Source organism: Oryza brachyantha, chromosome 2 (genome assembly GCF_000231095.2).
Source record: "Oryza brachyantha chromosome 2, ObraRS2, whole genome shotgun sequence".
Lineage (NCBI taxonomy): Eukaryota > Viridiplantae > Streptophyta > Magnoliopsida > Poales > Poaceae > Oryza > Oryza brachyantha.
In genome coordinates, this window is record NC_023164.2 from 26,256,839 (window position 1) to 26,307,391 (window position 50,553).

The following is a 50,553-nucleotide window of genomic DNA, read 5'->3' on the forward strand; positions in this document are numbered from 1 at the left end:
TTACAAAATCACGGGTATTATATACCAAGTTTTATAAAATCACATTGTTTCTGTTATATGACACATAGCTGCATTGTATTATGCTATTATTAATTTCGTAAACCACATCGTAGATCTATTATTCTTTGATCCACCATAAGTTATAATTTATGAACTATAAAATTACATGGAAATTATATTGGATTTATGAGTTCTTTCATATATTATATACAAGTTATAGCCATTAAAAATAAATATTTTTATTTTACTATTATCATGTTAAAATAGGTTTATAGTGTTGTTTTGTGAAACTGTTTATCGGTAATAACTAGGTTTATTTGTAAAATATCGATTTTGGGTAACTTGGACTAATACATATTTGTGTGTATGGTATTATAAAATTTGTTATATAATAAACGACTAAATGACGTTGTCGATTTTAGGATGATATTAGGTATCAAAATATACTACAGATATAAAGAAAACATACAGGTCGTGCTTTAAGTTTATTTTATAATGAAATAAATCGTTAAATGGTATAGCAAAACGGATGTGCTCATTTACCTAGATGGCTAAACAATTCAATATATTTTTTTGGTTTTTATGCACACGTTTACTCAATAGCAAAAAATTATATATATACAAGTTTATTATCTTAACTTTTTAAAGTAAATATTTAGTTTGTAGTAGTTAATTTTATTATTTATATTTTTTATCTCTCGTCGTAAAAAATCACGGCCGTCGTAGGTTAAAAATGTTTAAAGTTTGGACCCAAACCAAAAAACGAGTAAGGACGGACCGACGGAGGGAGCGAGGGAGGAGCGCAGACGTGGAGTCACCTTCATGGGGGGAGAGGGGCAGCGCCACGCAAGCGGAGGTGGTGCCGGCGACGACGGGGGCGGTGAGCCGTGGGAGGAGGACGGCGACCCTGGGTCGAGTCGCCGATCGACGGGGATGACTATGTTGACCCCGTGCGAGCTGACAACTTCGTTAAAACAAAGCAGAGAAAAACAAAATCAAAAATAATGGAAAAAAAGGGTCTGCCAAGACTGACCGTGACCATGAGCGCCGCCGATGCGGATCTCGATCAACACGGCACGGGCAGGCAGGCAGCCGCCCACGGACGACCGCCCTCCACACGCGACGCGAGCCTCGTCCAGCCCGTCGCCGAGGACTCCCTTGTCCCTGGAGATCTCCACCGCGCCTGCCATGCCAGCGCCGGTATATAACGCCGCCCGCTCCCGCCGCTAATGGCGCCACCACACCAGACCACCAAAGGTCAAGTCTTGATTGCCACTGACTGACCTCGCCTGCTTCAGGTGCTTCGTGTAATTGATTTGGGCGGGGGACGACGCGAGGTGAGGAGCGTCATTTCTTGTTCTTCTTCATCTGCATTGCTGTTCTTGAGTAGTTGAGTTGATAGTATTTGTCAGGGCGGGATTAGGTAGATAGATGTAACATCTTTCGCCCGTGTCTTGGGTTAGATCCAAGTGTTTCTTCTGTGCTTGGAAAAATCGCAGGATTTTGGGGCTTTAGCATTTCGCTTCTTGCTTTTACAGATTTAGAACGGTGCTGCATTTGCAATCTTGGGACAAAGAGGAACCATCTCTCAAGCATGGAAATGGTATTGCCAGTCGCGAACGCGACTGCTGCAGCGCTTGCGCGGGTTTCTGCTGTGTTCAATGCCCCGCTTGCTCGTGCTGTCGTCTTTGGGGTTCATATTGATGGTAATGTTATTTCTCCAGCAGCTAAGAAATTGTCGAGCAGTGGGACAATTGTGTTCAATTTTACTTATGCGCGGATCATGTGAATTTCCAGGACACTTGGTTGTGGAAGGGCTTCTCATTGCCGCCATATTGTTTCAGCTCTCCAGGAAGAGCTACAAGCCTCCAAAGAAACCACTCACGGAAAGGGTGAGCTACAGTTGCTATTGCTTACTTTCTACTAGTTTTCCGTGTCATAATGCTTATCAAGTATTCAAGTTTGTTGATTAAATTGTTTTCTCTCTCAACAGGAGATTGATGAACTCTGTGATGAGTGGCAACCGGAGCCTCTCTGCCCACCTATCAAGGAGGGAGCACGGATTGAGGCACCTACATTAGAAAGGTTCGATTCAAGCCCTATGGCAGTATAGTTTTTTTTTTCTTTTAATGATTGCATGGGCTCAGTTTGCACCAATTTCATTTGGTGAGGGTTAGGGAAATTGGTATATAAACATTTGTTGTACATCAGTACATGACACTATGACCCAAGAGCATGGAATATGGGTGTTGATCTCCAGAGCTTGCTAGTTCTAGAATTAAATCAAATTATGATTTGGAAGGCACATAATTATAGCTGTGCACCCCACTATCTTTATTAAAAAAGACTCAGGATTAAACATTGATGTTCTGTTTTTGATCAGTGCTGCTGGACCACATACAACTGTTGATGGAAAAGAAGTTGTAAACTTTGCATCGGCAAACTACCTTGGTTTGATTGGCAATGAAAAGATAATTGTAAGAACCTCATGATTTTACTATTTTTCTTTCATTATTCTTTTAAAACATTTTAGTGATATAAGGAAACTACAGGATTCCTGTGTTGGCTCAGTTGAGAAATATGGCGTTGGATCATGCGGACCACGTGGATTTTATGGAACAATTGGTTCGTATTTGCTCTGGTTATCCTCAAATTTGTATCACATGGCCTGAGGAGAGGAACTTAGCCATTTTGTTTTTTTTGCAGATGTGCACCTTGACTGTGAGAGTAAAATAGCAAATTTCCTGGGAACTCAAGATTCAATCTTGTACTCGTATGGGATATCGACCATCTTCAGTGTAATTCCTGCCTTTTGCAAGAAAGGAGATATCATTGTCGCGTGAGTAAACAAATTTTCCATCTTTACACTATTTAGTAGTGAATTATCTAACATTTTCTAATGAATCAAGTTGTAAGTGTTATGTCCTTCTGATGTAAAGTGCACATAATATTTTGTTGTACCCCTGGAAATTTGTACATTTGGTATGGCACTCTTTTTTATAAAACAATTTGTATATTTGGTAATATGGCATGAACCTCACTTATGATTCTGCATTGTTGACAAACATACTTGGCCTTATAACAACAATGTGTTTCTGAAGTGCATAATATGAAAATGATATTTTTTTAATATTGCTTTCATCCTTATATCTCTTGGGTTCATATTTAAAATTATTAGGTAGTTATTTGCATCGAGTAACAATTTAATTCCTTACGGTAATTTCCTTCATCAAATTTAATCTTGATATTTACATGCACTGCAGTGACGAGGGTGTTCACTGGGCGGTGCAAAATGGTTTACAGCTTTCAAGAAGCACTGTAGTTTATTTCAAGCACAATGACATGGCTTCACTCGCAAGCATTTTGGAAAAACTAACTCATGGAAACAAACGTACAGAAAAGATTAGGCGCTATATTGTTGTGGAAGCTATTTACCAGGTTTGCAGCTTTCTCAGTTGTTATTTCTCCACAAATACATTGTTTAACTTTGATCTTGTTTTTCCTTTGAGAAATTTTCTCCATCCAAGAAAACATAAAGTCGATCTATTGCATCTAAAAAGTGAGAAAGTTAAGACCATAGCATAAAGGGGCTTTGTGGCCCTCTGCTGAAATGAACCAAACAAAAATTCGATAATAACAATTTAATTCACCTATTCAGTTGGTTGGATACCAAATTTCATTACCTGGAAAATTTGGTAGCACTCTATTTATCTGAATGCCAAAGCATTAGCAAGTCATAAAATATTAAAGTGCTCACCCTTTTTTTGGTTAAATACTACCATAGCCAAAGCCAAGTCCCATGCCCTGCTTATGTGGCAACAAGAGAGTTTGTGCATTTGACACTTAAATTTTATGCATGTTAAACATGCTTGTTTTTGATCATTTTTCGTCAGTCCTTAAATCTCATTTCCTGACTAGTTCATATTCTACATCCTGTCTGATAAAACCTGCTAAATAGTTCACTGCATGTCGTACACCGATTGAATTTATGTGTGAAGCCTCTCTTTCGATTGTTCTGGATACAGAATTCTGGCCAAGTCGCTCCCTTGGATGAGATAGTTCGTTTGAAGGAGAAATACCGGTTTCGTGTTATATTGGAGGAGAGCCATTCTTTTGGTGTTCTTGGCAAGTCTGGACGTGGCCTTGCTGAACATTATGGAGTTCCTGTGAGTCCTCCCTCTCTTCTTTTCATTTACTTTTACAATAATGAACATGAACAAATAAATGAGTGGACAGGTACTATCAATGGCTGGTGATCATTTGGCTTATTAAGGGAATAAGCCAAATGACATATTTGTAAATAAAAAATTATTTATGAATAAAACTTTTCTATATGTGTTCTTAGCGATTTAAAAGCCAAAGCTAAATAATAAACTACAATGGAAAAAAACCCCAGAATCTACTTCAAATTTAAGGTTGAAAATTTAAATTTTAGTTTATAAGCAAGAGCGAAAAGATCGGGCTGTTAGTGTAAAACTGTAATTTATATTAAGAAATTCTTTCTTATTGATTGGCATAATTTGTTGTACAATTGAATTCTACTGGTTCTTAAGTATTTTTGACCTGTGCAGATTGAAAAAATAGACATTATCACTGCTGGAATGGGCAATGCATTAGCTACCGATGGTGGGTTCTGTACAGGAAGTGTCAGAGTGGTTGATCATCAGGTTTGAGCCATATTAGCTGATTGCATATTGACGATAGTGTCCAAGTACCTACATCATCAGTAATTTTGACTGGCTGCTATTGTGATCTTGCAGCGGCTAAGCAGCTCCGGTTATGTTTTCTCTGCTTCGCTACCACCATATCTTGCTAGTGCAGCAATTTCTGCTGTAAATCACTTGGAGGAGAACCCAGCAGTACTTGCAAACCTAAGATCAAACATTGCTCTTCTGCATAAAGGTCAATAATCTCTTGGCACCTTTATTGGGTAGTATTTACTGTATTTCTTTCTTCCCTTAAACTACAAATCATTAATATATCGGTAATATATTACTAAACCTAGTTTAAAGTTGTAGTTTACTTACTATGGCCTATAGGAGAGTTACTCGAAATACTACCTGTGATATTAAAATTTTAGGGAATGTCTGGCATAATTCCCTGTCTATTTATCCCTCTACTTATCCTTTGGTTGACATTTGATGTGCAGAGTTGTCAGATGTACCAGGGCTCGAGATTGCTAGTAATATCTTGTCACCTATTGTCTTTCTCAAACTGAAGACACCCACCGGTTCTGCTGTTGCCGACCTGGAACTCCTTGAGGTTATTGCAGAGAAGGTATTTAGGACTGGATTCAATAAATTCCCTAAAAGCACTTGAGATTTTTTTTTTGAGTTATGTTAGTAATGTATTTTACATAATTGACATTTTGCAGGTTTTGAAGGAAGATTCAGTCTTCATTGCAGCGACGAAGCGATCCAGTTTGGACAAGTGTCGTCTCCCCGTTGGAATCCGCCTATTTGTGTCAGCTGGTCACACGGAATCTGACATCTCCAAAGTATCTGCATCCCTGAAGAGGGTTGCAGCATCACTGCTCCAGTGAGCTGCTGAGTGACTGACAACCTCGCATCTTGCATGATGTGTCCTACGTTTACGTACATAATTTGTATGTTCATCGATCTAGCGCAATTTGTCGTCGTATTTGCCAGAATTACAAATAAAATTTTGTGAAACAGTTTTAATTAAAGATCTGATAGTTCTGCTGTTCTGTTTACATTGGCTGATTTCTTCTGCAGCCTGTCATTGTTGGACTTCTTACAATGTGATGCAATTTTCACGAGTGATGCCTCCTGCTCTGTCATGCTACTAGATGTTGAATCAAATTTGAAAAAGTGAGATGGCGAGGCCCATATCGTGTTAAGCCCATTTTAAACATAGCCAGCCAGTTAGGCCTGTCGCACAAAATGTCAAGCCCAATATTACATTAAGGCCTTGTTTGGATGGGCCTGAATCCTGGCACATACACTGGACACACGTGGATGGACCGTAATTGAGGCCCATATAGAAATGTCCTAATAGGCCCAAGACCGGTACCATTATTCCCCTTTGCTGTGATTAGAAAAGACCGGTGTCATCTAGGGTGTGGTAATGAGCCTAACTTTTTTATTTATAGAATTTCAAAGTCCATACCCAACGTTTTTATCTATAAAATAAAATTTAAAAGTTAGGTTTAAAATATATTGGATCTAAAGGAAAGAAGGGCCACCTATTAGTCAATCGTTTGAAAAAACTAAATCCATCAATCGATTTTTGTGAGACGTTTGATTGAAATCGAACGGTAACAAAGGAAACCAAACAAATTAGCATATGTGCAACAAACCTAGACTCAATCAAATCTAATGGACAAAGAAAATCGATTAATAGATTAAAACTTCTTAAGCATTGACAAATAACAAACTGATGAAAGAAAAAGAAGACAAACCGGGATAAGGAGAAGTTAGAGCATCCCCAACAGCTCATTCATCCCATCCTCCATTCTATAAATAGAGGATGCAGAGTAAAAGTTGAGCTCCAACAGAACATCTATCTTATCATCTATTTTTGGATGCCATCTATACTATGAGAGAGAAACTCTATATTTAGATGTTCTCTCTCCAATCCTCTAAATAGATATAGAGGATGCCATAAATAGATGATCTGCTGAAGTACAAAAGGATATGAAGGATGAAAGTGTTTTAAATGATCATCCAAATAAAAATATAAATGACCAAATTTAGATGAGCTGTTGGGATACTCTTAGCCAACGAGGAGGGCAGGAGGATGCCACGGGGGACTGTACCTGGACGCCACGACGGTTGACAAGTGGGGCAGGTAGCCAAGCCAGGCTGTCCTGTCCGCCCGCCGGCACGTCGTGTGTGGTTAGCAGATGTTAAAGTTGACATTTCGACAATAATGTGTTGCACGAAACGACGAAAACGACGTCTGATGTACTACAAGCTTTCCAGAAGAAAAAGAAAGGTGGGCATGGGCATGTTTTAGCTGTTCAGACTTCAGAGTAAAAACGAAATAACATAGAAAATAATTTATAAATAAATTTTTTATATATGTTTTCTTAATAATCTAACAGCAAAGACAGAAAAATAATTATGATAAAAAAATCAAAATCAACTTAGAAAATAAAAAACGAGACTGAAAATATGTAACGGAGACCCGGTTTCCAGTCTTCTCCCTCACCTCACAATTTCACACAGTTCACATGACTCATAGTTACTAGTTACAGGATACTTGCAAGTAGTCGCAGCAGCATGAAACAAAGCAGTTTTTTTTTTCAATGGACGTTCGGTTATTAACGAGTATGCTCGCGGTCACGGGGGGGTGCAAATCTTTTGGTGCTTTGCTTTGCCTTGTGCAGCAGCAGACGGAGGAGAGTGCTTGCTTTGCGAGCAGGGTGCAGAACGTGACTCCAAGTATACTGGAACCGTTGGAGAGGCTGCGGTTGGGGTTTCTACAGGACGCCGGTGCTACTTGCGGGAGCGAGAGAGAGCAGATGGCCCAGAATCCTCACCCCGCGAGCAGTCACGGATCAGCCAGTCTCACCCAGCCTAGCTGCCGGTTCTGTTCTACCAGTATTAACGTTCAACGCCCAAGAATCCAAGATTGTGATAATCCTAGTATCTAAAGCTAACCGGTAGTGCTGTGTTTTTTTCATGGGTAAAAAGTTATCTTGTTTTAATGGAATTAAATACCAATGAGCTAGAGTTCTACTTATAAACTAAATACATACCAATATTTTTAAAATAGATATCATTCAGTTTGAAAAACATACGTCCAGAAACCAAGAAACAACATGCAGAGTAGCATGGCCAAACAAAAGCAGCCCTAGTGCCACTACCAACATACAACAGCCGCCTAAATTTTCCAAATCCACGAGCACTCATCGGTCACCACTGACCTGAATCAGCACGTCGCAGACATTTGATCATGGGAAACACAGAAAAACGAAAAGCGGTTCACTACAGACGAGGCGTAACTATAGAAGCAACGCAAAACAATAGCACGGGTGAACTGCAAATTCACAGAAATTTTTCTGGGGTTCAATTTTCATCTGAACAAGGATACTATTACACACAGTACACGCGAAATTTTTTTGGTTGTTCATCGATTTCATCGAAAAGAAGACTGTACAATCGAACAAACTCAGGTACAAGCTAGCTCCCAAATTCCAGCTTCACCAAAGCTCCTCTTCCTACGCCTACTCTACTACTGTACTGAATCCTCCTGGCACTACGTACTCTGTTCAGAACGAAGCCAAAATTCACAGCTAGCCAGCCAGCCAGCCAAGAACTCCTTCACCGAAGAAAGCTATGTACAGATGGATGGATGGACGAGCTAGCCCATCGCGACAGTTCCTCCACGGCTCACGATCCAAGGATGCCCTGCAACACGAACACAATCCGATCGAAACGTTAGCAGGCACCCCACATTTGTTGGAATCTCGTGAACTCGATCAATGTACCAGCGTAGCGTGTGGCGGCGGAAACTGGAGCGAAACGAGAAGAAGAGGATGGCTGCGTACTTAGGACTTGGTCAGCGGAGAACCTTCGGGAGACGTCCTTGCAGAGCATGCGGCGCATCAGGTCCTTGGCCTCCGGCGAGACGGACGCGAACGCGCGCGGCGGGAAGCGGAGGTTGCTGCGGAGCACGGACTCGAAGATCTCCGCGGCGGTGGCGCCGTAGAAAGGCACGGTCCCGGAGAGCATCATGTAGAGCACCACCCCGGCGCTCCACACGTCCACCTTCTCGTTGTACTCCCTCCCGGCCACCACCTCCGGCGCCACGTAGTAGGGCGTCCCCACCAGCCCCGTCATCGGCCGCCCGTCCCCGAACCACTCCGCCGACCCGAAGTCTCCCAGCTTCAGCACGCCGCTGCCGTCGAACAGGAGGTTGTCGGGCTTCACGTCGCGGTGCGCCACCCCGCGGCGGTGGCAGGACGCGAGCGCGGAGGCCAGCTGCGCCATGAGGTCTGCCGCCTCGGGCTCCGAGAGGCGGCCGCGGGCGGAGACGAGGGAGAAGAGGTCTCCCCCCTCGCAGAGGTCGACCACCAGGTGAACCGCGGAGTCGTCCTCGAAGGCGGCGCGGAGCGCGACGACGTGCGGGCTGGCGCCCGGCCCCGGCGCCGACGCGACGAGGTGCACCTTGGGCTCCTGCTCGGCGAGCGCGAGGTCGAGCGCGTCCCCCGCCTCCTCCCGCAGCGGCGCCTTGGGGGTGGACTTCACCGCGAGGGCCTCCCCCGTGTCGACGGCGTAGCAGCGGCGGACGGTGCCGAACCGGCCGCGCCCGATCTCCTCGCCGACCACGTACTCCTGCCTCAGCGCGAGCTCGCCGCCGCTGCTCATGCTATGCGCGATTCGTTTCGCCCGCCGCGCGCTTCCGCCTCTGCTGGTCTCCGACGCCGCGGCCGCCGCGCCTATAAATGGAGGCGAGGCGAGACGAAGGTCACGCAGCGGCCAAGGAAACGAAATGGAATATACTCCTCTCCCCTTTTGGCTGCTAGCGAACCTACCTGCTGATGCGTTCTTTCTCTCTCTCTCTCTCTCTCTCTCTCTCTCTCTCTCTCTTCCTCTTCTCCTTTTCCATTTTTTTATCAAGCCAAACATTCAATTACTCATTAGCATAGTAATTAGTGCTTCTGATAGAGTTTTGTTATTCACTAATTGATGATTTAGCTAGGAAATAAATAAATTTGAGATACGCATCTCCCCCGTATGGGTATTTATCTAAAAATATCTCCCCAGATGGACGAAGTGTATTATGTTGTCTTATACTCCTAATAATGTATTTCTTTTATTAAAGTCTACAAGATTTGTATTTAATTATTTGATGAGATTATAAAACAGGAGCAGTGGACGGGTTGGGTTTGGGAGGGACGATTCGAGAATAAACTAATACAGGAACTGATGATGTAAGCATGTCACAAGTGTCTGCATGGTGTGTGGGGCCAGAGGACAGTGAATTATTGTGGGGTCCTGAAACGTGGCCTTCCTGGAGTGTGATGACGAGGATACGGTGCAGTCACAGTGGCTGCATGTTGCACAGTTGCAGTGTGGGGGCACAGCTCTACTCGCATCTTCCATTTTGCCCCTGAATCAATCATTATCTTTTCTTTTCCCCAGGAAAGGTAATGAAGAGAGGAAATGGACTCCTGTCTCTTGTTTGTTTTAAGCTTAACCCTCTTCTTTTACCAACTGTGATCAGCAAGGTTATATATTTCTTATTTCAAAGAACTAATAATTAGAGAAACGGTGAACAAATGGTACAGTGCTGTGGTAAGCCCATGGATGGACTAAAAACCTCCCAGAACGAATACGTGAGTACGTGCATGCTTGCCTCGTTGGCTGGTTTTCAGATAACGTTTTTTTATTTTTAAAATATACTGAGGTAATAAATTTTAGTATAAACTTTGTATCTCAAATTACTAAACACTTACATAACTTAGATATTTTTTAAGGACGATAAAAATTACTTTTTCAGATAAGATCGTTTCTATCATTCGCATCGATATATCGAACAATGTCTTCGAGGAATATGGAGTGCCGTCATTTTGTTGTTTTGTGTGTGCGGTGTTGTCGTGATTACGATTAAACAGCTTCCTATCCGTTTGGTTTTTATGACGACCGTGGATATGCGACACCTCTGCCTGCGTAATGGAAACCTGCTTTGATTGGTACCCCTCGTTCTTATCATCAACTCCCTCTCTCTCTCCGACAAAAATATTACCTCCAGCCACAAATGCATGCCTCACTCTCAGTAGGATTTACGCATGCATGCAGACATGTTTCAAGATTTTTTTTTACTGAACATATTGTCTCCCCGACTATGGACCTGCATATGTATGTATCAAAAATACGTCACGAGAATAATACGAAATATTTGGTGAACTGTAATACGTACCATCCATGCATGACCATAGACTTTTTTTAAAAAAAAATTAATCATGCTGTGATTTTATAATTAATTTGCCATTCCGTAATAATTTGTTTAGCCTCTAGGTTGGACTAATGTCTATTATCCGAAAAAAAGTATGCATTTAGAGACTCGATCAAGAACTTGCATCGCTGCTTCGGATCGATCGCCTTCACACGTACTCTACGGTCAGTTTCAACTGCACATATATACGACGACAGTTTGTTGAGCTAGTTGACAAATGCAAACGTGAATGAAACCAACGACAAATAAGCGGATCGAACTCTAGCTGACAGCCTGACAGTGAAGATAGCCGCAGTCAAAAAATTACTACTACCACCGATCGTCTGCGTTTTCCGTTTGACCGCGCGCGCTAGCTGCGTGCGTGCGTGTTTGTGTGTGTCTATATATATATATATATGTAAAAGAAAAATAATTTATAAATAAAACTTTTATATACATATTCTTATGTTTTGAAATTAAAGAATAAAAAATAAATTTGATAGAAAACCTTAATATCAATTTTAAATTTAAAGTTAAAATTTAAATTTTGACTAATGTTCGTGAGCCAAAGGGAAAACGTGTCGGAAGAACAATCCACGCATGCATGCATGTTGCAGCCGCGCGCGCGGGGTTGATCGGCGGCCCGCCTATTTGGACGCACGGACCGCGCTGCGTGCGAATCCGGCGGCGGCGACGCCGCGCCGGCTTCAGCTAGCCACCAACCCAATGTATGTTCTGCTTCGATTCAGACGTCAACGGGAACACAGTTCCGGAGTCTCACCCCCCTCGATCGATCGGCTACACTTAACGAGTGCGACAGACAAAGCTACCGCCTCCCTATAATGTTTAACGCTATTAACTTTTTAACGTACGTTTTACCATTCACCTTATTTTAAAAATTTACATAATAACTAATTATTTTTATATCATTTTATTTATTGTTAAGTATACTTTTATACATATATATAACTTTATATTTTTTTAAAAAAAATAAATAAAACAAAAGATCAAACGTGTATAAAAAAGTTAATATCGTCAAACATTTAGGGACGAAAGGAAGGAAGTACTTAATACTAAGTACTATAACAAAAGCGGAAAGCATGTATATATATGTACATGATGAACCATGATCACCAACTTAATATATAACCAGTGATTATAATGTTAACAACGGAAAAGCAGGCAACGGAAATGGACTAACTTTTTCAGAGCTGTTGAGGCCAGGAAGAAAAGAAATGGAATATGGGTTGGACTCTGTTACATAGTACCTCCGTTCCGTAATAATTCATTTTTCGTTTTTCCATGTCCAATATTTAATCATTTGTCTTATTTAAAAAAATTGTACAAAAATTTAAAAAAATTAGTCATGGATAAAGTAATATTCATGTTCTATCATATAATAAAAATAAAAATATTAATCATAAAAATTTTTTAAATAAGACGAAGAGTCAAAACATTATATAAAAAACTGAAAAATGATCTTATTTTAGAAAATAAGTATGCTATATGCAGACCTGGCTGTGGGGGCTGACCAGGCTAGTGGTTTAATTGAAAATATTATTCCTGTTGTTGCATCTCCATCTCCACTCTCCTCCTCGCGATTATAAAAAAAAGCAAATTGCTTTTGGTTTGTTTGTTGGTCACCGCAGGTGCAGGTCCCTGGCTTAGCTCCGATCCATGACCAGAGTCTTAATTAGCTGGCTTAATATACCATTTATGCAGTTGTTTATCAGGGTGATAGAAACCTCGCACCTAACAGCAATTCATTATTTTTACACCACTAAAAGAGAGGTCATATGTCTCATCTCAACGTTTATTTTATACTAGCTTGGTTAGCACCGTATCTAATCTAAATTTGGTTTTTGTTTACATGAATGATTAATTCCGAGAAAACAAATGTTGGTGTTCAGTGTTGCGAATGACACAAGCTGACTCCAATGAAATGTTTGCTTCTGTGCATGTTGCCGAGGCAGACAGACTCCAATCAAATGTTTGTTTCTGCACAAGTTGCCAACTACCATACGCATTCTTCCTCTTTGTTAATTAATTACTTTGTGCGCATATATATATATATATATATATATATATATATATATATATATATATATATATATATATATATACAGTGCTCCATATATATGATAATTAAGGCATCACTGTCAACCTATTCTGACGAGGCAAGCGACATATTTTTGGAAGTCTAGAACCGACGCCGGCTGTGACACTACTGTGTATTATATTCTTGGAGCGTAATACGATACGTATACGTGTGGACGATAAAAAATGTCTACACGTAAATATCAACATCTCAATTAAGCAAGTTGTTATCCATTTCGTCGGGTCATGATCGATCTGTAGTAAAATTGGCAGCGCTCATCTGTTATTTTCCGTGTTGATTACATGTGGTTGACAAAGATTTTGTATATCCATTAACTCGACCATTTGCACAATGCATGCATGATATTGATATCGATCCGCAGTAAGTTCAGGAGCGTATGTTATTTCTTACCGTTCTACCTGTGGTTAATCATTTCCTTTTCTTAAATCATATGCCTAAGATCAAGTTCAATAAGTATAGTCAACGGTTGACTCTAAATGATCTATAGCCAACTTAATAGTCAATTAATATAATAGTTATATACTACACAATTAATATTCGATTCCACCTATCATACGCACATATGTTTTGAAGTCCGTGCTATACCTAACTACAAATCTGTAGCCCTCTGCTCTTTTCTCTCTAATCTTATCTATTTAAAATATATTTATAGCTGGCTTATAACCTGCTATTGTACCTGCTCTAATAGAAATGTTACTACGGTTTATATAAATACAAAGCATAAGGAGTTGCTATATATATAATTACCATTCATCAGTTCTTGCATGTCATGCTACTTATGGTTAATTAATGAGCTCTTTTTATTGAATCGAACCGTCTAATAATAAACAAGTTTTTTAAGGTATGCAGTACATCACATTTTTTGACAAAAAGTATGCCGTGCCCGTGCTACGTGCATTGCTACCAATCAGTTCTTGCCGTGCTACTCGTGGTTAATCATGTTTATTTTTTCTTGATCTTACCTCATCTAACAGTAATCCCACTATAATAAGGCTGTACGGAGTACATCATAATAGTAACCGCCTAACCGGTTATTACCAACCAGTTCTTGTCGTGCTACTCATGGCTAACCAGTCGTTACTTTTTTTCTTGAGTTGTACCAGGACTAATTAATATTATTTATTTATTTTTGTGACTTACTTTATTATTAAAATAACTTTATGCACAACTTATTATTTTTTATATTTGTACTAAATTTTTAAATAAGACAAATAATCAAACGTTATAACCAATGAATTCAAACACATCATTATGAAACGGAGGTATTACTCTTCTGTCTCATAGAATAGGACGCATGGGTTAAATCATATCATAGATACTAGTAGTTATTATCTTTGTTCTAAAAATAAACGTTGACGAAAAAGTATATTTTTGAACGGAGCAAGTAATTAATGACATCGATCTACCATGGTACGTAATACATCACAGTTAACATGTAATTACCAATCAAGTTTTACCAATGGAGGCTATAATTAATGATTGTTGAATTGAACAAGATCAAACAAACCTACCAGAGGGGGTGAATGGTAGGGAAAAACAAAATCCAAAAATTTTTCGAGAAATAAAAGATTACCTCTGTCGAAGAAATTAACGCAGGCTTGTTACCTTGATCGCGTCGCTCCTGTATCGCCGCTATCTTGATCGCGCCGCTCATGTGCCGCCGAGCAGATCATCGAATCGCGCCACTCCTATGACGTCGATCGGATCGTCGAAATCCAAAAAATCACCAGTAGATGAAAGCCGAAACCGTAGATTGAATGATCTTGACTTTGACTTTATTGCATCAACTGGTATTTACAAAGTGCACCAACAGCACTCCTATCAAAATCGTCGATCTAGAATCAACAACTAAGTCTCACAAAAACACACCGGGGGCATACCCCTCGGTCTCTATTTATATCGAAAAGTCTATCACCAAATAGGAGTAGGATTCCTTATACTAATATGACTCATCTCTTAGTTTTCCTAATCAAATCCAACATGCCAAAATCAGCCGTGCTACAGTAGTCCGACTGCTACAGCACCCGCCGCGCTACAGTAATCCGATCCGGTTGCTACAGTGCCGCGCGCTATAGTAATCCGGTTGCTACAGTATCGTGCGCTACAGTATCCGACGCTGCTACAGTGTTCGCACCTGTAGCAAATTCCTTTCCTTTTCTCATCCAGTTTTGATCCGATTTACTTCCCGATTTTTCCGGCGCTTACACACACAACATGTGAAGCCCGTTACGATTCCATCCCACACGGTGTTGCTCCACCATGTGCCAACTCGTATTCAATATCGTCACCTGGCATCCTCGATCGTCCGGACCTCAGCTTCTCCCTGAGCCTAGTCACGATCCCACCGCCATTGATCGATATTGACCTCAAGTCACCTGCACAACTAGAGACAAACCAACCGTTTCCGAGCACAGATATCGCAACCTGACTCACATTAGTTACACACACTCGCACCAACACCTTAATTGTTTTCAAACCAAATTCAATTTATAAACCAAATCACAAGCCAATTGTTCATCAGAAAATATTAATCATGCTTATGATCTTACAATCTCCCCCTTGATGGACACATTGGCAAACACTTCAAAATTTGTTTTGTTGTTTTTGTGAAGTAACTCCAAAAAGCATGCAATGCAAAAATCTCTCACTTTTGAAAAGAAAGAAAATCCTTTGAGTATGACAATTATGCACAAAATTTTTTTTTGTTACCTTGTTCTCCCCCTTTTGACAATGAATTCATCAATGAAGGTTTTTTTATTTTCATTTTTTCTCGGAGAGCTTTGCAATGTACCAATAGTAACTCAAGAACTTGTATTGCAATAACAAGGTAGAAAAAGTGACTAGCTAACTAACAAGCATGCACTAAAGTAAAACCATGAACTTGAGATATGGCAACTAAGATCAAGTCAACATTAAAAATTCATGATTTCAAAGAGTTATAATGCAACATCGGTACCAGCACATAGATTGAAAAATAAATACTGTACATGTATACCCATTGTATTTATCACTCTTTCTCAAATTAGCTCTAGCACAAAATTACCAAGAGAATTTTTAACCTTTTTACTTGAGCCTTTTTGCTCAATTTTTTTCTCTCAATTATTCCGGGTACGTCCTTGTCGTCAAGACTGTTTCCAAGGATTTGGCACCCATTATTTTTGTTCACATCGAATACGTCCTTGTCGTCAAGACTGTCCAAGGATTCGGTATTCATTTTTTTCTCTCATAGATATTTTTTATTCTCTTGAGCAATTTAAAAAGCCATTGAGGAATAACAAATCAATAAAGCATATATATAAGCATTTAAAAACAACCCATATGCTAGCATTAATATTGCATATTTACTTAATTCAAGTATAGAATTTAAGTGTCATGCATCATCTCCCTTAAAAGCAATATCAAAAGCTCATGTATAAACCAAAAATGCAGACAAGCTAGATTACTAATCATATTCTCTAACAAGTATTGCAAGCAAGTACTACAATATACTAAAGGCACGAAACAAAGGTCTTTTTTTTTTGATTTTTTTGGTTTTAAAACACACTATGCATTAATTAAAACATGTATGCAAAAACAAAATCAAAAGAGGAAAATGCAACATGGAGCCAAAAACTCCCCCTTAATTGATGCCAAAAGGATGAATAACTCCCAATTCTCCCCGAAGAAAAGCAAATCGAGAAGAATCCAAAGGTTCCGTGAAAATATCAGCCAATTGCAATGTAGTATCAACAAATTTTAATTCCACATCTCCCTTTTCAACATGATCCCTCAAAAAGTGAAAACGAATATCAATGTGCTTAGTGCGTGAGTGTTGAACATGATTCTTAGCAATATTAATAGCACTTGTATTATCACAAAAGAGAGGAACTTTCTCAAAAGTAAGACCATAATCTCTCAAGGTTGAGATAAGCCACAAAATTTGGGAGCAACAACTAGCAGCAGCAACATATTCAGAGTTGATTGAGCAACATTAGATTGTTTTCGTGAAGACCATGCAATCAATGAAGTACCAAGAAAATAGCATGTACCACTGGTACTCTTCCTATCAATTCTACAGCCTCCAAAATCCGCATCCGAATAACCACTCAAGCATATAGAAGATGAAGTAGAATACCAAATTCCAAATTCAAGAGTGTGTTGTAAGTACCTCATGATGCGTTTAACCGCTTGGTGATATGAAGCTCTCGGAGAAGCTTGAAATCGAGCGCACAAACACACAGCAAATTGTATATCCGGTCTTGAAGCAGTGAGATAAAGCAATGATCCTATCATACTTCTGTATTCCTTTTGATCAACCGCTTCACCATCTTCATCAGGATCCAACACAGTAGCAGATCCTATAGGTGTAGTCATCGGCTTGCAATTGTCTATCTTGAAACGTCGTAAAAGATCCTTGGTGTATTTTGTTTGATGCACAAACGTACCTTGAGGTGTTTGTTTAATTTACAATCCCAAAAAATAAGTCAACTCGCCCATCATACTCATTTCAAATTCCCTGTGCATCGTTTCAGCAAACTCCACAACCAAAGGGTGAGATGAACAACCAAAGATGATATCATCCACATAAATATGAACGAACAGTTGATCATCACCATGCTTAAGAACAAAGAGAGTTTTATCAATTTTTCCCATTATAAAACCTTTAGCAAGTAAAAAGTTTTTAAGCCTATCATACCATGCTCTAGGTGCTTGTTTCAAGCCATACAAGGCTTTAGACAAACGAAAAACATGGTTGGAAAAATCAGGATTTTCAAAACCAGGTGGTTGTTTCACATAAACTTTCTCCTGTATATAGCCATTTAGAAAAGCACTTTTAACATCCATTTGAAATAATTTAAAACCTTTTGAAGCAGCAAAAGCCAACAAAAGTCTAATTGCTTCAATTCTAGCAACAGGAGCAAAAGTTTCATCATAATCCAACCCTTCCATTTGAGTAAAACCCTGAGCCACAAGTCTAGCCTTGTTTCTAATAATTAAACCATCCTGATTTTGTTTATTTTTGAAAACCCATTTAGTTCCAATAATATTATGACCAACATGAGGTTCAACTAAGTACCAAACTTTATTTCTTTCAAAATTCTCAAGTTCTTCATGCATGGCATTAATCCACGATTCATCAGTTAAGGCATGAGTAACATCTTTGGGTTCAAAATTAGCAACAAAAGCAGAATTCACATGAAAATCACGAGTTATTACCTTCGACCTTGTAGTACGTTCATCCAAGTTACCTATTATTTGTTCCGGAGGATGTCGTCGTTGAATATGAAGTGGAGCAGTGGCTTCAGATGAATTTTCATGTTCTGTACCCTGTTCTGACGAACTAGAGGTTTCTGGAGGTCCACCACCATCCGCACCTGAAGCACATGAGGAAGATCCTCCGGGCCTGTTTGACCGCTCTTCTGCCTGCGGTCTGACTGACATTGTGCCACCGGTCTGACCAGCCGACAATTCGTCGTCGTCCTCGTCATCACTTTCCTCCACAAATATATCCTCCCCCTGAACCTGTGATATTGTACCTGAAATTTCGGGTCTAGTACCTGGACTAGCCTCATCAAAAGTGACTTCACAAGTCTCAACAATTTTGTTAGTTTCTAAAACAAGTACACGGTAACCTCGAGAATGGGCAGCATATCCTAACATAAGTCCATCACGAGAGCGTGATTCAAATTTATCTAAAATCCCAGACTTTAACACAAAGCACTTACACCCAAAAACACGTAAATGAGAAATCTTAGGTGTATGTCCAAAACGAAGCTCATAAGAAGTCTTTCTAAGTTTTGATCTCAAGAAAACACGATTGGAAATATAGCATGCAGTATTAACCGCTTCAGCCCAAAATTTCCTAGGTGTACTGTACTCATCAAGCATAGTCCTAGCCATCTCAACCAAAGAACGATTTTTTCTTTCAACCAGACCATTTTGTTGAGGAACCCGGGGAGACGAAAATTGATGTTCAAGACCTTTTTCATTGCAAAACCTCTCAAAAGAAGCGTTTTTAAACTCTCCACCATTATCGCTTCGGATGGTTCTTAAAGATCCAGGAAGTTGAATGGCCAACCGAAGATACAAACTTTTAAAGTGTTCAAAAGCCTCATCTTTGGTAACCATAAAGAAAACCCAAGAATAACGAGAGAAATCGTCAACTATAACCAACACATACCACTTTCCTCCAACAGATTGCACTCTAGCCGGACCGACAGTGTCCATGTGTAAGAGCTGTCCTGGTGCATCCGTCATCACAGAAAATATAGGAGTATGTGAGCATACAACCATTTTAGCATGACGACATGGCGAGCAAACCAAATCAACATCTTTTTTAAGTTTAGGCAAACCACGAATAAGATCTGAACCACTAATCCTAGTTAGATGATCAAAGCCAATATGTCCAAGTCTGCGATGCCAGAACATCACATCTTTAGAAAACTTTGCAACAAGACATATAACTTCAGAAGAAATACTACTTTTAAAATCAGCTTTAAAAACTCTTCCATATCGAGAAATATTAAGCACAACATCTCCAGAAAAATCAAAAATTTTACTTCCACTTTTCTTAAACAGAACATCAAAATTCTCATCCACAATTTGAGAAACGGAGAGCAAATTGTACTTTAGATTTTCAACCAAAGCGACATCATTCAATGTAAATTTGTCACTTACCTTGACAGATCCAGTTGCAGTGATCGTACTAGTAGAAGCATCATCGAAGATGATTGAATCCTTCCTTGATGCCCTCACGAGAGAGGAGAACCAACTTTTATCGTCGGTCATATGTCGCGAACAACCAGAGTCCACAATCCACACGTTCTCCTTCCTCGCCAAAAATGCCTATGCATAAGCAGATGCCGAAGTCTCAGTACTGGGGTTAGATAATAAACATTTAGGAATCCAGTACTGAGACACACGACCAGATCTAACAGGAACATAACCAGTAGAAAATTCAATATGTTTCCTTTTAGAAAAATGCTCCCAAGGCTGGTTTAACTGCTTAGGAACCTGCGGTCTGACCAAAACTTTACCACCGTTCTGACGGGGGTTATAACACCGGTTTGACTGCTGGTACTGCTGCAGTCTAACCGCCTGCCTCGAGGTAAAAGCCAATTTTTGCCATCTTTGTTTTGCAAAAGCAATTTCCCGTTCTTTTTCTGCTTTCTAGCAAGTCTAAAACAGAAACCAACAATATGGCCATCTTTGCCACAAAAGGAACATGTATACTTATCACGATGAGTTGAAGCACAAGTTGATATAGCAGGTTTAGCATTAACAACCGATGTAGTACTAAAGACAGGTTTGGCATTTACAACAGATTTAGTGTTAAAAGCAGGTTTAGCATTCACAACATGTTTAGCACTCACAACTTTTGATGAAGAAACATTCAAGGAAGACATGATGCCAACAGATTTAAATACAGTGGTCTTAGGTTCAGGTTCAGTCAAAATTTTACCATTCTGAACAATACTTAAAACAGTAGGAGGATGTCTAGAAAAGTGAACATGAGGATCAAAACCTAAACCACGATTGTGTGTGCTAACTTTAGATTGATCAAGAATCATGTTGAGGTTCCTTTTTCCATCAGAAAATCTTTGCAAAAAACTTTTTAAATAAGAAACCTCTTGAGTTAAACTAGCACAATTTTTGCAAGAAATCACTTCATCTCTTTTAACAACTTCCTCCATTTGTTTAACACATTCCAAAGAAGGTTTAAGTTTCATCTCATTAGCAGGGCATGTCAAGCAAGGTTTAGCACTAGATTGCTTGATTCTTTTAGAGCTAATCAAGTTAAACATAGAACTAGCAAACACAACAACTCGACATTTGTTTAAAGCTCTCTTAGCCAAGAACAATTCATCAACCAATCTAGTATTCATTGTAAAGCTAAGAGCAAGACATGATTCAAGTTTTCTAGATTTCTTGATTACAACATCAAGTTTTTTGTAATTATTCTGATTAACTTCTCTTACAACATTCACTTCAGCAAATAAAACATCACACGATTTGCATTCATCATCATTAGAAGCAAGAGATTTTAATTTACTATTTTCAATATTAAGAGAATCAATAGTAACTTCTTGTTGACTAATTTTTTTCTCAAATTTAGAAATCTTGTAACCAAGTCTAGCAATCACTTCTTGAAAATATTCAACACTAGAAGGACCAGTTACCTCGTTGTCATCGTCAGAATCTTCAAAACTTTTAGCCATGAGACAAACACCAGCAATGTTCATACTCTTGTCTTCTTCTTCATCATCTTCAAACTCAACGTCACTGTTTTCTTGAACAGCTGCAAAAGCTTCATCCAACGCCTTTTGATAATACTTCTTCATCTTCATATTCTTGATTTGTTTCTTATTCTGCTTGGCATCTTTGGATGCATCTTGAGGTTTAGCTTCTTCCTGTTTACCTCTTCCAAGCTTGGGGCACTGAGAACGGATGTGATTCGGTTGACCACATCCAAAGCATCGAATTGGTCCTGCTCTTCTCCTGATCCTGATATTACTCACAGCTCGAGAAATTCTGTTAGCAGCCAAAACCAAGTCCTCCTCACTGATCTCTTCCAGTTGATCATCGGACAAGGCGGGAAAAGCAGCAAAGGCTCCCAAAGAAATAGACTCAGAAGAAGATCCAGATGAGGATATTAAAGCAGTAGATTTCAAATCAGTCCTTTTTGAAAGAATATTCATCTCATATGTTTTCAATTTAGTATAAAGAATATCCAAAGTTAAAGCATTCATATCAACAGACTCTTGAATTGAAGTAACTTTAACATCCCAAACTTTCATATCAAGGCCATTCATAAAGTGACGAGCAATCTCAGATTGAGAATAGTTAACATCATAAGAAGCATCAACAGATCTAAGATCACTCAAGATTTTATTGAAACGAGCCAAATAGTCATCCAAGGATTCTCCATGTTTCATCTCAAATTTTATGTACTCCTTTTTGAAAACATCCTTTCGCAACTCTTTGATATTTGAAGTTCCAGTATGAAAATCATTTAAAGCTTTCCAAATCTTATTAGCAGTTGCAAAATGCGAAACACGATCAAAATCGGAGCGAGAAATCCCATTCAGAATAATATTGCGCGCTTTGCAATTATTTTCAAATTCTAATTTTAGAGCCGGAGTATCAATGCGTTCAGGAATCTCATAAGGTTGATTAACTTTAAGCCAAATATCATAACCCTGAGATGTAATATAAGATTCCATCTTTTTCTTCCAATAGTCAAAATCAGATCCATTAAATATGTGAGGTTTGTTTGAAAACTTTTCAGCCATGGCAAACAAATCTAAAAATCGGTGAAGATCAAATAGAAAACGAGGCTCTGATACCACTTGTAGGATCGAACAAGATCAAACAAACCTACCAGAGGGGGGGTGAATGGTAGGGAAAAACAAAACCCAAAAATCTTTCGCGGAATAAAAGATTACCTCTGTCGAAGAAATTGACACAGGCTTGCTACCATGATCGCGTCGCTCCTGTGTCGCCGCTATCTTGATCGCGCCGCCCATGTGCCGCCGAGCAGATCATCGAATCGCGCCACTCCTATGACGTCGATTGGATCGTCGGAATCCAAAAAATCACCAGTAGATGAAAGCCGAAACCGTAGATTGAATGATCTTGACTTTATTGCATCAACTGGTATTTACAAAGTGCACCAACAACACTCCTATCAAAATCATCGATCTAGAATCAACAACTAAGTCTCACAAAAGCACACCGGGGGCATACCCCTCGGTCTCTATTTATATCAAAAAGTCTATCACCAAATAGGAGTAGGACTCCTTATACTAATATAACTCATCTCTTAGTTTTCCTAATCAAATCCAACATGCCAAAATCAGCCGTGCTACAGTAGTCCGACTGCTACAGCACCCGCCGTGCTACAGTAATCCGATCCGGTTGCTACAGTGCCGCGCACTACAGTAATCCGGTTGCTACAGTATCCGACGCTGCTATAGTGTCCGCACATGTAGCAAATTCCTTTCCTTTTCTCATCCAGTTTTGATCCGATTTACTTCTCGATTTTTCCGGCGCTTACACACACAACATGTGAAGCCCGTTACGATTCCATCCCACACGGTGTTGCTCCACCATGTTCCAACTCGTATTCAATATCGTCATCTGGCATCCTCGATCGTCTGGACCTCAGCTTCTCCCTGAGCCTAGTCACGATCCCACCGCCATTGATCGATATTGACCTCAAGTCACCTGCACAACTAGAGACAAACCAACCGTTTCCGAGCACAGATATCGCAACCTGACTCACATTAGTTACACACACTCGCACCAACACCTTAATTGTTTCCAAACCAAATTCAATTTATAAACCAAATCACAAGCCAATTGTTCATCAGAAAATATTAATCATGCTTATGATCTTACAATGATATCGTCGGTCTAACATGGTACGAAATAGGGGGTGATTGTTTGGGGTTCGAAAAAAGTTAAGCGGTATATTTGTAAATAGAAAATAATTTATAAATAAAATATTTATATACGTAATCATAGCGATCTAAAAGGCAAAACTGAAAAATAAACTTCGGTGAAAAATCCCATAACCAACTTCAATTTAAGTTTAAAAATTTAAATTTTGGCTTATAATTAGAAAACATAAGTAAGAAGATGATGGTGCAGATCACAATTAACCTGTCATTACCAATCACCTTTTAAGCATCCGTGCTCTTGAGAGAATAAAAAATGATTTTTTCTTTTAGATCGTAACTATAAGGTGCTTATATCAGGAGGTCGCTGCTTTCTCTGACGTCAATGCTTGAGCACTGCAACTGCAACTACATGTATGTAACGGCAACCAAGCAAGCATGAACATACACAAATCACGCATCCAGCTTGTTTCCTTGCGTTAAAACACCAAGCTCTTATTAAAGATGCTTAACCTTTTATCTTTTCTAAACATATGTTTTAGCACTCGCGCGTTGAAGATGCCCTTACCGTGGTGATCGAGTTCGAGTTGACTACGACATTTTGGACACGCATGGGAAAACGGTGAGAAACAAACATTTTTTACGCTACCTCTTGACGAACCGAGAGTCATCACCTCAGCGAGATGAGATCGATGTGGACGTGAGATGAGCCGGCCATGCCAGGTGCGATCGGCATGCGTGCGTGCGTGCGCGCACCTGTGTCAAGTCGATTGGATGAACGGCGATGTCATGGGTGACGCCTCATTCGATCGGCTTCAACATGCAAGAAAATTGAGTGAGCCAAGCAGGCACGCGCGCATGCGAGCTTGCTCGATTATGTCATCGCCATGTACAGGTACATGTTTGAATCTAGCTGCACGCATACACCATACTCTATCTGGATATTTAGTTAATTCCTTCGGCTATCAATATTATGGCCGGCAGCAAACAAGATACTCCCTCCATATAACATAGAGACCATGAAATGGTTATAACCAACTTTTCATTTAGATTACCTAGGTATATGGATGTATGGATGCATATATATAATGTGTTTGAACATTTTAATAGTAAATAAATTTAAATAAATCAAATTTAGAGAAAATTTATATATATTCTAGTAGTTAATACATGCTTACATACATGCATTATATTATAAGACAATAGAAAAAAATAGTTATACCTTATATACATGTGACTCGAGTCTATATAATCCAGGGTGTCTATTTTGTTCTAGAGGATTGAATACTCACTTATCCTTGACCGAAACCTTACCAGGAGAGGCAGGATGAAAAGCAGGGGCCAACCACCGCGGGTGGGCAGGGGTGATAATGGCCTAAACATTTAGATCCTTTCAAATTTTATTAAACCCTTAAATATTTTTAGGTACTAAAACTATAAATTTTAGCCCATTGACCCCAACCCATAAATGTTACTATATAGTAGTAGAAAAGCTTGGACCATTAGTGCCCCTACTGGTGGGCCGTCGGCAAGCGACAAGGATAGTGAGGCTGAGGCCCATCATGTCTTGGTGGCATGGTGTGCCGGAGAGCTGCAGGTGATAGGCTTCTCGGCTCGCTCCCACCGAACCAGTAAAACGCCAAAAGATAAAGGAAAGCAAAAGCTAATACGCCATTAACCACCCGGCACCCCGCGCCGCTTGGTTCCAAACCCCTCCTGATAAACCTGGCGCGGCACGCACCGCGCCCCACCCCACCCCACCCCACCCCACCCCACGCTAAGCTTCATCACGCTCACGCGCACGCGCACGCGCTGCAGCACGCTTCCCTTTCGTCTTCACTTCCTCTCTCTCGTCTGATCAGCCCTCCCCGCCGCAGAATTCAGAAATCCAAACCCCACAAATCCCCAATGCTGGTGGTACCGCTGTTGCTGGTGTCCCTTACTGTTGCGGCGGGTCGGCGGCGATAAGCACCGGCGGAGAGATGGAGGCGCCGGCCATCGTCGTCGGAGCGGCGCTGGGAATCCGCCCACCGCCTCGTCCTCTCCGGCGTTCCTCGCGTGTCGTTGTGGATCGACTCGCGTCCTGCTGCTCCAGGTACTCGCTTGCTGTTGCTGCTCCGCTGCGCCGGCCGGCGCTCGCGCCCGCGCGCTCGTACCACACATGTCGGTGTTTGTCATCGTGGCTTGTTTGGGCGTTTGATCCTCTAATTGGTGCGTATGTCGCCAGGGAGGGGAGAGGCGATGGTCGCAGCAAGCCCCATCGCGAGGGCTCCAATTCCGTCCGGTGGGTGCTTGCTGATCGTATTGTATCCAGCCTTTTTTTTTTCAGTTTTATTTTCACAATCTGACGCAAATGGTGGTTAATGCGTGTGAGTTCGTGTAGGCTGAGCGTGAAAGCAAACAATGACCAGGTATGCATTGACAGTTCGAAGCTGCAACACGTTTGCCCATGTTTAGGAGGGTCATGAATTTAGAGCTGATGTCGCAGGAAACTTATTTGACTGATGAACAACGCAAGGAAATCGACATATGGGAGCTATTCAGTGAGGCTCAGCGAAGTAATAACTTCTCAGTTTGATCTGAATTTAGTACCACAATATAGAAATAGTTGATGTGTCACGTGTGGCGTGGCGTGGCGTGGCGTGCTTGTTAAAAGAAAAACGTTATCTGTGTTTGATGGCCTTAATTGTGCAGATATCCTATACCTTAACAAGCAGCGGCTTGTGGCCATGGAAGAGCTGAAGAAACTGCAGGATGAAAATGAATCTCTTCTGCAGGACATAGAAGTACTTGAAACAGAAATGAAAGGTATGGTGGTGATACTCTCCTAATGCCAAAATACTCGTCAATTAACTGTGAGGATAGAGTGCGAGATGGATAGCATCGAGCAATTCAATTCTCTGTTTGATGTGATACTTATATTTTCTCTTTATCATTCTTAAGAGGTAATCTGCAGATCTAAAATTTGATGATGCCATTCCCTTTTACATATTTCAGGTATTTCCACGGAAACAGCAGAATCATCAATCTTTTGCGAGTTGCTTTTGCGGATTGATACAATGGCCGTTTCTGGTATGGTTGGCATGGCAGAAGCGTCTGATTTAAGGAAGAAAGTTTTTGACAACCGATACATGATAAGTAGCATCTTTTGTGATACTCATCATATGCAAGATACTGAACTACTGTCAGAATTGCGACTCTTTCTGCGTAAACCAGTAGAGTATGTACCACTACCTCTCTGTCTTCCAGGTTCTAGCTTTACTACTGCCATATTATATTCAAAGATCCTACTTCATTATACATACATATAACTTGAATAAGCATGGAAATGGGGATATTTAACTATTTGCCACTTTAGCGTTTCTCAACTCTCCAAATGCCATTTTTAACTTTGTGCTTACAAATATGCCATCAGCGAGAAAAGTTGCACTAATAATTTTCCATTTCTGCACACATGGAGCACCAACTCAGCATGCCAACATGGACAGATCATGCAAAATTACCAAACTGTCCTTTTTTTTATATTGTGATTAACAGATAGGAGTATAGCTATATTATGCCACATTTTGAAGCAACGACAAATCAAAATTATGGAAAAATGATACAACACAATACCGATGTAATTGCTCAGGCATAATAAATTGGATCCAAATAAATGACAAGTACATAACAGTTAAAGAAAATCTAAAACACGATAAATGAGATTAAAAAAAAGACAAACTATCTCATTGACTGATGTAATTGCTCAGGCATAATAAATTGGATCCAAATAAATGACAAGTGCATAACAGCTAAAAAATCTAAGGCACAATAAATGGGATTAAAATAAGACATATTGGCAACACCAACATTTTCCAGCGATTGGGGAGAGAGGGGCTGGTTTTGTTTTTTTACAGAGGGGTAGTTCAGTAATTTTGCGTCATTTGTCCACGTTGGCGTGTTGAGTTGGCGCTCCATGTATGCAAAATGGCAAATTATTAGTGTAAGTTTTCTCACCAGTGGTATATTTGTAAACACAAAGTTAAAAATGGCATTTGAAGAGTTGGCAATTCCTATAGTGGCGAATAGTTAAATATCCCATGGAAATACACTTCAATTTTTCGTATATATGGAACTACATGTTCAATTTATGATGCTCAAACTACCTGTTTAATCTGACTTTATTCCATCATAATCAGTGTTTACAGTTACAGATTTGCATGACTGCGATTCAAATTACTGTTTTGCAGGAAACCTCTACACGTTGTGCACATCTGCAGTGAAATGGATCCAATAGCATCATGTGGATCATTAGCAACCTATGTTACTGGATTATCTTCCGCACTTAAAAGAAAGGGTAACTTGGTGGAGGTCATACTGCCCAAGTATGCAATTTCCTTCTGAAAAGCAAGATCACCTTTGCACTAATAATTTTGTCCATTTCAAATCTTTTCAATAATTCTAATTGTATTTATAAATTGATTAGGCATACAAATGGCAATGGTTTCTTGTGGGGTCTCAATTCTCAGCAATGTTTAAGAAAGAGATATTTGTTTTTGATAAATTTGTTGGATTTATACTGTCTTTCATATCCATTAATTTTTAGTTTAACTTTTATTTGCACATGCTCAATCTTGATAATTCCGTCGAATTGCCCCCTTATTTTTCTTGTTGATCTAGGATGGCTGTGAAAATTGAACATCAAGATATTTAGATGTTTGATAAGCTTTATTGGAGAAAAAATGGATTTCTTCATCTCTATTTTTCAGTTTTATGCTTGAGTTCATCTTTTGGTTCGTAATTTGCAGTGTTTGTCTCTTTTACCCAAGCTCAAATGTTGTACTCTTCTATTGCCTTGAAGTTTATACTTTATTATCAGCCTTACCGTTTTTTCCGCCTCTTTGGATTGAGCTTTATATTTAGTCTGCTTATACGTCTTCGGCCTTTCCCCCCGTTTTTTTGGAACACCTCTCTAGACTTTAAATTGCAACTCAGGATTTCCTCTGGACATGCTTTTCACTATTGTGTGTACGCAAAACTCTAAAATCTTAAGATAGTTGCCGAATAAGCCATTCAGTAACTTTATAGTCTTTTATGAGCTGCACATCCCAAGCAATTGTCAAGACTATCAGCAAATGATCTCTAGTGTGTGTTTATTTGATGGTGACACATCTTCCTGAGGCCTTGAAATATATTTTTGGTGGTGACACATCTATGCCTCAAATTAATTTCACTAGCATAACACAAAAACAGGTATGCTGGCATAAATGAAGATGGAATTCATTGTCTGAGGAAAGCTGAAGCAGACTATGAATCTTATTTTGGTGGTCATTGGCATAAAAACAGAATATGGACAGGGTAAGTATGTACTACGATTATGCACAAAGAAATTTCTTGTTTTTGTTGACTATCATCAAAACCTTATTTTTTTTAAGAGCAATTTTACCATTCTTGAGGAGGTACCATGAATTATATAGAAAACAGTGGTACCTCATGGTACCTCCTCAAGGATGGAAAAATGCTCTTTTTTTTAAGTTATTGTCATAAATAACTTATTGTTGTGCGTGCTTTTGTATTTTTTTTTTGAGCTCTAACCGTGTTTTTGGTTTCCCCTCCTAATCAATCTTATTTAATGCAGTATATCAAGTGGTGTTAGTCTTACACTCATAGAACCGGTGAAACTCTCATATTTTGATCGCGATATGATACGTGGTTACCCCGATGACTTTGAGCGGTATGTTGTATTAATTTAGCAAATTTGGTAAACTTTAGAAACGAGCCATATGGAAGGATCTGATTTTGTGTTCATTCTATTTATATCTGTTAATTATTAGGTCCAGCTTTGTCAGAAATTCAACTTATGACATGTTTGTGCTATGGTGTTTATCTGTTATGTACTTGCCAGTTGTTTGTTTAGACCCTCGCTCTGATACCATGTTTGCTTGTATCAATTAATGTGCTGTATTGAGCTAGAAATAATGCCTGTAATGTACAATAATACAAAGGGTTATATGGGCCTGAAACAAACTGATCAGTTATGTAGACCATAACTAGCAACTTAACATTGATAATTACATTGTTACAGATTTTCCTATTTTGCCCGTGCATCATTGGATTATATTGTAAAATCTGGAAAGCAGCCAGACGTTTTGCATGTACATAACTGGGAAACTTCTATAGTGGGGCCGCTTTTCTGGGATTTATTTGCTCACCAGGTCAGTCATGTTAAAGCTTATTTGTTCTCGCCAATATACTCTGTTTTCTCAAAGAAAGTTTTGTTTCACTCATCAGTTTAGGACAACTGTAAAATACTGGAAATGTTTATGCTGAAGCATAGTTGAAGTTTTTATATGCTGTAGAAAATCATCTGAACATTTTGTTATTTAAGTTCTCATGTGAAGTTTTGTCTTATAAGTCATATTCAATTTTCAGGGACTTGGGAACACTCGGATAGTACTGACATGTCAAGACTTGAATTCACAAGTAAATATTATATATGTTTTATGTGAGTTGCTACTAGTTAATTGTATTTGATGTTCATGATGAAACAGACTAATCACCGTTGTGAAACATTAACTTTTCTAATATCAAATGTCTGGAGAATAAAAAAAAGGAATCCTTTTGATGTAGTAAATAATATCATCCTTCAAATATTAGTCAATTTTTTTTATTGTGTCGTGAAATTGTTTCGCTAGACCTTGAAATTGAGAAATTGAAGTTAACTATCAGCTTACCAGCCACAGTATGGGAAAGGGACATATGTCTTTTCTGGCATTATCTATCAGGGACCTATCTGTTATTACTGGTGGGACTAGCTAGTTCATATTTTAATTGAGTACCCTATTGGAATATGTATATGTGCTCATGATTTGTGCATTTTTTTTGTGGGGCAGCCCAGACTAGGCTTAACCGATTTTCATTAAGGAGAGAAGCATGTACATGGTGTGTTTTACAAACTCAGCGGAGGTTGCTGAGTCCGGCCAGAGCCGGTGAAAAACAGAAAATAAGAAACGAAGGGCTACTCACAGCATTTGAAATAGCCAGCCTCTGCCCAAATGACGATCTCGTCTCTGATTTCGTTGAACAATTGTGTCGCTGATTTCGTCTTATGCTCAAAAATCCTGGCGTTCCGCTCTTTCCAAATGAGCCAACAGATCAACATGCATGTTCATGATTTGTGCATTGCTACCATCTGAAGTTTATGAATTGTGTCTTGCTTGCTTTTATCAACAACACAGCAAAATTTGGATTAACTAGAGATGAATCTTTCAAATATCTTTAAAATTTAATGGACATTGACAAAACGAATCCTATATGCAGTGCCTAGAGGATCCAAATAAGCTGGAACTTTGCGGACTTGATCCTCAGATACTTCATCGCCCTGATCGTCTGCAGGACAATAGCAAGACAAGTCTTGTCAATGTTCTAAAGGTTAGTCTTCTTAAAATTTTAGGAGTCAATGCTAGGGTTGACTACTGTGATATATGACAATTGAAGACTATGCTATTGTTTATTCTAAATTTCTTTCATCTTTTTATGTCTATCCCTATGTGCATGATGAAGACATCAAAACACCAGATAGAAGTAAATTGTTCAATACATGATCCTGTGAACGATAAATATGTGAAGCTTAATTTTGGATAAGGAAAGCACCATGGCAACTGCAATCACTTGGCACTTGCATATTTGCAAGCTTTATTTCCTCCAGCCACACATCCAACTCTGATTCATGTGTTGTGTGGAACTATCATAAGGAAAACTTTGCTTGGCTGACATGAACCACACATCCAGACTCTGATTCATGTGATCTGTGAATACTCTGTAATGTAATTGATGCAAATGAAACTTAAGCTGCCTTATCCATACTACTACTTTCAATTGACATGTGTTTCTAGTCCTAGTTTCCTTGATGTCCCCAAGGAGTCTGAGCTTCAATCTATTTTGTTTTCAGGGAGGGATTGTTTACTCAAATAAAGTTTTGTTAATGTCCTCAACCCACCCAAGAGCTGTGGTTATCCAAGGCTTAGGACATGGGTTGGAAGCAACATTAACTACACACAAGTAATTGTCATCCTGTTTGCTTTCTATAGTTATCTCCCTGTAGGGTTAACGAGTGTTGGCCACCACTAGAGTTTCTTGTTTCTCAAACAAACTTCGTTCTGTTGCAGGGATAAGGTGTTGGTTGCTTCCCAATGGTTGGATGGCGAACATTGGGATCCATCCAAAGACATCTATCTTCCTCATCGGTATTCTGCAAATCACATTGAAGGAAAATCCTTTTGCAGAAAGGCACTTAAGCGACGCCTTGGATTCCATATTGATTCTTCCATTGTTGTATGCACCTCATAGTTTCCATTGTCGTGCACTTAAAAACACTTTTTTGTTTATCCATTGCAGTGTTTCTCACGAAGCATACATTGTTTGTCAGGTTGGGTGTGTCTACGATGGTTATTCAAATATTGATGATCTTAGGGAAGCTGTTCATGTTGCTCTGGATGGAGGTGCTCAGGTCTGTGTTACTAATTATTAATTACCTTGAGTTTGGGCTCAGAAACGTCAGGCTCTCTACTAGCATAATTTTCAGAATTAATTTTGTGTAGGTTGTCTTGATGGAATGCAAAGGGCCTGCGATGAGCTCAACTGTGCAGGCATTAAAAGAACTGAAGGTATTACTGTTCCATGACTATCATAATTCATAAGTAACCTATGTAAGATTTGTATGTTCATGGAGACTGTAAAGTAACTTTTGATTTCATTATCACTTATTTCAATTTATCAAACAGGGAGACAGAGTAATGTTTATTGAGACATACGATGAGGCCCTGGAACATTTGATATTTGCAGGCTCTGATATATTTATGTGTTCTTCCTTTCATGACCCATCACTGCAAATAGCGGTATGGAAAACCTTTTTCTAGCCTCTGCTTATCAAGCTAATGTTCACTTCTCAAGGGTGTCAAAAACAACTTAGAAAAATCAGGTGTCACATGATTTGAGGGAAGGAGGGATTCTCCAGTTTTCAGAGTATGACTAATTTGTAGATAGTAGATACTCGGTGAATCAAGAGTGAAATTGGCCCCTTGGCACACAAGCAGTGCAGATTCATTTTCACATGCTTAGTGAAATGAAGCAATTGATGTGTACTTTAACCAGCCCCTCCTTGCAGTTTTGATATAGTTTTGTTTTTAGTGACATTTTATTTTGCATGTCCGATTTTGGCTGCGCACTTGTGTATACACTGTTGATGTAGCACTATCATAAGTTACCAGAATTATATTTTGATTTTTGAAATACAAAAAAACGAAATTGCTGTGCCATGCTATTAGTTTCAACCTCACCACTTTGTTTTGTAGCAAGTTGACACATCTTTGTGAGCAGATAAGGGCAATAAAATATGGATCTGCACCAGTACAGATAAACTTTCCCAGCAATGGATCCAGGTGAAAACACAATATTTTGATGAGATGTTTGATGCGTTCATTAGCAATTATGTTCCCAAGTTTACTAAGAGCCCAAGATGTGATTATGTGTAACTTATGGCCCAGTGTTTAATTGTAACCAGGCAAACTGAGTGGCATGACAACCCCAGCACAGCTCTCTCTCAGTACATCATCTCAACATATGGGGGCATGTCCCTTCCTCAAGCTCTTGACGACATTGTAAGTTCACGTTCTCTTATGCACTACTTAACACTTATCCTTTGGAATAGCTATTGAATCATCATGATATGCCAAATCTGCAATAAAAAAGGCTTAGGAAGCAAAAACAACCTCTCTGATTAAGCTATATCAATTTCTTTGCCTCTTGAATAGACACGTCAAACATGGGCTTGATTCAATTACTCTGAACAAGCTAATACAACCTCTCTGAATAAGTTACTCTAAAATGTGCAGAATAAAACCCCTTCTCAGTGGGATTGGCGTATTAAGAATGGGATGTCAAAAGTTTTATCATGGGATGCTGAGTGCTATGACCTACATTGGGAGGCTTATTCTGCTGTTAGGAAGCTGTGAATGATTCATTTCTCTGGCGACTTCATGGTACATCAGCTCGCTAAATACAATATTTGCCCATAAACAATCCTGTAAGTCTAGCTGTTTAGACTACCTGTAATTTTAGCTAAGCAAATAATTCATTCTAGTAGTCTGTAAAATACATTTAGTTTTTCAGTTTTGATTTTACTGCTCGCTACAAATACCTGAATCACATGCTATTTTTGCTATAGAGAAACAAGTATGACAACATTGCAAAAATACTATGACAAAAACCAGGGTTATTGTGCAAACCAATCACGATCCACCAGTTTATTGGAGGTTATTTCACAACGTTATTGTGACTGAAAGTTCTATTCTGATAGGTCGACTTCTTGTAACTGAACAGAGAACAGAGGGACAACAATATTTGTATTCCTGAGGGTGCTTTGGTCTTTTGGAGAAAGCATAGGGACGGTTAGTACCGACGCATGGTCAAGGTAACAATCTGTCCATTTTATTTCTACACCCAAACCAGGTCATACCGAATGGTACAAATACTAGGATCAGCAAACTGGATCTTCTGGGTCAGTCATCCTGGTGTCTGAACTTGTGATCCACATTTCTCTGTTCAATACCAAGCAAGCTCTCCTTAGCATCACCTTTATACGGATTGCCATCACCTTTATGGGTGTTGCTGGTTCCTTAACATCTCCAGCCTACCAGAGCAAGTATAATAGCAAGCTTGCGCCAACTATAAGCCTACGGGAAAGAGAGAATGAAAATTGAAGAGTGTTGGCTCTCATGCAAAAACTGGTTCTACACATATTCCAAGAATATTAAATACATAAGAGAAAGAGATAGGAGAAAATAACAAAATCAATCTTATTTTTAAGATAATGAAAGTTTTATTAAACTTGATCAATTACATCAAGTGATACACTTGATACAATTGTTCTGAGAATACTCTTGGCCTCTCATAGCTAAGATGCACATAGCCAAACTCATGGGTTCAATGTGGGTTTATAACTAATTGACTCTACTTTTAAACCTGCTCTTGGTGACTTTGATCGTGAGCCTTTCATCTCTACTATTAAACTTCTGTTGCCATCTTCTTCACATGGCTGCCAACAAGATCCTCATGGCGTCCTTCTCTCACCGCTGTCATGAAGCATGACACAAGAGCAAACTCCTCTCTTCCTCCAGTCCATCAAAGTAGAGCACATTCTTGAAGCACTAGCAAGATGACACCGAAGCTATACACATGGTTCTTATCGGTCAGTTGATATGCCATGAGGTACTCAGAGTCTAAGTACCCACAAGTTCCCTGCACTAGAGTTGTAATCTCGAACTCATCATTTGGCACTACTTTTGATGTCCCATAATCTAAAACTTTTGTGATGAGCTTGTTGACGAGGAGGATATTTGCCGTCTTGATGTCACCGTGGAGGATGTGATTGGAAGAAATTCTAAAACTATAGAAATAAAATCCTAACAACGATAAGATTCAATTTTTTAAGGTGCCAATGATAAGAAAGTGGAGGGACAATGGACAAAACGCTGACAATGGGAACAAAGAGGAGGGACAACTAGCATGCGAGCAAAGGGGCATCAATTGAGTACAAATGTGGTGGTGCGTAGGATATTTAAAAGCTATAAAAACAGAACCTGGACAATGATAAGGTTTGGTCTTTTAGGTTCCGATGAGAACCAAGGGATAGTAGAGCGAGCAAAGGGGCATCTTATGAGTAGGGATAGGGATGTGGTGGTGGGTGGGATATTTAAAAGCTATAAAAATATAACCCGAACAGTGATAAGGTTTGGTCTTTTAGCTCCCGATGACAACCAAGGGATGGTAGGAAGATGAGCAGGTGAGTGCTAACAACGAGCAAATCTTCTTAAAACTACAAAAACGAAGCCTTAGTAACGGTAAGGTTCAATCTTAAGGTTCTGGTGATAATTAAGAGGTGAATGGCAAGGGTAGCTGGATGATGTCGTATATGGGTAAACAAGGTTAGTGGATGAGTGCCATAGAAGCTCACCATTTTATCTTAGATCGAACTAAGAATAGTCTTATAGATGTGTTTTTTTTTTTGGTAAAATTCTTAAATTTTAATGGAATGCGATAGAGAGCCCTTTGGGGATGCTTGAACAATTGAAAATTAAACACGTTGTTATCGTTACTTATTACATATTATTTCCCTCAGCAATAGCATATCATCAATTTTATAAGCTATTCCTGATAATGGACATAGGCAACAGTCGACTATTCCAAATTCTTTTGAAATCTAACCATATAATAAAAATAGATATTTTTTTATCATAATAATAAATTTATTTTGCTGCTAGCTGCGCAATTGCGTGGGCTAGCCTGCTAGTTTTAATGATTCTATAACCAATTAGATGCTTGGAAAAGAAATCTAAACAATTCAAAATTTTAAAATTGACCACTAAAGGGACTAAAAGAAAACCTTTTGATCTAACACTAATATTCGCTAAATAAGTTAGAAATACTTATATTTTGAAATGAAGGTATTAATGGTATGTTTATTTGTATGTGTGGCTTATCTATTTGGAAAAATGGTACATACGAGAATGTGGCCACCCAACTAGACGTATGGTATTTGCATACATTAGCGATAGCATAAAGATGACAACTTCATATGTGCTTGGAAAAGAAAGCAGACAAAACCCATATTAACAATATAGCTTTCATGTATTTCGTACCTCGTACAATGTGATAATGCTTTCTATCGATCCAAACTTACCAAAAAAAAAAAAACCCACTACCTAGGATACCTTGACGAGAGCAAGTACTCTTCTTCAAGGATGTACTGCCTAGTTGATTCTTTGCTTGTACCTTCACTTGCCGGGTAGCTCCTTGGGACATGATTATCTTTGGATTGTTTCCTGGCCACGCTATGCAACACTTCTTGCTGCAGAAATAATGATTGTATGCTTTCAAGTGTCATCTCCACCTGTCTCATAGTCGGTCGCTCCTCCGCTTTCAACTTAACACATGCCATGGCTAACGTGGCTACTTCTTTAACTTCTTCACCCCCCTCTTCCGTGATTTGAGGATCAAGTATGTGACCCAAGTTGCCATGTGTGAGTAAGGCAGTGAAATGTGCAACAAGACTATCATCCTCAGTTGATCTGTATGAGTATGGTTTCTTCCTGGTAAGCAACTCTATTAGAACGACACCGAAACTAAAAACATCACTCTTCTCGGTAAGACGTCCTGTGTAGTAATACATAGGATCTAGATATCCTAGTGTTCCTTGAACAACGGTTGTGACCCCAGTCTGTTCAGCTGAAATGCACCTTGAAGCTCCAAAGTCTGATACTTTTGTTGTTAGTGAGCCATCTAATAGGATGTTGTGGGACTTTATATCCCTGTGTATAATAGGGAATGATACGGCCGAGTGAAGGTAGGCAAGGGCTCTAGCTGTTTCAGTTGCAATCCTGAGCCTATCTTCCCAAGACAACGATAGTGGTCCTTCAACATGAAGATGGTGGTAAAGGGTACCATTTGATATGAATTCATAAACCAATAATGGCACTTCTGTTTCAAGGCAACATCCAAAAAGTTTTACCACATTGCGATGGTTGATTTGTGAGAGAATGGCTACCTCGTTTATGAACTCATCGATCTCCCTTTGGATTGCCACCTTTGATTTCTTGATCGCAACAACATGAAGATCGGATAGAATCCCTTTGTAAACGATGCCATGCCCTCCTCCTCCGAGCTCACGAGATTCATCAAAGTTATTCGTGGCCTTCTCCAGTTCTGCCAAGGGGATGATCATCCTTTCAGCAATGTCAGCCTTTTGAGATACCAATTGTTGCAACAAATGCCCACGGTTCTGCTTGAAGAATTTTTGTCTAAGCTTTATTACTCTACGATTCGTGATCTTACGTGTCAAAAAGACAACACCGAATACCATGGCCAAAAGTCCGGCACCACTGCCAACTCCAATACCAATAGTTAAACCTGGAGCACAATAGAAGAAAGAAAAATGAAAAATGTTCTCTATCAAGGCACACTTTGTTTATCATTGAGAATAGTTAGTGCCAGTACTTGCCCAACAGTTGGTTAATAGGATTACCAGCCTTATCAAAATATCAGAGTAATTGGTGCTAGTACTTGGGCAAACAAATAAAACAATGTACTATTCTCAAGAATCCCACTATACATCTGACCCAGTTGTATAATCTACGTACAACTGAAACCATGTAACCATAGTCCATAGATCAATTGAAAACCAGAGTTTCATATACATGACAACAGTCGATCCCACTCTCAAGTAGATTAGTTTAGCACATTTAATCTAGATCTGTCAATAAGTTCGAAGATGACAAGCACATTGATTGGTATAGGTACCTATATTAGTTTTGACGCAGCCCCCTCGAATGAGCGGGTTACCACGAGCACCTCGTGGGCATCTGCACGAGTACGCTCCTGGCGTGTTGGTGCACTCGCCGAAGCATGGGTATTTATCCCGCCGCTCGCACTCGTTGATATCTTCACGAATCGCCCAAATCGACAGAAATCAGCTTGAACTGATAAGAAAAAAAAACGGATTTTGTATGGGAGGTGTCCTTTTTTTAACCTCGGCATCCGCCGTTGATGTAGGGGTTGCCCTCGTAGCCCACGGAGCAATTGCACCGATACCCTTCTCCGTTGGTGGAGTCGACGCACACGCTGTGGTCGGCGCGGCACGCGAAGTCTGCCGTCGCGTTACGCCGGGCGGCGCTGCAGTTGCCGCCGCTGTTCCGGATGGCCCAATCCAGCACGACGGGCACGGCGAAGTCGCCGGTCCGGTTAAAATCTCCGCGGTAGCCGCCGCCGGCGCCGCTGCTACCGAGCCACTCGGCGTCCGCCACGAACACGTAGCGAGACTCGGTGGCGCCGTAGTACTGAAGGGTGACGTTCCGAGGCTTGTCCTGGTTCACGTAGTAGGTGTGGAGGCCGGAGGGTATCGAGGTCTGGCAGCATCCCACGCCGGTGCACGCCGCCGCGGAAATGGCGGCCGGCGACGGCGAAGCGCACAGGGTCATGCAGCCGGTCACGTACATCTCATCGGCGTCCATTAAAAGGCCGAGGTTGGGGCAGCCGAGCGCGACGAGGCGGTTCTTCGCCGACGAGAAGCGGAAAGGGCCTTCTCGCCCAAGGAAGGCGCCGTCGCTGTACGGGCTGTCCTTGGTCCACGCGTTCTTGTATATCCGGGCCTCACCGTCGGCGAGGGACAGGCCGACGAGATGGAGCTTCAAACTGGACGACGTGGGGTCGATGCGTGCAAGGAGGCGTGGAGGGGAGGAGCTGTGGTTGCACTCGAGCTGGAAGGTGCTGTCGCGGGCGCAGCCACTGCCGATGCCGAAGGGGTAGGGGATGCTGATGTTCCCGCACTTGTCGGGGCAGCCCGGCGATGGCTGAGCCGACGCTGGTGTCACCGGCGCCAGCGCCATGCCTAAGTACAGCAAGACGACGGCGAACATGGCAAGAGCCGCCTTCAGGTCAACCCCAATTTCTGATGACATGCTAGCTAGCTATCTCTTTCTGCTTCACTCTTTGCCTCGTCGCTCTGCTTTGTTTTCATGGCGGCCTGGTACGTTTCAGTACAAGTAGATCGTAGTTGTGATGGCATGAACTAAACTATCCTTCGGATGTGCGCTTCATTCTTTGGTTTAGTTACATCATTGCATGATTGGAAAGGAAGATGCATGCTAAGCTTCCCGTGCTTCGTTGACGAGGTCTGGTTTGTCTTCGGCGGTCAACGTCCATGAAGCTGATTGTTTCGTCGTCAGAAAGTATATAGGAAGCCAACAGCCGAGCATATATGTAACATATGTTCGACACTTGCACTGTTTTGGTCCAGTCAATCGCGCGTCTCTCTCTTAGGCCTTGTTTAGTTCCTAATTTTTTTTTCTAAAAACATCGTATCGAATTTTTGAATAGCTAAATAAAGCATTAAACATAGATGAACCAAAAAACTAATTTCATAGTTAATGAAAGAAATCTTGAGACGAATCTTTTAAACGTAATTAGTCCATGATTAGCCATAAGTGCTATTGAAGGATTAATTAGGCTCAAAAGATTCGTCTCGCGGTTTCTAGGCTAGCCATAAAATTCGTTCTTTCGTTCGTGTCTGAAAATCTCTTCCGACATCCGATCAAATATTTGACGTGATATTTTTTTCAAAAAAATTCTCAATCTGAACACCTTGCCATTTGTTCTTAGACTTTTTTTTGAGGCAAAACAGTCTTAGACCTGTAAACCCGGTCTACTCTCCCAGCATGCTTTCTATCAAACCAGTGCCATCTCACCTTTTTTCTCTAAATGAATAGTATGATGTATGGAGGGTTCTGGATAGTGGCTTAAACTGATACCCATAGGCCATAGGGATGTCGGAAGGTGAGACTGTAGTGCTTATTTGGTACTCCATCCGTAAAAAAAGAACATCTAGTTGTCTATATTTATTCTCAGAAGTTAATTTTTTTGTATGGAGAGAGTAATTTTGTATGATCGGTGCAGTAATTGCTTTGCTGATCTTGGAAATAAAATTTTCATCTCGGTCGCTCCACTGAGCGACTGAGCCGCGTGTGCACGTGCTTCATTGACACGGCCGCTAGTTTTGCTAGGGACAGGACAGAAGGTCAGTCCACGAAGCTAATGGTGTGTTTGATTCTTGTATAGGGTGGGTTGGGTTAGAGAGATCGCTGTTATTTATAGAATAATTCTAGTTGTCTGTTTGGTTTGAGGTAGAGCTTGTTCCCATTTTTTGTTTGACAGAATGGATGAGGGAAAGATGTGATGAGTTGTCTATATACATCATGTTGTTTTGACCTTTTCTTTTAACATAAGAACGTACATGAGCCTTTTAATACTCACAGGTGCATATCATTGTTCTATATCATTCTTGCTTTTCTCCCTGTAGCCACACAAATTTCATGGCAGTATTTTCATTGCACTCCATGGTTGTGTTTCCATGTTACATAAAAGAATTTTAAGAATTTGTATCTGAATTGATTGGTTTAAGCGTGCTAATGGACTTTTAATCCAATCTAAATCCACTCCAACCCATCCCTTCATAAAATAGTCTACCAAACGAACTCACACCAATTATTATTTATTGGGTTTTTTTACTATCCTTGAAAAAATACCTCAACGTACTATATTTTTTTCGGTGTAAAATTTAGTACATCGAGGTGCAATGTATCTTAAGATATTGGAATTTTGTATTAAAATTTTTGGTACATCAAGATCTTTTAAATGATAGTAAAAAACTCTTATTTATTAGGATCCAATCTAATCCAGACCAATCTAACTTCAACTTTAATCCAATCCGCACCAAACCATTTGACTAAAATATGTCCAATCCACTCTAGCAGGATGGATGTAACCATTTAGTACGTATAAACTCAGACATAAAATTTTAAAATTTGCGTTCGCACTGTAAAAACTCTTTAAATTTGACTAAAATTTGGTGTGATGATTTATTATGTATAAGAGTAATTTTGTACAGAATTTAATTAATTTCTATATGTGGGTCCCACACATGTCTCTTCTTTTATCCAATAATTACCCAATCACATAGATCCATTTGCCCTCTACAGGTCAAATCTATTTAAAACCTAAAATCAGCTAACCAAATTCCATACCACTTCATTTGTTCCTATAACCCAATCCAATCTAAACCATTTGAAATAGCAATCAATTTGCACCCAACCAAAATCAACCCAAATTAGAAACCTATCCATTTAATATATTCTCATTCAACTCATTAGCATGCCTAATTGGTTTATAGAAGGTTAGCTCAAACAACACGATGTACTTCCTTCTTCCAGATCAAAAACATCATGCTGCCTGAATGGGTAATTTGTATTCTGCCGTTGCATGCCGAGCAATCTTTCGTTCTCCTCAGCATTGCCTTGAGTTTCAGCCCAAGGGTGCTGCTGGTATCTCCTCAATATCTCCATGTTAGATATATATATACATACGGTTAGAGATAACAGATTCTAATAGAAACTCTATAGATAAAGATAAAATCCTAGAGAGATACAATAGAATATTTATCTTGTACTTCAAGTTTCTATCTCCTATGTACGCTATAAATACACCCTTAAGAGTCAGTGTAATATACAACAGATTACAACAGATCATATTATTTTTCTCCCATACAATATTTTCCACGCTCCAGTCTCTCCGCTACCCCTCCTAGCGTGTTGTGCACTCGCCGAAGCATGGGTCATACAATATTTTCCACGCTCCAGTCTCTCCGCTACCCCTCCTTTCGTGTTGGTGCACTCGCCGAAGCATGGGTATTCATCCGGCTGCTCGCACTCGTTGATATCTTCGCGAATCGCCCAAATCGACAGAAATCAGGTTGAACTGATAAGAAAAAAGAAAACGGATGTTGCATGGGAGGTGTCAATTTTATTTTTTTTTACCTTGGCATCCGCCGTCGTGGTAGGGGTTGCCCTCGTAGCCCTTGGAGCAGTAGCAGAGGTATCCGACGCCGTTGGTGGAGTTGACACAGTCGCTGTTCGTGGTCCGGCACGCGTAGTCCGTCCTGTTGCGCTTGGCGATGTCGCAGCTGGCGACGTTCCGGATGGCCCAGTCGACGTTCCGGCACGCGTAGTCGGTCTGGTCGAAGTCGGCGCGGGCGCGGTAGGTGCTGTGGATCCACTTGTCCTTCACCACGAATAAGCCTGCAGTGGACTATAATCCAATCCAAATTTACTCTAATATATTTTTTTTACTAATTAGTCTACCAAAACAATCTGCACCAATTATTCTTTATTGGGATCCAATACAAACCAATCCAACTTTGATTTTAGCCCAACCCGCACCAACCCATTTGGTTAAAATGGATTCAACCCACTCTTATAAAATGGATGCACCATTTGATATGTATAAACTCGGACCTAAAATTTTAAAACTCGTGCTCACACTATAAAAGTTTATCAAATTTGACTAAAATTTAGTGGGATGATCTGTTATGTATAAAAGTAACTTTGTATAAATTTTGATCGATTTCTACATATGGGCCCCACGTATGTCTACTATTTTATCCATTAGCTATCTAGTTAAAAGGATCCATTTACCCTCCATGGGTTAAATCTATTTAGAACCTAAAATAACCCAACCAAATTCAATCCATACCCATCCATTTGTCTTTATAACCCAATCCAATCCAAACCATTCGAAGTTACAGTCCATTTGCACCCAACCAAACACAATCCAAATTAAAACTAATCCATTTAACCTATTTCCATTTAACCCTTTAGCAGTCCTGACCACAAACGCTTACAAGACGTCGTGCTTGCACGAAAGCCTGTCCCGTCCCCTTCCTTGAAGGAAGCCCTGGACGAACGGCTCGTAGCAGGTGACGTTGGGCGGTATCCTGCTCTGGCACCGTTAGGACCAATTGAGCATGTGCTCCACTTGCACCGTTGCACTACTGCCAATTGCCTTCTTGCCTATTGCCATTTTTAACTGTCTATCTAACTCCCTATGGGATCTTTTTTGGGGAAAAGGACAAGGATTTGTTTAATGCGAACATTTAATAAAGATAGTAACATGGAAACAATGATACCGTATTCTCTTGATGGGATTGGCCATTTCGTGGTTGAAAGGTAATCCTTGATAGTATTGTTCTGCTGCCTGGTGTTACTCGACAGTGAAATGAGTAGGAGGAGGGAGGACATGGACCGTACAAGAGCTGAGTAAAGAAAAGTACGTAGAGATGTGAACTGGGTATTACTGTTACCGAGACAGATTATTTTAATTTTATTTCTTTAAAATCATGTTTTTTTAAAAAATATGTTACATTACTTAGACCATTTTTCGTAAACTATTTAATAAGAAAAATTTTATCATCATTGAAAAAGTACTATGAGGTATGATACCTCCACTATTTATTAAAATATTTAATTTATATAGATAGATAATTTTTCATAAGTAGTAATACAATATGTTTTAAATTAGGCCATATTAGGGTATCCGCGCTCTTGTCAACGAAGTTAACCAGTGATTTATTAATTAGAAAATGGTTAAAAATCTGGCCTCTACATACGAAACTGTCATGTCTATATAGCATGAAGTAGATATGGTATAGTGGTGAAGTTTATGGTGCATAATTTTATTCACCAAGGTGTCATCTTTTGATGTTTGGGGAAAAAGTTAAATGATATTATTGTAAATAAAAAATATTCTGTGAATTTTAGTTTTCTTAGCGATCTAAAATAAAGACTAAAAAATAAACTATGATAAAAACACCACATAATTAACTCTAATTTTAATTTTGACTTATAAACACAACTAGAAGCATAAAAACAAGGTTGCAAGATTTAAATCTGTGTATCTGTAAATTTTGCACACATGAGTTTTCGATAGAATCCATGTTAATAATATCAAGGATTGTTGAGCTTTGTAGATTATTGGACGCTTTCCTCAAGCGTGTTAAAGGGCACGTAACCAACTAACCATTCATTAGAAATTGTGTAACCGGATATTCCATGTAATTAAAAAAAAAGCGTCTAATGTGCAAAATATGTCATTTTGAGAGTAACGAGGAAAAAACGACATATGCCAATCGAAAAAAAAAAAGACGAATGCACATTTTTCACTCGGAATAGAACCAGTCCCAAAAGCCCAAGGCCCAATCCCTTGTTCAGCGGCGCTCATAGCTACCGCGTAAGGTAAAATGGCTCCCTCCACCTGGAAAGGCCGGAAATCCGGAGGAGAGGAGAGGCTTTGCCCATGATCAAGCTTAACCTCCTGGTCCTGGCTACAAATCTGCAATATGTAGAGGTAGGGCTAGAGATGAGATATTTCATACTATCTCCGTCTTAACTTTTTAATATACGTTTAACTATTTATCTTATTTAAAAAATTACATAATTACTCATTATTTTTATATCATTTTATTTATTGTTAAGTATATGTTTATGTATATATATAAATTTATAATTTTTTTAAAAAATAAATAAAACAAATGGTAAACGTGTATAAAAAATCAACGGCGCCGAATAAGGGTGGCTCGGTCGTCACGGACCAAGTTACACCGCCTGGGGCCGGGGGGACGGGCCGCTTGGGCCTGCGATGACCACCGGCTGGGCGCGGCTCACGAACTTGGTGAGCTTCCACCTCTTGTTGGCCTGGATCTGGGCCAGTCCTTTCTAGCGTATTCGGTTTAACTAACCCTAATCCCTGGTTTCCGATAGCACGTTTTTAAAGTTGCTCAATGATATATTTCGTACGCAAATTTTCTATATAATTTTTTTAAAAGATCAAATAAATCTATTTTTAAAATTTTTAGTCACTAAAATAATACTTAATTAATCCTATACTATTCACATTTTATCATTTTTCAGCTAGCTAATTATCTTATGTAGCCATCAGTTTAGAACGCAGCAAAAGAACCCGAGGAGGAGGACTTGGTGCCCGACGGCCAGTTGCGGAGGAGGAAGGCCGTCGGGGATGAGGCAGAGCCACCTCACAATCGGATCACACCGCATCATCTCCGGAATTCATCGGCAGTGTCGTAGGGACACTCATTTTTAGCAAACGGGGGACGTGGGAGACGGTGGAGATGATGCTGTAACAGAGCGGCGACGATGATGCGGGCTGAGTTTCCCAGTGTAAAACTCTAATCGGTGGTAACTTCTATTGAAGCGAAAGCAGAGATTCCCATTATCTAAAAAAAATCTAAAAGCGTAAAAAAATATTTCCGAAATATTCCAAAAGTTTTGCATTCTAGTTAAGATATTTGTTGATTGTTCTAATGATCATCGGTAAATCCAAAATGGCATTATATTCTTATTTAAATGTTTCTATTTTAATGATCATGACGTCATGAGTTGTCTATACATCATGTTGTTTTTACCCTTTTTAAAAGTTTTTTTATAATCTTTGAAAAAGTCCATTGACGTACAATATATCTTAGGGGCATTGGCAAAATTGCCACTTGCTTTTTTCTAAATTGCAAGGATGTCACTAGAATGATCGTTCTAGTGGTATTTTTGTAATTTTCTAGTACTAGTTTTGCAATATTATTTTAAACCAGTGATAAATTTGTAATTGTCCCAATATCTTAAGGTACTAAAATTTTACACTAACTTTTTTGTATCTCGAGTTATTTTTTAAAGATGATAAATGAAACATTTTCTTTTAACAGAAGAACGTACATGAACCTTTTAATACTCACATGTGCATATCATCGTTCTATATCATCCAGTTTCTTGCCATTCCTACAGCCACACAAATTTCATGGCAATATTTTCATTGCACTCCATAGTTGTCTTTCCATGTTACACACAAAGAATTTTATGAATTTATTGATTGGTTTACAAAAGGTTAGCTCAAACAACACGATCTACAAGCTAAATGTATACGTACCTTCCAAATCAAGAACATCATGCTGCCTGAACTGGTAATTTCCATTCTGTTGTTCCATGCCGAGCAATCTTTCATTCTCCTCAGCATTGCCTTCAGATTTAGCCCAAGGGTGCTGCTGGTATCTCCTCAGCATCTCTAGCCTCTCAGCTACTTCTTTCATGGTCGGACGTTCTTGTCCAGTCATGCTTAGGCATTGCATCAGGAGATCTGCAATCTCTGTGAGCATGTCATCATCCATCTCGTTCCTTACCTGGCTGTCCAAAAGCTCTTGATGATGACCAGCCTTCACTGCTGTGGTGAAGCATGACGCAAGGCTCCTGTCTTCCTCTGACCCGTCTAGGTACAGTGCTTTCTTCCTTGTTAGAAGCTCCACTACAACGACACCAAAACTATACACATCACTCTTATTGGTCAGTTGGCATGTCATCAGGTATTCAGGGTTTAGGTACCCGCAAGTTCCCTGAACCAACGTTGCAATTTCAGCCTCATCGGTTAGTACTAGCTTTGAAGACCCAAAATCTGAAACTTTGGCGTTGTAATTCTCATCAAGCAGGATATTTGCTGTCTTGACATCTCCATAGAGGATTGGCGGTGAAGCCGACGAGTGCATGTAGGAGAGAGCCTCGGCAGATTCGGCAGCTATCCGAAGACGGATGTCAAGTGGTACGTCTGCTTTAGGGTTCTTGCCATGGATGAAGTGGTAAAGGGTGCCATTTGAAACAAATTCGTAGACTAGCATGGGCACTTCAACTTCAAGGCAACAACCGAGAAGCTTCACAACATTCCTATGGTTGATCTGGGAGAGGATGAACATTTCTTTGGCAAACTCCTTGTTCTCGGCCTCCTCCATCATCTTCGACTTCTTGATGGCCACTAGCATCTTGTCTTCAAGGACGCCCTTGTAGACGACACCGTGACCACCGTGGCCTATAACACGGTCAGTGGGGAAGTTGTTGATTGCCTTTTTGAGCTCTTCCATGGAGAATATCCTGAACCCAGGGGCACCTCCGCCGGAGTGCATCTGCTGTTGCAAGATCACTCCACCGTTCAGCTCGAAGAACTTCTGCTTCGTTTTGATGAGCTTCCTCTTCTTGAGCCCAAGGTAGAGCCAGAAGCACATGAACACTGACAAGAAGATACCGACGCTGACCCCTGAACACGGCGCCGTTGCATACCCATTATGCCATTATTACTCTATTAGATATGCAATTTAACGTGATTTTGCATTACGACGAGTTAATTATTACCGTACCTGTAACTACTTCCAAAGCTGAAGTGAACTTGTCATTTGGGCGGCAACCGTTATTCTCTTTCGGATTTCCACTAGTCCCCGGAGGACATACACAAGTGTAGCTTCCTAACATGTTTGTGCAGTGTCCGTAGCATTTGTTTTTCTGGGCGTAGGCACTCATTGATATCTTCCACTCGCAAAGCAGTTTCATCATTTGATTAGACAAAATCTATGGAAATTAATTGACATCCAAGAAAAAATAAAGTTCTTTGAGTCAAAATTAATGACTACCTGTGCATCCGTCGTCGAGGTAGGGGTTGCCCTCGTAGCCCTCGGAGCATTTGCACCGGTACCCCTGACGGTCACTGGTGTTGAAGCACTCGCTGTGCGTGCTCCGGCACGCGTAGTCCGTCTTGTTGCGCATGGCGGTGCTGCAGTTGTAGACGTTCCGGATGGCCCAGTCGAGCACGACGGGCACGGCCTCGAATTCGCCGTCGCTCCGGTTGAAATCCTTCCTGTCGTCGTACACGGTCTCGATCCAGGTGTTCTCTACCAAGAACACGTACCTGCAAGGCGTAGTGCTGCCACGGAGCTCGGCGTCCGCCGTCCCATCCTCGAAATTGAACATGCGCGGCTCGTAAGAGTTGAGAGCTGGGGGTATGATGCTCTGGCAGCACCGCTCGCCGGTGCACCGCCCCGGCAACCGCGGCAAAGAAGCACCACTCTTCACCGACGAAGGCCGGCGGCACGCAGACATGCAGCCGCTGACGTAGTTGCCGGAGCCGTCGACGATGTAGCCGAGGTTGGGGCAGCCGAGCGCGACGAGGCGGTTCTTGGTCACCGAGTAGCGGTAGGTACCGCTGCCGTTGATGGACGTATAAGACACGGTGGGAATATCTGGGGAGCTCCCACCACCACCACCACCACCACCTCCTCCTCCTCCTCCTCCTGGACCTCCTCCCATTATCGGAGGTTTGTAGTAGCACTTGCCTTGCGGTTTGAGGAGGACCCGGGCCTCGCCGTCGTCCATGGACAGGCCGACGAGCTGCTGCGGCGGCTTGAATTGAGACGTTACGAGGCGCGGTGGCGACTCGTTGTCGCGGCAGACGAGCTGGAAGCCTTCGTCGCGCGCGCAGCCAGCGCCGATGCCGAAGGGGTAGCGGATGCTGATCTCGCCACACTTGTCAGGGCAGCCCGTCGGCTGCTGAGCCGCCGCTGGTGTCACCGACGCTAGGCCCAGGCAGACGAGCAAGACGGCTAACGCAACCGGCTGCATTCTCAGGGCACTACTACTGGTAGCCATTCCTGACATGCTAGCTAGCTCACGAACTGCAAACTCTCTTGCCTCGTTGCTCTGCCTCTGTTTGCTTAATACTAGTATCCACCAGCAGCTATATATAGTAGATTATTGTGCGGCATGCATGTCGCAAATCTAGGGGTGTTTTCTTTTCCAAAACATAAAAAAGACACATCTAGCTAGATATTGTACGCGTGGTTTATTAATTTGAGGATTGGAGGGAAAAAAAAGAGAAAGATGCAGATATGCTAGGCTCCCACACTTCGTTGACGAGGTAGTTTGGTTCGAAACGGACGCGCTTCGTCGACAAAGCTGCTTGGTTATGCGTCACAAGAGCCAGGAGTTCAGCATGCTGTTTCATTTGCACATTGTACTGTTGCTGTACATGCAGTTTTTAACTACTGACCTTTTCTTGTTGCCAATATTTTCTTGAGAAAAAGAAAAGGACAATATGTGTGGGATCCTTTTTTTTTTTGCGAAAAAGACATTATGTGTGGTATTTGTACCAAAAGCTTCATTTGCACATTGTACTGCCGCTGTACATGCAGTTTTTAACTACTGACCTTTTCTTGTTGCCAATCTTTTCTCGAGAAAAAGAAAAGGAAAATATCTGTGGGATCTTTTTTTTTGCGAAAAAGACATTCTACGTGGGATTTTACCAAAAAACACGGCTACCAAATATGTTTTAGGACAATATCTGTGGGATTTTTTTTTTGCGAAAAAGACATTCTACGTGGGATTTGTACTAAAAGACACGGGTACCAAATATGTTTTTATAGGTGGAGCGTTAAAAACACATAGCCGTTAGAATCCTAGATTTCGTGATATTTTTATTATAGTTTATCCCATAACATAGAATGCTAAATCGTTATTTTAATTGTACATGAGACGGTTTAAAGGGGATTGAACCCACGATCACAGGTTGGGCAGACATGCCCCTTAATTATCTTATGGTTGAACGCAAGGTTTATTAATTTAGTGATCACATGATTCGGTCCGTTGCAATGGACGAGGGAAGTACATCTTATTTTTATAATAGTATCTCTTCGTTTTATAACGTAAGATGTTTGATTTTTTTGTTTGCAATGTTTGATCATTTATTTTATTCAAAAAGTTGTGAAAATATTATTTATTTTGCCTATAACTTACTTTATTATCAAAATAACTTTAAGCACAATGTGTTATTTTTTATATTTGTACTAAATTTTTAAATAAGACGAATGATTAAACATTGCAAAAAAAATTAAATATCTTGTATTATGATTATGAAACGGAGGTAGTAGTAGATAATAATAAGCTGTTTCCCCCCTTTTTTTCATTAAGCGAAATAACGGGGGCCGGTCGTTACCTGTGATGACCCTAGTATTGGACGGAGTGTGATGACCCAGACCACACACGGCGGTGAAGCGGTCCTGCTTAAGCTCTGCTCCATGACAATATTCCGATCCGTTGTCATTCGTTTTAGCGGTATACCTTTGTTTTTGTGCAGCTACCATATGTATTATTTAGCTTATTTACCATAGTACAGGTCAATTCTAATTTTATCGTCAACTTTAAAAAGAGTTGGATTAATAGTCTGTCCTAATAGTAGTTTAGTGCTCACACTCTTATCAAAAATATTAGAAATTCGATCAAATTTTGTCATAAATGATAAATATTTTTTATCGAAAGGAGGGAGTACATGCTTGAAGGCCAGCGATACTTAGAAAATGCTTTTAACTATATGGCATAGTTGTAAAGTCAGGATTCTGCTTCCGCTTGTTATTGATCAATGAATCGATTTTATTGATCATTGTCAATTATATTATGCATTCTCCAGATTTCACGATGCTGCAGGGCTATAAGAACTAAATTAAAGGAGTACACCGTTTAATCATTTTAATGATTACATATCGTGAACATAGTCAAGCATTTATTAGCGATAGTACCAGCGTCTGTTAGCTCACTGATAACTGACACTTGTTTAGATCTCCAGGAAACACGAGGATAATGCGGTCCTTCACGGGACTGTTTAGGAAGAAGAGAGACATAGGAGAGGAAGAGAAAGAAGATAAAAGAAGGAAATAGGAAAAAATAGAAAACCTGACATGTGGGACCACTGTATGTCATGTCAGCCAAATTAAATAAAAGATAGTCGATACTGTCTGTCAAGGGGTCTTTTTTAAATATTTTATACGAGTTTATGGTTCAAATTTCTGATTTCGAGGTTAAAACACCTCAAAAACCTAAACGTTAAGTCGAGGGGAATCTAGTAAACTTATTTAATGTG

General features: G+C 40.1%; 4 protein-coding genes and 1 pseudogene across 15 annotated transcripts; 2 read left to right on the forward strand and 3 right to left on the reverse strand.

Moving 5' to 3' along the window:
* The first annotated feature begins 777 nt into the window (after positions 1-777).
* LOC102708966 (long chain base biosynthesis protein 1c) lies at positions 778-5,784 on the forward strand. Of its 2 annotated transcripts, XM_006648017.3 has the most exons (14): positions 778-1,200; positions 1,299-1,337; positions 1,539-1,706; positions 1,798-1,892; positions 1,994-2,085; positions 2,384-2,477; positions 2,553-2,625; positions 2,707-2,839; positions 3,264-3,438; positions 4,026-4,166; positions 4,572-4,667; positions 4,761-4,902; positions 5,150-5,277; positions 5,375-5,784. In XM_006648017.3, exons 3-14 carry the CDS (start codon positions 1,595-1,597, stop codon positions 5,540-5,542), a joined length of 1,449 nt encoding a protein of 482 aa, XP_006648080.1. In that variant the 5' UTR covers positions 778-1,200; positions 1,299-1,337; positions 1,539-1,594; the 3' UTR covers positions 5,543-5,784. The 2 variants fall into 2 exon arrangements, with proteins under 2 accessions (XP_006648080.1, XP_040376744.1); XM_040520810.1 differs by lacking the exon at positions 1,299-1,337 and having other exon boundaries at positions 778-1,257.
* A 2,194-nt stretch (positions 5,785-7,978) lies between these two features.
* LOC102712339 (phosphoenolpyruvate carboxylase kinase 2) lies at positions 7,979-9,380 on the reverse strand. Of its 2 annotated transcripts, none has more exons than XM_040521033.1 (2): positions 8,516-9,380; positions 7,979-8,375 (listed from the first exon to the last, which is right to left on the reverse strand). In XM_040521033.1, the coding sequence occupies exons 1-2, from the start codon at positions 9,333-9,335 to the stop codon at positions 8,329-8,331; spliced, it is 867 nt and encodes a 288-aa protein (XP_040376967.1). In that variant the 5' UTR covers positions 9,336-9,380; the 3' UTR covers positions 7,979-8,328. The 2 variants fall into 2 exon arrangements, with proteins under 2 accessions (XP_040376967.1, XP_040376966.1); XM_040521032.1 differs by having other exon boundaries at positions 8,456-9,380.
* A 15,795-nt stretch (positions 9,381-25,175) lies between these two features.
* LOC102712893 (probable starch synthase 4, chloroplastic/amyloplastic) lies at positions 25,176-45,051 on the forward strand. Of its 10 annotated transcripts, none has more exons than XR_001549631.2 (22): positions 25,181-25,498; positions 25,631-25,687; positions 25,787-25,814; positions 25,892-25,961; positions 26,098-26,211; positions 26,401-26,623; positions 27,633-27,767; positions 28,636-28,740; positions 29,021-29,116; positions 29,468-29,597; positions 29,815-29,865; positions 30,703-30,813; positions 31,334-31,443; positions 31,551-31,716; positions 31,811-31,891; positions 31,983-32,048; positions 32,166-32,279; positions 32,761-32,822; positions 32,945-33,041; positions 33,276-33,466; positions 33,740-33,853; positions 44,754-45,051. XR_001549631.2 is itself a non-coding variant. In XM_015833801.2 (21 exons), exons 1-20 carry the CDS (start codon positions 25,386-25,388, stop codon positions 33,393-33,395), a joined length of 2,049 nt encoding a protein of 682 aa, XP_015689287.1. In that variant the 5' UTR covers positions 25,181-25,385; the 3' UTR covers positions 33,396-33,422; positions 33,763-35,124. The 10 variants fall into 10 exon arrangements, 3 of the variants coding, with proteins under 3 accessions (XP_015689287.1, XP_015689286.1, XP_006649149.1); XR_001549632.2 differs by having other exon boundaries at positions 44,766-45,051; XR_001549630.2 differs by lacking the exon at positions 44,754-45,051 and adding an exon at positions 34,489-35,123.
* On the reverse strand, positions 35,948-38,939 carry LOC102713171 (wall-associated receptor kinase 2-like). The gene is made up of 3 exons (XM_006649087.3): positions 37,967-38,939; positions 37,738-37,878; positions 35,948-37,347 (listed from the first exon to the last, which is right to left on the reverse strand). The coding sequence occupies exons 1-3, from the start codon at positions 38,892-38,894 to the stop codon at positions 36,140-36,142; spliced, it is 2,277 nt and encodes a 758-aa protein (XP_006649150.1). The 5' UTR covers positions 38,895-38,939; the 3' UTR covers positions 35,948-36,139.
* Positions 45,052-45,733: 682 nt separating the features above from the next.
* On the reverse strand, positions 45,734-48,290 carry LOC102709249 (annotated as a pseudogene).
* Between the last annotated feature and the right edge of the window lie 2,263 nt (positions 48,291-50,553).

Bases quoted from the DNA above. Each gene is read 5' to 3' on its own strand.
- LOC102713171 (XM_006649087.3), bottom strand. From the start codon at position 38,894: ATGTCATCAGAAATTGGGGTTGACCTGAAGGCGGCTCTTGCCATGTTC. The intron at 37,879-37,966 runs GTTAAAAAAAGG...CGATTCGTGAAG, and splicing joins CATCAACGGCGGATGCCGAG to ATATCAACGAGTGCGAGCGG. The intron at 37,348-37,737 runs GTACCTATACCA...ATTGTGCTCCAG, and splicing joins CTGCGTCAAAACTAATATAG to GTTTAACTATTGGTATTGGA.
- LOC102708966 (XM_040520810.1), top strand. From the start codon at position 1,230: ATGGCGCCACCACACCAGACCACCAAAG. The intron at 2,086-2,383 runs GTTCGATTCAAG...GTTTTTGATCAG, and splicing joins GAGGCACCTACATTAGAAAG to TGCTGCTGGACCACATACAA. The intron at 4,167-4,571 runs GTGAGTCCTCCC...TGACCTGTGCAG, and splicing joins CTGAACATTATGGAGTTCCT to ATTGAAAAAATAGACATTAT.
- LOC102712893 (XM_015833801.2), top strand. From the start codon at position 25,386: ATGGAGGCGCCGGCCATCGTCGTCGGAGCGGCGCTGGGAATCCGCCCA. The intron at 30,814-31,333 runs GTTAGTCTTCTT...TTTTGTTTTCAG, and splicing joins GTCTTGTCAATGTTCTAAAG to GGAGGGATTGTTTACTCAAA. The intron at 33,042-33,275 runs GTAAGTTCACGT...TAAAATGTGCAG, and splicing joins CTCAAGCTCTTGACGACATT to AATAAAACCCCTTCTCAGTG.
- LOC102712339 (XM_040521032.1), bottom strand. From the start codon at position 9,335: ATGAGCAGCGGCGGCGAGCTCGCGCTGAGGCAGGAGTACGTGGTCGGC. The intron at 8,376-8,455 runs GTACATTGATCG...TTCGTGTTGCAG, and splicing joins CGCCGCCACACGCTACGCTG to GGCATCCTTGGATCGTGAGC.